This window comes from Coregonus clupeaformis, unplaced genomic scaffold (genome assembly GCF_020615455.1).
Source record: "Coregonus clupeaformis isolate EN_2021a unplaced genomic scaffold, ASM2061545v1 scaf1733, whole genome shotgun sequence".
Classification (NCBI taxonomy): Eukaryota; Metazoa; Chordata; class Actinopteri; order Salmoniformes; family Salmonidae; genus Coregonus; species Coregonus clupeaformis.
Genome location: NW_025535187.1, coordinates 39,177 through 111,265, shown reverse-complemented (window position 1 = coordinate 111,265; position 72,089 = coordinate 39,177). Strand labels below are relative to the sequence as shown.

The following is a 72,089-nucleotide window of genomic DNA, read 5'->3' as shown; positions in this document are numbered from 1 at the left end:
GAGAGAAGCTAAGAAAAGAGAAGGAAAGGGCAGAGAAAAAGAGGTTAGAGGGGCTGATTAAGATACACAATGCCATGATGAAAGACAGGATTAAGAAAGAGAAGAAGTGGTCTGAGGAGCTGAAAAGAGAGAGAAAGCTCAAGCTGAGCTCCTGGAGATGGAGCGAAAGATTCAAAAAGGAGGAGAAGAAGAGAAAGAGGAGGAAGAGGAGAGGAAGAGACTGGAGAAGAGGAAAAAGAGGGAGCCAGCTGGAGGTGGAACTGAGAGGGTGATAGAAGAGCAGGGGAAGGGATGAAAGCTTGAAGATGGATGAGTAGACTGGGTAAGAAAGAGTGAGAAGGAAGATACTGTATTTTTTGCATGCAATGAAAAACAAAGAATGAAGAAATAAATGTTTACTCTGTTTGTTTTTGTCAAGGCATCATTACAAAACATTATAAACACAAAATGTTTACTTTTCGCAAATTTGGGAGTGTTGCACAGTTTAAATGTTGAATCCTAAATCGACACTAAGCACTCCTACATGTTGAAAGGATTGGATAGGTGTACATATAAATTAGGTGTAATATGGCAAACAAAGCCTATCAGAGGGAAAAGGTAGAGCCATTACCAGTGTTTATACCTATGGGATAGGTAGAGGAAATTCTAAAACAAATCTCACAAGCTCTCATCCATAGTCAAATGAACTACTGTTGTCTGGAGTAATGCAGGTGTTGGTGACCTAAAGAGACTGCAAATAGCACAAAATAAGGCAGCAAGAAAGGTTCTGCAATGTGGTTATGAGATGTTCTCCATAGAATTACATAATGCACTCGAATGGCCGACTGTCAAGGAAATGATAAAAAAAACACACAAAAAAACATTTTTCATAAAATGTACTGAAACACCAACCGCTATATGTGATTAACTGGATATGGTCAAAGACGACTCGTGAAGGCAATAGGAATGTCATGGGCCTCTCACTCCACCGGGTTACCACCTTAATTTTCTTCCACTCTGCTCACCACTCTCTCTACTCAGCCTAACTAGCTCCACCTGTCCCTGCTCTGCGCTGCTCTAATTCCTCTGCCAGCTGCGCTGCATTACCCACTACCTCTCCCAGTATTTAAGGCCCTGTCTTTCAGCTCTCCGGTGTCAGATCGTCTGCAAAGCTCACACCCGGAACCTGTTTGCTCGCGCTTCTGGCTCACCCTGGTTTTGTGACCCCGGACCTGCCTGTTTTTTGGATACTCTTCTGCCTCAGGAGATCCAGACCTGCTTCTGCCATTACTGACTCCTGACTACTCTTCAATCCCGGTAACTCTGACCAGCCTTCTGCCTTGCTACTACGTATTTTGGATTTCCCTTGAACTGTACTGCTGCCTGGTTTCATTCCGCCCTGTTGTGTCTGTGTCTCCCCCCAGGACTTCTGGACCACCCACCACCGGCTTCATAGGACGTATCGCTGCCACTGGGGGGCACAACCCAGCGCATGGGCCGGGATCCCTGTTACCCCTGGAGCCTTCATTCACTCCCTACTCCCCTTTTCCCTTAAGTTTAATAAACTTTCTGGTGTGGCGTAATTGTGGTCCTCTGGTCGTCTGTCTGAACCGTGACAGTACGATCTGACCATTATGGACTCAGCGCACACTTTCCCCGACATGGAAACCGATGAGCATGAGCAGCAGTTCCAGCAGCAGCAACAACAACTCGCCATGATCATTCAACTCCTCACCAACCTTACCCCAGCCAGTCTGCCCACCAGCCCAGCCCCGAGTTCCTGCCCGGTCTTGCAGCGCTGCTCGAACCCAAGATTGAAACCCCGAGCGGTTCAACGGCGATTCAACCCAGGTCCGGCCATTCCTGACTAGCTGCCGACTTCAGTTCTCCCCTTGCAGCCAAGGACCTTCGCCACGGAGGGGCTAAAGTTGGGTATGCCATCACTCACCTGACGGGCCGAGCTCGACTCTGGGAACAGCAGAGTTCGAACGTCAAACCCCGCATGTGCAACCTTCGACCTGTTTGCTGAGGAGATGCTGAAGGTGTTTGACCTGGATTCACCCACCGCAGAGGCGTCTCGTGAACTGTTCAGTATTCGACAAGGCAGGCGTGCAGTCGCAGACCATTCCATCGACTTCCGAACCCTGGCTAGGCGAAGTTCTTGGAACACACCATCGTTGGTGGGCCTGCGTTCTTCCATAGTTTGGCTGACTATATCAGGGCGAGTTGGTCTCCCATGAACTGCCTTCCACTCTTGATGAAGCCATCGCACTGACTGTCAGGATCGACAGAAGGATACAGACCCGTCGTCGTGAGAGGGCGCCAAGGTCCACCTACTACCGGCATTCGGAGAGATCCGACTGGGCTCCTGTCATCTACTGCCACTCACCCAGGTCAGCTTGATCAGTCTGAGCCTATGGAGATTGGGCGAGCCTCCCTCACTCCTGCAGAGCGCCAGCGCCGCTTCACCTCAAACCTCTGCCTCTATTGTGGAGGTGATGGACATCGTGTGGTAACCTGCCCTTTAAAGGGCCGAAGCTCACCGGGCGTAGAGGAGTCCGGTTGAGTTCAATGACCATCCAGTCCTCCGACCGCAAACCCCTGCTGCAAGTTCACCTCCGCCTCTCTGACTCTACTCACACCCTGGCTGCTCTGGTGGATTCTGGCGCCGAAGCCAACATAATGGACATCAAGCTGGCACGCCAACTGGGACTGGAGAACCTCCGTTTGACACCTCCTATTCCTGCCCGGGCACTGGACGGACACTTACTCGGATCGGTCACTCATGTCACGGCCCCGGTCTCGATGGGTCTGTCCGGGAAACCATCAAGAAACTATCCAGTTTCACCTGCTCCCCCCTCTCCAGGCCAACCCCTCATCCTGGGTTACCCATGGCTCCGCCCGGCACAACCCTCAGCTCGACTGGGTGACCGGGGTGATCAGGGAGTGGGGAGAGGACTGCCACCGAACCTGCCTGCTTGCTGCCGCACTACCCCCTCGGCCAGTACCTACTAACTCCGCTCCTGACCTCTCCAATGTCCCAGAATGCTACCATGGTCTCAGAGAGGTGTTTAACAAAGCAAGAGCCACATCTCTGCCCCCTCACCGACCCGTCACGACTGTGCCATCGACCTCCTCCCTGGAACAGCTCCTCCAAGGGTGTCGTCTTTATTCGTTGTCTGCTCCTGAAAGAAAGTCCATGGAGGACTACATCAATGGCTCTCTGTCCGCAGGATTAATCCGTTCATCTTCATCTCCTGCTGGTGCTGGCTTCTTCTTTGTGGGGAAGAAGGACGGATCTCTTCGCCCCTGCATCGACTACAGGGGACTCAACGACATCACAGTGAAAAACCGTTACCCTCTGCCTCTGCTCACCTCTGCTTTTGAGTTGCTCCAGGGAGCCACTGTTTTTACCAAGTTGGATCTCAGAAACGCTTACCACCTAGTGCGGATCCGGGAGGGAGATGAATGGAAAACCGCATTCAATACACCAACAGGCCACTACGAGTATCTGGTTATGCCTTTTGGCCTCACCAATGCTCCTGCTGTGTTCCAGGCTCTAGTGAATGATGTACTGCGGGACATGTTAAACAAGTTTGTCTTCGTTTACCTGGATGACATCTTAATTTACTCCAGAAACCTGTCTGAACACACCCGCCATGTCCAGCAAGTCCTTCATCGTCTTCTGGAGAATTCCCTCTACGCCAAGGCAGAGAAATGTGAGTTTCACGTCAACACAGTGGCCTTCCTGGGGTACATAGTGGCAGAGGGAAGTATCCAAATGGATCCTGCCAAAGTATCAGCAGTCACTTCATGGCCAGTTCCGGGGAGAACAGAAAGAAGCTGCAACAGTTTCTGGGTTTGCTAACTTCTATAGGAAGTTTATCCGGGAACTACAGTACCGTTGCTGCCCCTCTCACTGCTCTAACCAGCACCAAGCAACCCTTCACCTGGACCCCAGCAGCCGACAAAGCCTTCAGTACCCTCAAGGTGAGGTTCACCTCCGCTCCCATCCTCCAGATGCCTGATGTGGACCGGCAATTCATTGTGGAGGTGGACGCCTCGGATGTGGGAGTTGGTGCTGTGATTTCTCAGTGGGCTGCGGAGGATAGGAAGCTCCATCCCTGTGCCTTTTTCTCACGTCGGTTGTCCCCCTCTGAGTGCAATTACGACATAGGGAACCGTGAGCTGCTGGCTGTGAAGCTTGCCTTGGAGGAGTGGCGTCACTGGCTGGAGGGGTCCACCATTCCATTTCTCGTTTGGACCGATCATAAGAACTTGGAGTACATCCTTGCGGCCAAGCGGTTGAACTCCAGGCAGTCCCGCTGGGCCCTGTTCTTCACCAGGTTTAATTTCACTCTGTCATACCGGCCTGGATCACGCAACACCGCCAGACGCCCTCTCCCGTCAATTCCAGAAGGATGACACCCCTCCAAGGACCCTGTGTCGATTCTGCCAGAGTCCCTGCATCGTTGCAGCTCTGACCTGGGCTGTTGAGGAACAGGTGCTGGAGGCTCTCCGTAACCAGCCAGGTCCCAGCACTTGCCCAGCTGACCGCCTTTTTGTCCCCGAAGACCCTGAGGTCCCAGGTCATTCAGTGGGGACATGACTCCCGCCTAGCTTGTCACCCTGGCGCCACCCGCACTTACAACCTGCTCGCCGCAGAGGTTCTGGTGGCCCTCTCTGAGGAAGGATGTACGGGAATTCGTCCAAGCCTGCCCCATCTGCAACCAACACAAGTCGTCCTGCCAGCCCCCAGCCGGATTGCTGCAGCCCCTGCCTGTGCCCAGACGTCCCTGGTCTCACATCGCCCTTGACTTTGTCACGGGGCTGCCCCCTTCGAAGTGGCATGACCGTCATTCTCACCATCGTTGACCGTTTCAGCAAGATGGCACACTTCATTCCCCTCCCCAAGCTCCCAACCGCCAGGGAGACCGCCCAGGTGGTCCTGGAACACGTCTTCCGGATCCACGGACTGCCTAAGGATGTAGTTTCTGACCGTGGTCCACAATTCTCCTCCGCTTTTTGGAAGGAGTTCTGTCACCTGCTGGGAGCCACAGTCAGTCTGACTTCCGGATTCCATCCCCAATCCAATGGGCAGTCAGAGCGGGCTAATCAGGAGCTCGAGAAGGCACTGCGATGCATGACTTCACGCAACTTCCCCACTCCTGGTCGCAGCAATTGACATGGGTGGAGTACGCACACAATTCTCTGACCTGCTCTGCCATCGGTATGTCCCCTTTCCAATGTGTTTATGGATACCAGCCTCCTCTATTTGCCAGCCAGGAGGAGGAGGTTACTTGCCCATCTGCACTTGCTTTTGCCCGTCGATGTCGCCGCACCTGGTCACAAGCCCGAGCCACACTCCTCAGGTCCGTTGCCAGCTACACTACCGGGGCCAACCGTCGGAGAATTCCTGCTCCCACCTACCATGTTGGTCAGAGGGTGTGGTTGTCATCGAAGAACCTGCCACTCAGGGTGGAGTCGCAGAAGCTGGCACCTCGGTTCATTGGCCCATTCCCTATCATAAGAGTGATTAGCCCAACTGCTGTCCGGCTCCAACTGCCTAATTCCCTGAGGTGCACCCCACTTTCCATGTGTCCAAGATTAAGCCCATCCATGAGAGTCCGCTGGTCCCTGCTGCGCCTGGTCCTCCTCCTCCACGGCTCGTCGATGGTGGTCTGGTTTACACCGTCCGCCGCCTGCTTCGGTCCAGACGGAGGGGTAGGGGTCTCCAGTACCTCATTGACTGGGAGGGCTATGGACCTGAGGAAAGGACCTGGGTGCCAGCTAGTCGGATTGTGGATAGGACTCTCATCACCGCTTTCCACCAACGGCATCCTGATCAACCCGCAATCCGTAGGGGGCCGCCCCAGGGGTCCCTAACCGTCCGGCCCGCTCGGCTTCCTGTCCTGTGCCTGATCCTGTCTCGGGACCTGTCCCATCTCCCGACCACGGCCCTCCGGCTTCCTCCGAGGATGAGGACGTTCACTCGGACCGTTCGGAGGAGTTCTAGCCCTCCTCCGGCTCCCCTCCTCCCGCCCGGCGTGGTGTTGCTCTTGGGACTTCTGGGGCCGTCCCTTGGGGGGGGGGTTCTGTCATGGGCCTCTCACTCCACCGGGTTACCACCTTAATTTTCTTCCACTCTGCTCACCACTCTCTCTACTCAGCCTAACTAGCTCCACCTGTCCCTGCTCTGCGCTGCTCTAATTACTCTGCCAGCTGCGCTGCATTACCCCACTACCTCTCCCAGTATTTAAGGCCCTGTCTTTCAGCTCTCCGGTGTCAGATCGTCTGCAAAGCTCACACCCGGAACCTGTTTGCTCGCGCTTCTGGCTCACCCTGGTTTTGTGACCCCGGACCTGCCTGTTTTTGGATACTCTTCTGCCTCAGGAGATCCAGACCTGCTTCTGCCATTACGACTCCTGACTACTCTTCAATCCCGGTAACTCTGACCAGCCTTCTGCCTTGCTACTACGTATTTTGGATTTCCCTTGAACTGTACTGCTGCCTGGTTTCATTCCGCCCTGTTGTGTCTGTGTCTCCCCCAGGACTTCTGGACCACCCACCACCGGCTTCATGGGGCGCTTATCGCTGCCACTGGGGGGGCACAGACCCAGCGCATTGGACGGGATCCCTGTTACCCCTGGAGCCTTCATTCACTCCCTACTCCCCTTTTCCCTTAAGTTTAATAAACTTTCTGGTGTGACGCAATTGTGGTCCTCTGGTCGTCTGTCTGAACCGTGACAAGGAATCTGGATCTGTTTCTGTGTCCTTTTCTTTTTACCTTGCTTTTGTTATTTTGTTATTTTTTTAATGTTTTGTTTTTACATTTCGTAACATGTAATAATTACAAAAACATTTCATTTAAATTTCAATTTAGTAACATACTGTATCATTCAAATAAATATTATTATTTGTCTAATCATATTTTTTGCCTTTGAAGCTTAATATTTTGTAATATAATGTATGACTGACATGAGGGTAATCAAAGGGAGGGAGATAAGGGTAACAATGAAGACTTCTTCCATCACAGTTTCTAAGTGATGAGTGGAAGTGTACAGTGCCCTCCTGAATTATTGGCACCAGAAGGAAATGTGAAAAAAAAGGCTGTGAAAACATGTCATTGTGGTCTATCAGCTTGATCTTACACTCAAAATATCATATTTATTTATTTATTTTATTTCACCTTTATTTAACCAGGTAAGCCAGTTGAGAACAAGTTCTCATTTACAACTGCGACCTGGCCAAGATAAAGCAAAGTAGTGCGATAAAAACAACAACACAGAGTTACTTATGGGGTAAAAAAAAAACATAGTCAAAAAAATACAACAGAAAATATATATACAGTGTGTGCAAATGTAGCAAGTTATGGAGGTAAGGCAATAAATAGGCTATAGTGCAAAAATAATTACAATTAGTATTAACACTGGAATGCTAGATGTGCAAGAGATGATGTGCAAATAGAGATACTGGGGTGCAAAAGAGCAAAATAAATAACAATATAGGGATGAGGTAGTTGGGTTGGCTAATTTCAGATGGGCTGTGTACAGGTGCAGTGATCGGTAAGGTGCTCTGACAACTGATGCTTAAAGTTAGTGAGGGAGATAAGAGTCTCCAGCTTCAGATATTTTTGCAATTCGTTCCAGTCATTGGCAGCAGAGAACTGGAAGGAATGGCGGCCAAAGGAGGTGTTGGCTTTGGGGATGACCAGTGAGATATACCTGCTAGAACGCAGACTACGGGTGGGTGCTGCTATGGTGACCAATGAGCTAAGATAAGGCGGGGATTTGCCTAGCAGTGATTTATAGATGGCCTGGAGCCAGTGGGTTTGACGACGAACATGTAGTGAGGACCAGCCAACAAGAGCGTACAGGTCACAGTGGTGGGTAGTGTATGGGGCTTTGGAGACAAAACGGATGGCACTGTGATAGACTACATCCAATTTGCTGAGTAGAGTGTTGGAGGCTATTTTGTAAATGACATCGCCGAAGTCAAGGATCGGTAGGATAGTCAGTTTTACAAGGGCATGTTTGACATCATGAGTGAAGGAGGCTTTGTTGCGGAATAGGAAGCCGATTCTAGATTTAACTTTGGATTGGAGATTCTTAATGTGAGTCTGGAAGGAGAGTTTACAGTCTAACCAGACACCTAGGTATTTGTAGTTGTCCACATACTCTCGGTCAGACCCGTCGAGAGTAGTGATTCTAGTCGGGTGGGCGGGTGCCAGCAGTGTTCGACTGAAGAGCATGCATTTAGTTTTACTAGTGTTTAAGAGCAGTTGGAGGCTACTGAAGGAGTGTTGTATGGCATTGAAGCTTGTTTGGAGGTTTGTTAACACAGTGTCCAATAAAGGGCCAGATGTATACAAAATGGTGTCGTCTGCGTAGAGGTGGATCTGAGAGTCACCAGCAGCAAGAGCGACATCATTGATATACACAGAGAAAAGAGTCGGCCCAAGAATTGAACCCTGTGGCACCCCCATAGAGACTGCCATAGGTCCAGACAACAGGCCCTACGATTTGACACATTGAACTCTATCTGAGAAGTAGTTGGTGAACCAGGCTTGGCAGTCATTTGAGAAACCAAGGCTATTTAGTCTGCCAATAAGAATGCAGTGGTTGACAGAGTCGAAAGCCTTGGCCAGGTCGATGAAGATGGCTGCACAGTACTGTCTATTAACAATCGCGGTTATAATATCGTTTAGGACCTTGAGCGTGGCTGAAGTGCACCCATGACCAGCTCGGAAACCGGATTGCATAGCGGAGAAGGTACGGTGGGATTCGAAATGGTCGGTGATCTGTTTGTTAACTTGGATTTCAAATACTTTCGAAAGGCAGGGCAGGATGGATATAGGTCTGTAACAGTTTGGATCTAGAGTGTCACCCCCTTTGAAGAGGGGGTTGACCGCGGCAGCTTTCCAATCTCTGGGGATCTCAGACGTTATGAAAGAGAGGTTGAACAGGTTAGTATTAGGGGTTGCGACAATTTCGGCGGCTAGTTTTAGAAAGAAAGGGTCCAGATTATCTAGCCCAGCTGATTTGAAGGGGTCCAGATTTTGCAGCTCTTTCAGAACATCAGCTGTCTGAATTTGTGTGAAGGAGAAGCGGGGGGGCATGGGCAAGTTGCAGCGGAGGGTGCAGAGTTGGTGGCCGGGGTAGTGGTAGCCAGGTGGAAAGCATGGCCAGCCGTAGCAAAATGCTTGTTGAAATTCTCGATTATTGTAGATTTATCGGTGGTGATAGTGTTTCCTAGCCTCAGTGCAGTTGGCAGCTGGGAGGAAGTGCTCTTATTCTCCATGGACTTTACAGTGTCCCAAAACTTTTTGGAGTTAGTGCTACAGGATGCAAATTTCTGTTTGAAAAAGTTAGCCTTTGCTTTCCTGACTGCTTGTGTATATTGGTTCCTAACTTCCCTGAAAAGTTGCAAATCGCGGGGGCTATTTGATGCTAATGCTGTTCGCCACAGGATGTTTTTGTGCTGGTCAAGGGCAGTCAAGTCTGAGGAGAACCAGGGGCTATATCTGTTCTTAGTTCTGTATTTTTGAATGGGGCATGTGTATTTAGGATTGAGAGGAAATTACTTTTAAAGAACAACCAGGCATCCTCTACTGACGGAATGAGATCTATATCCATCCAGGATACCTGTGCCAGGTCAATTAGGAAGGCCTGCTCGCTAAAGTGTTTTAGGGAGCATTTGACAGTGATGAGGGGTGGTCGTTTGACCGCGGACCCGTTACGGACGCAGGCAATAAGGCAGTGATCGCTGAGATCCTGGTTGAAGACAGCGGAGGTGTATTTAGAGGGTAAGGTAGTCAGGATGATATCTATGAGGGTACCCATGTTTACGGATTTAGGGTTGTACCTGGTAGGTTCATTGATAATTTGTGTGAGATTGAGGGCATCTAGTTTGGATTGTAGGATGGCCGGGGTGTTAAGCATATCCCAATGTAGGTCACCAAGCAGTACAAACTCTGAGGATAAATGGGGGCAATCAATTCACATATGGTGTCCAGGGCACAGCTGGGGCTGAGGGGGTCTGTAGCAAGCGGCAACAGTGAGAGACTTATTTCTGGAATGGTGGATTTTTAGAAGTAGAAGCTCAAACTGTTTGGGCACAGACCTGGATAGTATGATAGAGCTCTGCAGGCTATCTCTACAGTAGATTGCAACTCCACCCCCTTTGGCAGTTCTATCTAGACGGAAAATGTTATAGTTGGGGATGGAAATTTCAGAATTTTTGGTGGCCTTCCTAAGCCAGGATTCAGACACTGCTAGAACATCAGGGTTCTTAGGAAGGAGGCTTCGGATATTAACGTGCAAGAATCCAAGGCTTTTACGATTACAGAAGTCAACAAATGATAACGCCTGGGGAGTAGGAGTGATACTGAGGGCTGCAGGGCCTGGGTTAGCCTCTACATCACCAGAGGAACAGAGGAGGACTAGAATAAGGATACGGCTAAAGGCTTTAAGAACTGGTCTTCTAGTGCGTTGGGTACATAGAATAAAGGGGGCAGATTTCCGGGCGTTGTAGAAAAGATTCAGGGCATTATGTACAGACAAGGATATGGAAGGATATGAGTAAAGTGGAGCTAAACCTAAGCGTTGTGTAACAATGAAAGAGATAGCATCACTGGAGGCACCAATTGAGTCGGTCTCCGCGTGTATGGGGGGTGGGAAAAAGGAGCTATCTAAGGCAGGTTTAGCTGGGCTGGGGGATCTACAGTGAAATAGTACAATTAGAAATAACCGAAACAACAATAAGCTAACCATATTGACAAGGGAGAGAGGCGTAAAGCAATAACAGGTGTAATTTGAGAGAGCTAAGACAACAGCTGGTAATGACGACACAGTTTGGGCTGAGGCTAAACATAAACAGGATGTGGTACCGTAAAAAGGAACAGTCCAGCAGGCATCAGCTGTATAGCTGAGTTATCATAAGGGCACAAGAGGCCACGGCTAGCGTGTTGGGGCTAGCAGATGGAATCTTCGTGGTCGACGTCGTAACGGGAAGACTGTTGTAACCACATCAGACGATTTCGTCAGCAGACCAGTCGTGTAGGATCGGCGGGGCTCCATGTCAACACTAGGTGGTCCCGTCCGGTTGACAGAGAGGTAGATAACCGGGAGATGGGCCTAGCTCAGGATGATTAGCCAAACCACAACGTCCATTTTGTTGCAACTAGCTGGTAGCGATGAATCCATAGTTAAAGGTCCAGTGATTCTGGCAGAAAAACTGATATGATAACGCGCTGTGCAGACAGTGCAGACTGGCCAAATAATAGTCCAGGCTAGAGCTGGCTGGTAGGGGGTGCAGGCCACGGACAATGGTGAAAAACCGATAACGGTAGCTGATAGCAAGTAGCTAGTTAGCTGGCTACTTCCTTCCAGTAGACCGAGAGGTAGATTGCCGGGATATGGGCCTGGCTCTAGGCTGGCTCGAGGCTAATTGGTGCTTGCATCGGGGGCAGTGGTGATTAGCCAAACAGCAACATCCATTCGGTTGCGGCTAGCTAGTTGCGATCCGGTGATTAATGTCCAGTGATTAAATTATTCCGGCAGAAAAATCCAATGTTCTGGGTGAAATACCGCTAACTGTGGCTAATAGCAAGTAGCTAGTTAGCTGGCTATCTAGTTTCAACTGGAGATTCTAGATAAAGTAAGGTAAGTCAATAATAGAATCCGTTCCACATTGAGTGAGGCGGGTTGCAGGAAAGTATATTTAGTAGAAGGATGAAAAGTCTGATAGGGAAATATGTACGAAAAAAACCAAACAAAAAAACAGGGTATTTACAGGCTATTTACAGACACACAACAAAAACAGGACTGCACTAATACGCCATCTTGGATTCCCTTTAATTGAGTAAAAATTGTTCAAATAGAAAAATAATCGTCATCAAGAAATCATTATGTTATTCAAAAACATGCGTCCACACTTTGTCTTATTCTAAAATTGATTAAATTGTTTTTTTTTCTTCATCAATCTACACACAATACCCTATAATGACAAAGTGAGAACAGGTTTTTAGACTTTTTTATAAATGTATTAAAAATAACAAATGGAAATATTACATTTACATAAGTATTCAGACCCTTTACGCTACAAGCTTGGCACACCTGTATTTGAGGAGATTCTCCCATTCTTCTCTGCAGATCCTCTCAAGCTCTGTCAGGTTGGATAGGGCGTGTCGCTGCACAGCTATTTTCAGGTCTTTCCAGAGATGTTAGATCGGGTTCAAGTCCGGTTTCTGGCTGGGCCACTCAAGGACATTCAGAGACTTGTCCCGAAGCCACTCCTGCGTTGTCTTGGCTGTGTGCTTAGGGTCGTTGTCTTGTTGGAAGGTGAACCTTAGCCCCAGTCTGAGGTCCTGAACGCTCTGGAGCAGGTTTTCATCAAGGATTTATCTGTAAATTGCTCTGTTCATCTTTCCATTGATCCTGACTATTCTCCAAATCAAATCAAATCAAATTGTATTTGTCATGTGCCGAATACAACAGGTGTAGACCTTACCGTGAAATGCTTAATTACAAGCCCTTAACCAACAATGCAGTTCAAGAAATAGAGTTAAGAAAATATTTACAAAATACACTAAAGTAAAAAAATAATAATAATAGTAACACAATAAAATAATAACGAGGCTATATACAAGGGGCACCGGTACCGAGTCAATGTGTGGGGGTACAGGTTAGTTGAGGTAATTTGTACATTTAGGTAGGGGTAAAGTAACTATGCATAGATAATAAACAGCGAGTAGCAGCAGTGTAAAATCAAAGGGGGGAGGTGTCAATGTAAATTGTCCGGGTGGCCATTTGATTAATTGTTCAGCAGTCTTATGGCTTGGGGGTAGAAGCTGTTAAGGAGCCTTTTGGACTTAGACTTGGCACTCTGGTACCGCTTGCTGTGCGGTAGCAGAGAGAACAGTCTATGACTTGGGTGACTGGAGTCTTTGACAATTTTTTGGGCCTCACTTCTGACACCGCCTAGTATATAGGTCCTGGATGGCAGGAAGCTTGGCCCCAGTGATGTACTGGGCCGTACGCACTACCCTCTGTAGCGCCTTACGGTCGGATGCCGAGCAGTTGCCATACCAGGCGGTGATGCAACCTGTCAGGATGCTCTCGATGGTGCAGCTGTATAACTTTTTGAGGATCTTGGGACCAATGTCAAGTCTTTTCAGTCTCCTGAGGTGGAAAAGGCGTTGTCGTGCCCTCTTCATGACTGTCTTGGTGTGTTTGGACCATAATAGTTTGTTGGTGATGTGGACACCAAGGAACTTGAAACTCTCGACCCGCTCCACTACAGCCCCGTCGATGTGAATGGGGCATGTTCCCAGTCCCTGTCCCTGAAAATCCTCCCCACAGCATGATGCTGCCACCACCATGCTTCACCGTCGGGATGGTGCCAGGTTTCCTCCAAACGTGATCTCATCCCAGGTAAGAGGGGGAGTGGCAGCAGCAGCAGGTTCTCCCCATGTGAGCTGAGTCCAGTGGACCAGTCCTGTATCCCCCCTCCCAGACAGCGACAGTGGTCTGAACCATGGCTAGCTATCCACAATCTGGCTTGACTAAACAAGGGCTACCAAGAGGGAAGGAGGAAGAGGAAGGTAGGGGAAGAGAAAGAGGGAGGAGAGGAAGGAGGAAAGGGAGAAAAGGGTTCTCTCCATCACGACTGTAAGAAGGAAAGGAGGGAGAAGGCCGAGCAAGAGGAAGAGGAAGAGGTGGAAGATGACAAGGAGAGTTGATCTGTCCATCACTACCATAAGGAGATCTCTTCTGGGGGCTCTTGTTCTCTCCTCTTTCCCACAGAGGAGCACCTTTCGCAGGCAGCCCAGAGCAGACTCTCCCCTGAGAGAAGGCTAGCCCCTGGAGGTTTCACCTTGGATTTATACAGAGAACCCCCCAGTACTCAAACTGCTTTACATTGTAGAGGGGGATCTAATCTCATTGGAGGCGACCCAATGACCCAGAAATGCTCAGTGGACAGAATTCCTCCCTGCTCCCCGTCTCGCTGGCAGGGGGCTCGTAGGAACACCCTACCCTCCTTGACTCCGGCTCCACCCCTTCTTCACCTGCCCCCCTTATCATGTTTTGAGTCTCACCTACAGGTCCCGCCCCCTGGCCTACCTGTTGCAGGTGTAACGATGGTGTGTCGGACACAGCTGCCCTCCCCCTCCTCCCCCTCCTCCCCTCTTTCTCCCACTCCCCCCATCTCTCGCGCTCTCTCCTCCTCCCCCTCTCTTCCCTTTAAAGCAATACTTAGACCAGGCTTTCTGCCTCCTCTACCCCTCTCCACCTCCTCTTCCATTCCTACTCTCTTTCTCTCCACCTCCTCCTCCTCCTCCTTTGTTCCCCCCTCTCCCGCCCTCCAGTGAGAGAGGCAGGAGGTCACCTACGCCGTCACTCTATCCAGCTGGAGCCGCTGAGAGGGCGAGGATGAGAGGAGGAGTAATAGAGGAAGAACAGAGGAGACAAGAGGGAGAGGAGGAGAGGAGGAGAGGAGGAGAGGAGGAGAGGAGGAGAGGGAGTGAGACACTATGTTAGCTGTTTTGGTGTGATATGTGTAGTTACTTGTAATAACCACTAGAGCATGCTGGACACTTATTTTGTGCTTGCTGACCTCAATGTGTGCATCAACAGTCTAAAGCAGTCATCTCCAATCCAAAGAATTAGTTGGAATAATTTGTTTATTAGACGTTTCCTATTTATACTGTATGGATAATAAAACCCATCCTTTATTCACTTGTGTTTTAGCTTTTTCCCTACACCCACACTGAAAGTTGTCACTGACACTGAACTTTAGTCTGTCTTGCTTTATGATAGTCACATGCCTCTACCTTTACAAGAAGTCTGTCAGTATTCTTCATGAGGGCTTTAAAGCTAATGTTAATTTGACTGTGTACTTCAAGAACATACATGTATTTTCCAAGACAGACCTGTTACTGGCTGTGTCTAAATATCCATTATAGCGTAATACATACTTAAACTGCATACTAATTTTGCCTTTGATCTAGTTGAATTCACTCTTCTTTTCTGACTCACTTGTTTGGCAACAGCTGATAGTCAGATAAATTGACGCGTTGTACCGAAATGAACGAATGACGGGAGTCAATGCAATCGCGCATTAGATGACGAATTCTGAGTACTATTGCCGCGTTCACATGCTAGTCGGAACTTGGAAACCCGGAAATGTCAGACTTGCTTACTGGTTGTAGTTATACACGTGCCACATTCAACGAACAGCAAGTCGGACATTTCAGAGTTTCCTAGGTCCGACTAGCATGTGAACGCGGCATAGTTTCTAAATTTCACATACTATAAAACTAAATGTTTTTACATACTATTTATTACTCTAATATGGGTATTTGGACACTGCCTCTTTGTCTCTCACACACTGAGCACGAGCACAGTCATTATGGCCACAGCTTCCTCTGACCTGGCAGACCACCTGTGCTGTTCCATCTGCACAGACATCTACACTGAGCCTGTGTCTCTAAGCTATCAGCACACCTTCTGCAAGAGATGCCTCCAAGACAGCCTGAATGCTGGACACCAACTCTGTCAAGTGGGCAGGGCTCTGGTCAGAGACAGAATCTTCCAGATCAACAGAATGATCAGGAACGTGGCCTACCAGCTGAAACTGGAGGAAGATGCTAAAAGACAGAGAGTTACAGCCAAGAGAGGAAACAGTAGAGAGATGAATGTCATGAACATGGAGAGGCTCTGAAGCTGTTCTGTGAGACGGACAGTAAGCTGATCTCTGTGATCTGCAGAGATGGGTGAGACGACAGAGGACACACATTCAAACCTATAAGAGAAGCACATGAGGATCTGAAAAAAGAGGTAGCCTCAGATTTATGCTACTTCAAGAAGGACATTAGTGTGCTGGAATACTCAAGAGCAGCAAAGAGAAATGTCTCAAGCAAAAGAGACGTCAGATCATCTCAAAGTCCAGATCAGGTTGCTTGGTTGACAAGGAGATAGTACTTGCCAGGCTGGAGGGACAGCTAAAGGAGAAGAGAGTTAAAATGGCCTCTCTTCAGTCTGAGTTGGACCTCACTGAGCCCAGAGACTTCCTGCTCTAGTGGATGGAGAGGGGCTGCACTGAGATGAGGGAGAGGAGGAAGGAGGAGGAGTGGGTGGAGAGGAATATGATAGAGAGGAATATGATAGAGGGATTAGGATAGAGGGGAATATGATAGAGGGAATATATTGAGAGGAATGTGACAGAGAGGATTTGTTTCATTAGATCACTTTAAGACTTAAAACCTCTTAGGCTGACAGTACCCGAAATCGGGCGCTAGAATTTCTTAAAAAAATATGTAAATGTTTACATGACTTATTTGATTGATTTCCCACCGTTTTATATTTCAGAAGACAACCATCCAGACCTTCCTAGAACCACGTAAACGTCCTCTGTCGAATAAACTTGTATTTGCCTCCCTCTGGTGGTCGGCTGCATCATTACATCCATGTATATCACTTAACTGCAACGTTAAGTCAAAGGGGCGTTCCAGGAAAAACATTTATCCAGCTTGACTGCTTCACGGCACAGACATGGTTAAAGCAATCACTGAATTTGTCTCGAGCAGGCAGAGCCAAATACATAACTTTCATAGCTCTACTATAAAGAATGCGACCTACACACTTCCTTAAACCTAAAATAAGTCAAGAAGTAATTTTGTGTGGAAGTCAAACATTTGTTCAGAATGACAAAATCGAGACCTTTACATAGCCCTTCTCCCATTGTCTATAGGCGGGATGCACACTGGTTAAATGGCCCAAATGTTAATTTAGACATTCACACATTTTACAGATTTTGACTATCACTAATGTCATGAAATGTTTGGCAAAGTAGTAAAGAAGGTTGTATTATACTTTTCTTGTGTACTAGATCATATGGTTTGAAAAGTGTTTTTTTTCAAAGACATAAATGAACAATTCCAGGTGAAAGCTAAAGGTCATAGCTTCCTGAGGGGAGGGACACCACTACATTAATAAAATATTGCCCTCTTGCTAAATTGATGACTAAAGCCCTAGTGAAACAGTGCAAAATGGTTGTCAGCTCAACTGGTTAAATACAAGACCTGTTCATTGTGAAATGTATGTGTTCAAGTCTAATAATTTTGCTCTATATATTTTCTGCTCTGTATGTAATTTTATCTGTTTAAGCTGTTTGGATTGTTAATTGATATAACACAGGGCACCATTGAAAAAGAGACACTGGTCTCAATTGGGATTCCCTGTATAAATAAAGAGGAATATGATAGAGGGAATGTGATAGCGAGGATTATGATGGAGTGGAATATGATGGAGAGGAATATAATAGAGGGAATATAATAGAGGGAATATGATGGAGGGAATATGATAGAGGAATGTAATGGAGGGGAATATGATAGAGAATGAATGGAGGAATGTGTGACGCTCTTGAGCAACAAAGGTTGTCTGTTTGGTTATATCAACTTGAAAGACATGGATAAGAAAATGTTCAAACATAATTTTAAACAATACTGTTCTATAGTCAGCTGATATTGATTTCCTTATTTAATAATTTATTAAACTTAAATGCTAAACATCAATGACACCTACTCTTCAATTACATTTTTTGGGCCTATATAATTACACATCCAGCTAATTTTATTGCTCTATGAGCATGCGTACCGTAAAGATACCGTAAGGATCACTCGACTGCAACAGCTCTGGTTGATTTAATCGATCAATGGCTCAGGTCACTTGACCAAGATAAACTTGTGGATGAGCTGCTTCTTGATTTTAGTGCTGCATTTGACCTTGTTGATCATATGGCTAATAGCTGAGGCCATTGAAGAGAGATGTTTTCTTGAACCCTCATTTCTTTTTTGGGAACTTTGTTACTGAGGTGACATAGACTATGGAAGACTTGTTTTACTGTAGTAAGGTAGCCTATGTATTTCATTGATGATGATGATGATGAAAAATATTGACATTAGTGGTAGGCTGAGATCGAACAAACAACTTAAGTAAGCCTGGCTGCTAGTTATGATATCTAAAACATATTGACTTTTAATTAGGCAAAACACATGTCGTTTGAATGGTCAACCATTTTATATGAGTTACAGCATTTTATTTTAATAAAAAATTAGGTTATATGGATTCATTGTATATTTTAGGTATGACTGTGCTGCATAGGTACAAAAAATCTAAAATAAATAAACGGAATAGGCCCTTTTCACGTGACGTCAGACAACTTCCGTTCTGCCGCGATGCAGGTTATGTTTACATCCGGTGTCGCTTAGGAACGCTTAGCTAGTAGCACATCATTATGGAGTTCACCCAGTCCCTTTCACATCTGCCACCAATACGACTTAACGACGTAGAACGACTTGCTGACAAGTGGTCCCTTACTTCAAGATCGAAGCTTGATAAAGGCTACAAGTTCTTCGTTGAAGGTTACCTGTTTGATTATGAAGGTACGTGTTTATCTTTATTTAGCTTAAATTAGCCCTATGCTAGCGAAGGTTATGAGCTGACGAGTTTCTGTTTTGCAGCCTCTTTTTAATATTACTGCTGTTTGTATCGACCGTAAGATAAGAGTCAGTAATGTATTAATGGCCTAATGCTGCGCCCTTTCTCCCAATCACTGTATTGAAACAGTCTCAAGTGTAGTTAACGGTGAGGTGACAGTGAGAGGGCGATGTTACAGGTCCATGAAGAAAAATGAGGAGGCTCATCGGCTTCAGGTTTCTCAGATAAACAGTTCTCTAACATTATGATAAGATAGGTTAAGATAGATAAGTTTTATTTTTGTTGTGTTTTGCTGCGGTTGCAGATTTAATAAGAATGATTCCACAAAGTTCCACTGTGGATCAGTTTGTTTCTCAGTCTGAGCTCTGATTTTGTATCATTAAACTTAATACACAACGAAATTCTTACAAACCGATGTGGGTTGTTGACGGCAATAAAGACTGGGAAAGATTCTGTGATAACTCAAAATGTTCAAATTTTCGATAAGTGTTGGCACTACTTGTCAAAGGTTTCAGAACAGCCAATTTTTCTTAATTAAAAAAAGAAATTGGGTTTTGAAATTGTGTACAGTAGTTTATAATGAAACGCAGAAAAAATGTTTTGTAAGTACAGCACTAATTGTTATGTCTCTATGAACAGGTTACACTAGACTCTGCAGAGGTTCCTGTGGTACTCAATCACATGTCATGTTCCTGCTCTGCTGGGAAAGCACTGTGTAATCACATAGTAGCACTTCTTTTTCAAAGTGCTCACTATGTTACCATGGGCTTTAAGACAGTGCCATTGCCTCTGTCATGCACCAGCGCACTGCAGACCTGGCACCGGCCTAGGACACAGGTCAGATATTATTTGTTACACTGATGCAGAACTTTGCAGTTTGTATTGACTTTTGACAATGTATTGTTCATCATTATTATATCACAGGGAATTGTACCAGAGGCCACCAATGATATGGCGGTGTGTAAACCAGCGGCTAAGAAAAAAACAAGTGTCAGAGCTGGTGTGAAGTGCACACTGTACCGAGCCTATGATGGTGAGTCTGAATGAGCCCCCGCCTGTACTAGAGCACAAAGACTTTAGTGCATTTCTAAAATAATACAAACATAAAAGTGATTATTATTTGTTACTTTTTATATAGACTTTCAGTGGATATTTTTTTATTTGTATTAGAAGCATGTACGAGACTGGATGAGTGTGGTTGTCTTTTTAGTGAAAAAGATAAGGTGGCATTTAATGAAATCTAAACTTGACATATCTCACTTTCATGCCAGGGCCTATTCCGATCCTCACGTCATGGCCAGTGCTGAGAAACTGAAAGACATCCGTCCACAACCAGGGATTTGCAAATTGCTGCACGGGCTTGAGGGCCTTAATTTGGTGGACTCTAAATTTGGCCCTGTGCCATTTGGGTCTGTGCTTTCTTACCAGTGCCCTCTAGAATTAAGTAGAGATATTATTGAACACCCTGGTGCCAGTGAGTTTCCTCAGTTGCCTATTGAAGGTTACAACTTTAAATTTCCCATTGATTTTGAGCCCAACTACATACAACAATGTCATTTGGACAGCCTGATTGTGTCAGAGGAGATGTCTGCTGCTATTGAAGCAGAAACAAGAATGCAGTCAGAATGCCAGCTGTGGAGCCAGGTACGCAAACCCCGACTGACAGCCAGCAGATTCCGTGAAATATGCCATGTTCGTGGGGAGTTGTCTGCCAAGGCTTTGGCAACCCGCATTCTGAGAGGAACTCCTCAGACAGCTGCTATGAGAAGAGGGTTGGATCTGGAACCTGAGATACTGAGGCAATATTCTGATTTTTGTGATGTCTCTCTGAAACAATGCGGGGTCATCATCCACCCTGATTCACCTCACCTTGCAGCCAGCCCGGATGCTAAAGTCTTCTGCCCAACAGAAGCACCACCATTTGGTCTTGCTGAGGTTAAGAGTTGCGATGTTGAAAATGTTACCCAAGTTAAACACCTGATCACAGTTAAAGGCCAGGCCTGCCTTAAGAAGAGCCACAAATACTACTATCAGGTTCAAGGCCAACTCGCCTTAAGCGGACTTCAGTGGTGTGACTTCATTACAGATACCCGCACTGACTTCACAGTTGAGAGAATCTTTAGGGATGAGGAGATTATCCACTCAATGCGACAGAAGCTTGATCATTTCTATTATAACATCTACATGGATGTCTTCTTAAGTTATAAAACATAAGGCAGAATTTTATGTGTAAATAGTGTTAAGGTAAATGTGGAAGGTGAACCTTTGACATTTTTTTCTTTAACTGCAAATTAACTTGTCATATACTGTATATCTCCTATGTACTGAAACACACATTTTGAAAAGGATTGTGATGTAAATGTCGACATGTTTTTCTTTAACTGCAAATGAACTTAATTGTGTTATATACTGTATATCTATGTATTGAAATACAAATTTTGAAAAGGATTGCGATGTTGTAAATGCTCTTACCAAAATCAAAAAGGATTGGAAGCAGTTGCTTGCAAACATATATTTAATAGTTCCATCAGTGCCATGACACATAAGCACATAACATGGTTAATAGTTGGATATTTTTACAATATATCACATTAGGTTCATTAATAGCTATGAAAAAAGTTATTACCCTTAACAAAAACATACAGTATAACATTAGATCAATTAAATTACCAACAAAGTTAATTCATATTTACATTTTTTGTACATACAATACAGTAATATAAAAGTACTTCTATTTACAGCCCATCTAGCTTACTCAGGAAATATACAACTTCCAGTTGACAAAAACATCAGACTGGTTTGTCTCCTTTAATGTCAAGAGGTCCCTGATAGTTCGACATGAGGCAGCAGATGGCCCACAGCTGATTCACTGAACCCACTGTGGAAAGAGGAACAAGCCCATCCCAGATATGGTACTCCTTCACCCTCCGTATGGCCCTCTCGACTAAAATCCTCAGCCGGGCGATGGCCTGGGTCTTAAGAGTGTCCTCCCTGCTGAGCTGAGGAGATTTTTTTCAGTGGAGGGATGACAGTGTTGCCCCCACTTCTGACAACATCCTCTCGATCAGGAAACCCTTGTCCGCCATTAATTCATCTCCGGGCTGAAGTAAATGCAAGATCTGACATTTCCCGTGTTATTTCCATGTCGGAGATGGAGCCTGTGTAGAGCTTTGATACAAATGTGATAACACCACATGGAGCTACACCAATCAGCCCTTTAAAGGTGGTGTGATTTTTGTAGCTCGAAAAGGTTTCTGACTGTAGTGAGAGGGAGGATGGTGTTTCACAGCGGATCTCGGTGCAGTCTACTATAACTCTCACCTGAGGGCAGTAGAGCTTGAACTTATCAGGCATTGTGGCCTGCACCTGCTCTCTTGTCATCCACACCGGCAGTGAGCCAAGAACCTGGTAAAGGTAGCTAGTCCATGTTAAAATGATGCGGCTGACCTCAAAGATGGTAGACAAGGTTTTCTCCTGAAGCCCAGCTGCAACACGACACAGAAACATAAATAGTTCATCAATAAGTGGAAGTTTTCGGTGAGGGCTAGGTGTCACATGTGCCGTTTGCTGTGCCTTAGACCAGTATACAAGCCGTGAAGCAGAGGGATAAACAGAATCCCAAAACAGTGAAGACCTCCTTTGAGCTGAATCGTGTGTAGTAGCGATAGTCCTCATCTGTGACACAAAAATGAAAAAGGAGTGGATGCTGCTTCTTAACTGTCAGGTGCTGGATCTCAATTTCTAGGGACAACACTTGCAGCTCCAACTCTGAATTCTTTGAGTAGCACTGTCCAGTTTACCTTAAGGGGAAGAAAAAGCATACATGTTGGTAGGTTAGTTATTACTCATCTATCCCATCCCATTTTCAATAAATAAAACTGAAGAAGCTTCTAAGATGGATGAGGTTTAAAACGCCAAGTCTTTTCACAGAGAGACCAGTTACTCCAAATCGTAGTATAAAATAGTATTTTTACTTAACTGCCATATACTTTTACTTTTTTTGCCAAACAGATACATGGTTACTCTTATTTGTAATACTAACCAGGAGAAGGACGGCAGGCATAGTCGTGATCGTTTGTCACTGCAGGCAAAGCACCCTCTGTGCTGTCAGGCATCTCATGATCAGAATCATCCAGGACAGCAACACCAAGACGCTTTCTTGCTCGCTGGTAAACTGACTCCCGAGCTTGTGAGCCGCCTCCTATATGTGTGAAATTAAGCATATGCTTGTCATGATACATTTTGGTAATCACTTTCAGTCCCTAAATGACAAAATGTAGCAGCTATATTGCATCAGGATTAAATTATTAAACATTTTGTACAAGTAATATATTATTGGATTACAGTAGTATTACGTTTAATGCTGTCTACCTATCCTTACACCAATCATTCCAGTGGAATCTAGACGGCACTGATCCCTGTTTAATACGGATCCGTCCACTGGCGATGTGTATCTATCCTCAGGGGGAAATTGCTGACTGCAAACAAAGGTGCTCCCACGAAGAATCTTAAAACTTGGTCCCTCATCTCTCCTGATCGCCCTCACCCAACGGGCACGTATTTCTCCATCAACAGGGAAATCGTGAAAACTCAGATACAGGAATTTCTGTTTGTTGTTTGAACAAAATGGTACACTGCAATAGCATCTTCTCGAAGATTGTGCCATGCTTCGGTGTTGGATGGGATACTGTTGCGATACAGACACCGAGAGAAAAGAAACAGCTAAATTAACATTCAGCTTTGACCAGGAATCAATATTTATCTAGCTATCATGCACAACAGTATTTGAATAGGTGAGTTACTATACATTCATGAATAAACTAACTGCCTAACAAAGGGTTAGATAGCTAGCTAAGTAAAACTTGTTACATTACAGCCAGGCAGCAATGTAACGCTACCTTTAACGTTATCGGTATCTGGTACTAAGTTGTTGTTAGCTAACGTTAGCCCACTTTTAAGTAACTAAGGCAGTGAACAATTATGAATTAACAATAACGTTAGCAAGTTACAAACCATTGCATATACGTAAACATTATTACTCTTCTTTACTAATTTAACTCAAACGTACCTTTTGGAATTTCTTCAAGTAGCTAGCTTGCTAGTTAGTGGTCAACAGTTGTATTTTCGTTGAGAAGTCTCAGGTTACGGGCGAACGGAAGTGAAGTTAACCTGCTACGCGGAAAGGCGGAAGTTAGATGACGTCATCGTGAAAGGGGCCTATTGGGTGCCAGAGCAACGAACAGTTTTGACTGGGCTGAGCGGGAACTGTGCTTCCGCGAGAGGTAGGGGGCCAGCAGGCCAGATGTGGATGAACGCAATGCCCTCGTTTGGGTGTAGGGACTGATCAGAGCCTGAAGGTACGGAGGTGCCGTTCCCCTCACAGCTCCGTGAGGCAAGCACCATGGTCTTGTAGCAGATGCGAGCTTCAACTGGAAGCCAGTGGAGTGTGCGGAGGAGCGGGGTGACGTGACAGAACTTGGGAAGGTTGAACAGAGGTGAGAGGTGCGCTTGTGAAGTTGGAAAACATTTTTGTGTACGTTTTTTTTTCCCCTAATTGGTTTTAACTGCACTCTACTTTACTTACCTTAACAAAATAAGATGTATAGTTGAATATTTTAGAAATGAGTCGTCTCAATTCGCTTGCTGCTTGGCTGTATTGACGAAGGTTCCAGTGCCACTGGCAGTGGCTTCGGGAGCTGCTTGGGTTCGTCGGATCGGGAGCTGGAGAGGACAGTTTAGTCTGAGGTCATTTAAGGGCTTCGGGGGACACTGGACATCGTTTTTCGGAAGCATGCAGGGCACTTTCTGCCTATTGGATTATAAATAGTCAACTGTTGGTTTGAAGGGCTTTCTACCGTGATAACTGTGGGGTTAGACTGTTTGTTTTTTATAGCTCCAACGGCGCCAACGAACATTTTCAGTTTAGCACCCGGGTTTAGGTTATCTTAAAATATTAATGTATTGTGTGTATTGCCAATTGTTTACAAGTGGATCATTCATTATTCATTCTTTTTATATACACATTCTATCTGTAGGTAAGAACCCTGGTCTCTTTGGTTTTTCTTTAGCGAGTTTAGTCATACCAGGTTTATTATGTACTGAGTGGACCTTTTCACCATACTTTTACTCTATGGATTTATCTTAGCCTGTGGTGATAGGGTTACATCAACATTATAAATATGGTGGAAACTCCCACTAGTCCATGCCTCCACCAATCCAATGCTTTTAGATTATGGGAAGTAGTGAACAAGTGCACACTTCAGGAGAAAGGAGATATTATTGGGACACACCCAGATGCTCTGTTAATCAACCACATTGGTCTACCACAAGGCTTCCTTGGTTCAAACTGTCAGATTATTGTTATAATGTTGTTTGTAGTATAGAGATAATGATGTTATTGATTATCAATGTTATGATATTGATTATGATGTAGAGTATTGTTATGATGTTGTTGGTAGTATATAGATAATGATGTTATTGATTACAAAAATGCGAGGGGTGTATTCAGTTTTGTGAGATACTGTATGTTAGAGCAGGAGTAGGGGGGGTAGAAGTTAGAGGTCTGTTACCTGAGTCAAGATCAACAGGAGGGAGGGAGAGGGAGAGAGAGGGAGAGGTTAAATTAACATCAACAGACTAACATGCAGTCAACTGAATATCTTTTCATCACTGACTTCTAACCAGTGATGTCATCACAACCAGTAACCTTTTCCACTCTTCCACTTTTGGTCCGGCTCAGCTTGACCTCTGACCTCTGAAATGAATGATTTAAAAAACAGACAAAGCAAAGGTCTTAAATTAGATATAAACTCATCTGCAAAGAGAGTTACACATTTCCATGGAAAGGGAATGTACACTAAATGACCAAAAGTATGTGGACACCTGCTTGTCAAACATCTCATTCCAAAGTCATGACCATTAGTATGAAGTTGGTCCCCCTTTGCTGCTATGACAGCCTCCACTGTTCAGAGAAGGCTTTCCACTAGATGTTGGAACATTGCTGCGGGGACCTGCTTCCATTCAGCCACAAGAGCATTAGTGAGGTAATGGTAATATATACATTGCTGCGTGGATTTTTTCCCTTTGGACTGCCAGATGGTGAAGTGTGATTCATCAATCCAGAGAACGCGTTTTCAATGCTCCAGAGTCCAATGGCGGTGGGCTTTATACCACTCCAGCCGATGCTTGGCATTGCTCATGGTGATCTTTGGCTTTTGTTCGGTTGCTCAACGATGGAAACCCATTTCATGAAGATCCCGACTAACAGTTATTGTGCTGACGTTGCTTCCAGAGGCAGTTTGGAACTCGTAGTGAGTGTTGCAACCGAGGACAGACGGTTTTACACGCTACCCGCTTCAGCACTCGGCGGTCCCGCTCTGTGAGCTTGTGTGGCCTACCACTTCACGCTGAGCCGTTGTTGCTCCTAGACGTTTCCCTTCACAATAACAGAACTTACAGTTGACCGAGGCAGCTCCAGCAGGGCAGACATTTTACTAAATTACTTGTTGGAAAGGTGGCATCCTGTGACGGTGCCACGTTGAAAGTCAATGAGGTCTTCAGTATGGGCCATTCTACTGCCAATGTTTGTCTATGGAGATTGCATGGCTGTGTGCTCGATTTTATACACCTGTCAGGAAGGGGTGTGGCTGAAATAGAATCCACTAATTTGAAGGGGTGTCCACATGCTTTTGTTTCTATAGTGTGTGTACACACGTGTGTTGTTGCATCATACCATCGATAAGCCTATCTTCCCCATCACATCATGAAAGGTCATGTTGATGTTAATTTAACCTCTCTCTCTCTCTCTCTCTCTCTCTCTCTCTCTCTCTCTCTCTCTCTCTCTCTCTCTCTCTCTCTCTCTCTCTCTCTCTCTCTCTCTCTCTCTCTCTCTCTCTCTCTCTCTCTCTCTCTCTCTCTCCCTCCTCAGATCTCCAGGCTCAAAGCATCAGTTCACCAGGTAGGTAGAGTATAAATCTACAGTGATTATAGCAGTTCAATATTAGTCAACTTTATTATCCCACATGGAGAAATTCATGTGTCCATACACACCATTCTAAAACCCAATAACAAGTACTGTTTTATGTCACTACTAATACTTGTCAACCACAAAGCATTACTGCTGTTAGAATAACAGAAGCCCTGTCATAATCTGTCCTCACCACTGTGTTTTCCTCTCTGCTGTTTACAGCTGAATACTCAGTCAGACTGGTGAATGGGACCACTTCCTGTTCTGGGACAGTGGAAGTCTTCTCCAGAGGAGAGTGGTCAGGTCTATGTACTATAGGGTGGAGAATGAGAGTGGCTAAGGTTGTGTGTAGAGAGCTGGGCTGTGGGAATGTTGTAGCTGCATCTAGAGGACCTCTGGTTGAAGATGGAGGAGGAGCCACACTATGGGGTAGATGCAGTGGAGATGAGTCTAATATTGTAGAGTGTCACATCAGTGGAGGAGGACCTGGTTTCTGTAATGGTAGATATTATCATCATGTGATCTGTTCAGGTAAGACACTGGTAATATTGAGAGATTTAATTTGTACATTATACAAGATTAGCATATATCATGTTTTATGTGTTTTTTCATTTAAAGAGAGTGAGAGATGTTAGATGTATTTAAACATTATATTTGTGTTTGTCATATTGGTTTATGGGATATGTGCATGGGCAGATCATTGTAGTTCAGATGTTACTGAAGTGAAGCTGCCTGATGGATGTCCAGCTGTTTATTTTCTATAAAGTGAAGTGAACTTATTCCTGTCTCCTGCCTTCATTATTCCCAACCCTGTCCTGAGTGACTAAGAACCCATTTCTACCTCTTACAGTATCAAACATAGCAACCTACAATCTTTTATCCAACATATTTGTGTTTAGTCCTTGACAGTGTCATCAACAAAACTGATTGAATGTTCAACCAACTGTTTTTCTCCAGAGTCTGTGCAGCTTGTGGATGGAGATGGTCTCTGCTCTGGGAGACTGGAGGTGAAGTCCAATCAGTCCAATCAGTCCTGGGCCTCAGTGTGTGAAGCTGACTTTGACCAGCAGGATGCAGAGGTAGTCTGTGGGGAGCTTGGCTGTGGGGCTCCTGCAGCTCTACAGGGGGGGCTCTATGGAGAAGGTGAGGGTCAGACCTGGGATAAAGAGTTCCAGTGTAAAGGCAATGAGTCCCTTCTCCTGGACTGTGACACCTCAGACAGAAAAAACAACACCTGCCTACCTGGTAATGCTGTTGGACTCACCTGCTCAGGTAAGAAACAGTTTGTCACTCAATCAACATTGTTTCTCACCTGGAGTGAAGAATATGAGAGGCAATATAGGTGTGTTTTAGTGTGAAAATACTAAGATTACTGTCTCTCTCTCTTCTTTTCTCAGAGCCTGATGATGTGAGGCTGGTGGGAGGAGGCAGTCGCTGTGCTGGTGGACTGGAGCGGTACGACCAGGGAGAGTGGAGGACTGTGGGAGCTGTAGACAGGAAGAAGGAGGCTGTAGCTGCAGTAGTGTGTAGACAGCTGGGTTGTGGCTCCACTGTTTCAGTACTACCTGGAAACACCACTAGAGGGATTGGAGTTCGTTGTTCTGGGTTTGAGTCTTCACTGAGGGAGTGTGGGACATGGTATTCAACTTATGATCTCTTTCTTGGATTCACAGTGATCTGCTCAGGTAATAACAAGCTACACTTTATGGCCAAAAATGCAGTGGTCTAAGGCACTGCATCGCAGTGCTAGCTGTGCCACTAGAGATCCTGGTTCAAATCAGGCTCTGTCGTAGCAGGCTCCTACCGGGAGACCCATGGGGGCGCACAATTGGCCCAAGCGTGCCCAGGGTAGGGGAGGGAATGGCCGGCAGGTATAAAAAAATCATGTATGCACTCACTAACTGTAAGTCACTCTGGAGAAGAGCGTCTGCTAAATGACTAAAATGTAAATGTAGTGGATTCAGCTATTTCAGCCATACCTGTTGCTGACAGGTGTATAGGATCGATCACACAAAGCCATACAATCCACAGACCACCATTGGTAGTAGCTTGTGTGGCCTTACTGAAGAGCTCAGTGACTTTCGACGTGGCGTCTAGAGCAACATTGGCTCAGCCACGAAGTGGTAGGCCACATAAGTGATCTGCTCAGGAAATATCAATATATGATCATTATATTCCACTGATTCCCTTTATTCATTCAACTTCCTCTGCCCTCTAATGATGACTGTTTGCTTGTAAGTCTGCAAAATAAATCACTCAGTCAAGTAGGAATCAAATACAACTTAAATATCGCAGAATGCTTTTGTATTTGAGTGTTATCTTAGTGAACGTCTCTACTCACTGCCACTGTCACATGTCATGTTATTGTCATATCTAAATGAGGAAAGTAGTTGAGGAGCTACGTTTTCTTTTCTCTCCTCTTGTTCCAGATGTCCTGCTTCAGCCTGATATCAACATATGTTGTCTCAGTGACTGTAGGCCCACTACTCATGTTGCCCTGTGAGGGAGGGTGGCAAGCACTGTTACATGCTGATGTTATTGTCATATCTATAGGAAACTAGTTGAAGAGGTTTTTCTTGTTCTCTTTTATTGTTACAGATCTCCTGGTCCAGCCTGATATCTTCCTGACTGACTCAATGGGAGGGATCTCCAGGGGCCACCAGGGGCCCGAAGTGTTTAGGGGCTACAACTTCACTATCACCTGCTCTACTCAGCCACAGTACCCAGGAGGCTCCTTCCTCCTCACGTTCACCGGCTCCAACAGAACCCAGACCCCAGCCAGCTGTCAATCACTCTGCTGCCTTCCTCTTCCCTGCTGCAGATGACTCCCTACCAAGGAACTACAGCTGTGTTTATGACACCATTATGTTTTCTCTCATAACTTCTCCTCTGAGAGCGAGCTCCTCACCCTCACCGTCACAGGTAACTGAACATGAACCAGACTTCTAACTTTGTCATTGACAGATTTCCCACAGATCTATATGATGATGATCAGTCCCCTCATCAAAGGTGTTTCTGTTTTCAGCCTCTCCTCTGCCAGCCTTCATCATCAGACACGTTGTAGTGCTGCTGATCCTACTGACAGCCATCACCACCATCTACCTGTACTACAAGGTAAAGACAGTTACTCAGACGTTACAAGTCATTTAAATGTTTGTGTCTATGAGCAGGGTTCAGATTCTACATTGGTCTATATCTGTGTTTAAGGTGTGTGATTAACCAGATGAGAATGAGAGGCCCGCAGAGAACGAGACACAGAGACACAGAGACACACACACACACAGAGAGAACGAGAGACCGGGATTTTGATAATAGCTGAAAAGTTCAGAATTAGTTTATCTTTCTAGAACCTTGGAAGACATCTAAAAAGAGTGACAGCAACCACCATGATTCCTTTTAGTTAGTTTTTTTTGCAACCATGGTAACATGGGGTTTTGGTAACATGGGGTTTTAATTATTTGAAGAGAGTAGCTCAATTACGTCTGTTTTGTGTTCCAGAATGTATTGCTGCTTTTAGCTTTTGTCTTTATGTCTTTATCTTATTTAGTGTTTCTCTTAGATTCTTCATCTTGAAGTGTTTCATTATTAGTCCATGACTGACTCACCTCACTCACTCTTGGTGCTGTGTCTCCCTAGACTACCAGGAGGCAGAAGAGAGTGAACAGGGTGAGCAGCATGGATCTTTATGTTGATGCCAATATCATGGAGATGGTCTCTCTGAGCTCCCAGAGCTGAAGCTGGACCGGGAGAGGGGAGAGAGCAGCCCAGGGGACTAGTAGGAGTAGAATGATGCTGACCCTACATGCTGATCTTAGTTTAGTTTTGTGTTTTAAATCTATGGTCAGCAGTGGACTGGTGTTTAAAATGTGGTGACAAACCTTAAGTGGTTCTAATTTTAATAACACAAGTTAAGAATTAGTTTCTTTTTATAACCTTGGAAGAAATCTAAAAGGAGTGATTGTAATCACCATTATTAATTTTTGTTTGTTTTGTACCACCATGGTAACATGGGGTTTTGGTAACATGGGGTTTTGGTAACATGGGGTTTTGGGTAACATGGGGTTTTGGGTAACATGGGGTTTTGGTAACATGGGGTTTTGGGTAACATGGAGATTTGGTAACATGGGGTTTGGGTAACATGGGGTTTTGGTAACATGGGGTTTTGGTAACATGGTGTTTTGGTAACATGGGGTTTTGGGTAACATGGGGTTTTGGTAACATGGGGTTTTGGTAACATGGGGTTTTGGGTAACATGGGGTTTTGGGTAACATGGGGGGTTTTGGGTAACATGGGGTTTTTGGTAACATGGGGTTTTGGGTAAATATGGAGATTTGGTAACATGGGGGTTTGGGTAACATGGGGTTTTGGTAACATGGTGTTTTGGTAACATGGGGTTTTGGGTAACATGGGGTTTTGGTAACATGGGGTTTTGGTAACATGGGGTTTTGGGTAACATGGGGTTTTGGTAACATGGGGTTTTGATTATTTTTAGAGAGTAGCTCAATTACGTCTGTTTTGTGTTCCAGAATGTATTGCTGCTTTTAGCTTTTGTCTTTATGTCTTTATCTTATTTAGTGTTTCTCTTAGATTCTTTATCTTGAAGGGTTTCCATTATTAGTCCATGTATTATTATAATCATCTGTTCATTCTTTGTATTTTGAAACATCTGAATAAAGGGGTCATCTTTTTCTCAAGTCATTTTAGTTTGTTGGGGATTGTTTTGTTGCTGTTGTTTACCTCTCATGATGTTATTGATTATACATTTTATGATATTGACTGATGTAGATTATTGTTATGTTATTAGTAGTATAGAGATAATGATGTTATTCATTATAAATATTATGGTATTGATTATTATGTAGATTATTGTTATGATGTTTGTACAATATAGAGATATTTGTGTTATTCTCTTATGATCTGTGGGTTACAGAGAAAATATAGTACTTAGTTCAGGTCTGATATACATTAAATTGTGAATATGCTGTGTGCAAATCAATCAATTAATCAAATTAAAGTAAATAAAAATGGTAATATATATAAATGATCTCAAAGGTATTGTTGAGAAGTCTTTATTTCATATTTGTGATGTGAGTGCAGATTATGTTGATGTTATGTTATTTACCCTTTACAGATAAAGACCTGTTGCTCTCTAAACTGCCATGTAATCACTGAATGCTTTTAATAAACTCACAGGCTGTCAGTCTTGTGTGATTTCTCCTCTTAGACAGACTACAACATACAGTATGGAATTAACTGGGAGATCAGTCTTTCGGTGATTTCCTCAGACTGACTACAACATACAGTATGAATTAACTGAGATCAGTCTTGTGTGATTTCTCTCTTGGAAAGACTACAACATATACAGTATGAATTAACTGAGATCAGTCTTGTGTGATTTCTCTCTTAGACAGACTACAACATACAGTATGAATTAACTGAGATCAGTCTTGTGTGATTTCTCAGACTGACTACAACATACAGTATGAATTAACTGAGATCAGTCTTGTGTGATTTCTCTCTTGGAAAGACTACAACATACAGTATGAATTAACTGAGATCAGTCTTGTGTGATTTCTCTATTGGAAAGACTACAACATACAGTATGAATTAACTGAGATCAGTCTTGTGTGATTTCCAACCAAGTTTTTCACACATATGATAATGATAGTAGATAGCTGGATGGAAGCAGTGTAGAAAAAGTAACCAACTGTCATACTTGAGTAAAAGAAAAGATACCTTAATAGAAAATGACTCAAGTAAAAGTGAAAGTCACCCAGTAAAACATTTGGTTTTAAATATACTTAATGATCAAGAAAAAAGTATATAATGTATTTCCAAATTCTCGTATATTAAGCAAACCAGGCAGGCAGCACGTTTTTTGAGGAAGTGTGTTCCACTACTAACAGAGGAACAGGGGGAAGTGTGTTCCACTAATAACAGAGGAACAGGGGGAAGTGTGTTCCACTACTAACAGAGGAACAAGGGGAAGTGTGTTCCACTACTAACAGAGGGAATAGGGGGTAAGTGTGGGAATTCCCACTACTAACAGAGGAACAGGGGAAGTGTGTTCCACTACTAACAGAGGAACAGGGGGAAGTGTGTTCCACTACTAACAGAGGAACAGGGGGAAGTGTGTTCCACTACTAACAGAGAACAGGGGGAGTGTTGTGTGTGTTTTTGTGTGCATGTGTACCAGCTCTGTCTCCACTCAAATGCCCATTCCAGCAGACTGTTCTCTCTCCTCTCTCTCTCTCTCTCTCTCTCTCTCTCTCTCTCTCTCTCCTCTCCTCTCTCTCTCTCTCTCTCTCTCTCTCTCTCTCTCTCCCTCTCTCTGTGCTCCTCTCTCTCTCTACTCCTCACTCACTCTCTCTCTCTCTCTCTCTCTCTAATTTCAATAAAAATTTAAGGGCTTTACTGGCATGGGAAATGTGTGTTAACATTGCCAAAGCAAGTGAAGTAGATAGTAAACAAAAGTGAAATAAACAATAAATATTAACAGTAAATATTACACTCAGAAGTTCCAAAAGAATAAAGGCATTTCAAATGTAATATTATGTCTATATACAGTGTTGTAACAATGTGCAAATAGTTAAAGTACAAATGGGAAAATAAATCAACAAGAATATGGGTTGTATTTACAATGGTGTTTGTTCTTCACTGGTTGACCTTTTCTTGTGGCAACAGGTCACACATCTTGCAGCTGTGATTGCACACTGTGGTTTTTCACTCTCTCTCTCTCTCTCTCTCTCTCCCTCTCTCCCTCTCTCTCTCTCTCTCTCCTCTCTCTCTCTCTCTCTCTCTCTCTCTCTCTCTCTCTCTCTCTCTCTCTCACTCACACTCTCACACACACACACACACACACACACACACACACACACACACACACACACACACACACACACACACACACACACACACACACACACACACACACACACACACACACACACACACACACACACACACACACACACACTCCTTCTCTGGCTTTGGTTGATGACAGAGAAAGGGAGAGGTGCATAGCTACACTCCAATTCTGTAAGTTTGTGTGTGTGTGTGTTCAGAACTCTGGTGGTATTCTAGACATGATCTTGCTAGGGAGTGTCCACTCCAGTACATGTGTAGTATAAGGATGTGTTGAGGCCTAAAGGGACCCTGTGTTTAACTCACACACTGCAACAAGAGCTCCTGAGTGGCGCAGTGGTCTAAGGCACTGCATCGCAGTGCTAACTGTGCCACTAGAGATCCTGGTTCGAATCCAGGCTCTGTCGCAGCCGGCCGCACCGGGAGACTCATGGGCGGCGCACAATTGGCCCAGCGTCGCTGCTAGGGTAGGGAGGGAATGGCCGGGCAGGGATGTAGCTCAGTTGATAGAGCATGGCGTTTGCAACGCCAGGGTTGTGGGTTCGATTCCACGGGGGCCAGTATAAAAAAAAAAAAATGTAATCACTAACTGTAAGTCGCTCTGGATAAGAGCGTCTGCTAAATGACTAAAATGTAAATGTAAATGTAAGACGGCTGTAGGAGCTTTTGGTTTATTGAAGAACAACCGTTGTCTCCATTGAGCACAAAGTTGTGGTCCAGGTAGTTGTTTTATGATTGACTGAAAGAGGGGGACTTTCAGAGTGAGACTGATGTCTGTTGGTTGGATAGTAGTTAATTAAATGTCAGGTTGGTTGGATAGTAGTTAATTAAATGTCAGGTTGGTTGTCTATTGGTTATTTCTTGGTTGGTCGAACATTGGTTGGTTGGTTGAATGTTGGGCCTAGTTGTTTAGTCATTGGCTTGTTGGCTGAATGTCAGGTTGGTTGAACATAGATCCTTGTTGATAGGCTGTTAGTTTTCATTAGGTTGTATTTTGGTTGTTTTTTTGGTTAGACTGGTTCCTAGGAGGAGGAAGAGGAAGAGGAGGCTGAGCTGTGACAGTATGACATCATTCTCCTGTTACCTGCTGAGAGAGAGAGAGAGAGAGAGAGAGAGAGAGAGAGAGAGAGAGAGAGAGAGAGAGAGAGAGAGAGAGAGAGAGAGAGAGAGAGAGAGAGAGAGAGAGAGAGAGAGAGAGAGAGAGAGAGAGAGAGAGAGAGCGAGTGTCATGTGAATTTCTATCTCTAATTCAACCTAAGCTTGAATCATTACCAGAGGTTGTAAGGCTCTGGTTTTAATCATCAATGATTCAAGGTCCATAACCACAAAGAAGGATTTTTTGTATGTTTATTCATGGAGAGCTCTGGCGCCAAAGACACAAACGATTTTATACCTCCTGAATTTGACTTCTCCCACCTTTAGGTGATTTTTCTAAACAGTTTCCGCCTTCCCCCTTGAATGTTTAGTACCGCCCCCTCTGTTAGTGGGTTGACACTACATGATAATTCTAACATTTATACTGTATTTGGGGTGAAATCCTTTAGTCATTATTCTTAAAATCCAAATTAATCTTACAATCCACCCCTTTGACTAAATATTCCCACATTCAGGATAAATGTATTTTACAAGCATGATTAATCTCAGAGATCACATCAGAACTAATAAACATTTCATCCAATTGCGGTCTTTCAGGGTCCAAATCCTCGTCATCCACCAAGCCTGGAGGATCGTGTTTCACATTCCCCTGGTCAGAGTCCGGAGTCAGTCCATCTCTCATCATTGTTTAGATACTGCATTTCACCAACGCCTAACTCACCAATCCTCGGACACAGGGAACAAGACAACAACCACATAATACAAGAATACCCATACAAACACTGACCGCAACTAAGATGGTGGCTGCTAGGGTTTTCCATTTACCAAATATTTCATCAAACCACCCTATCCACAATGTACTAACTTCTGAGTTCAGTTCATCCTTCACTTAGTGCAGTTAATTCTGTAAGAGCTCTGGTGACTGTCCCATCCAGTGTGGTGTTGTTAGGGATAAATGTGCAACAATGGCTTATCTTTCTATAGAGACCGGCCCTTTCTGCCTGATCTAGAACCAACCTCTACTAAGTTATGAGCGGGATGGCGGATAATCGCTCAGAGATCCCCTTTACTGCATCTCTAGTCTGGTCAATAAATCGTTGTTGGTTGTAATAGATATAATTTATCCAATCCATATTTTTGTTTATTGTCACCCACCAGAAAAAATGTTGTAGTAAAACTCTCCCATGTTTGATTCATAGCTTTGTATTCGTCTGGAACACCCCTGGGGATGCCTATACCATCTATCCAAATTGGGCTATTTCAATGGGATTTTATAATCCCACGTTGCTTGCTTATCTGCCCTGATAAGATCCCTGATCCTAATTTTGAATCTTACTCCCCACCCTTCTCTGACTCCTATTTTGTAGATCACTCGGAGATCTTTGTTGACAGAGGTGACCCCCGGACCCTGTGGCCCAGTTCTGCTCTTCAACTCTGCGTGTGCTAAGCGGTGCTTGTATGTGGTCTTACCTTCTTGCAGTGGGTAACATGGACCCAGGTTCCTCTCTCTGCTATTCTAATGGCCAAGGTGGTGACCAACATAACCTGACTGGGCCCTTCCCAACAGGCCTGCTTCCAGTTTTCCTTCTAGTGACTGGATGCTCACCAGTCACCTGGTTAGATAGTGGGTCACTTCTCTGTCCCTGGGGAGGCTCAGGTATGCCACTTGGCTGATGGTCTCACTGTCTTCCTGTTTACATTCATGTACTTTGGAGAAGTCAGCATGTCGATGGTAAGGTTCCCTTAAATTATTACACAACTCAGTTATTTTCCCAACATATTGCCCATCATTTGCCCATGGTAGGACTGCTCCATTGGCATCCCCTGAAACCCACTGCCCCCCCCGAACAGCTGCCCAATCTTTCCCAACTAGGGTTCTGACTGCCCTCTCAATTTCCCCTGTGTTTAGCTTAAAGCTTGCTACTAGACTCTCCAAATCCCTCCTGAACCCCTCTGTTCCTGTCTTAGGGTGCACTACACCCTCTATAGCTCTTACTACCTCTTTCTCTCTTTCTCTCTTTCTAACTCTACCCTTAGCCTGCCTATTTCCTCTCTACCCTTCTATCATTACTGAATCAATGATAATACATTTATATTCTAGTCACGCAGCAGACGCTCCTATCCAGAGCGACCTACAGTTAGTGAATACATTTTTATTTTATTTTTTCTGCCCCCCCCCGTGGGAATCGAACCCACAACCCTGGCGTTGCAAACATCATGCTCTATCAACTGAGCTACATCCCTGCCGGCCATTTTCCCCCCTACCCTGGACGACGCTGGGCCAATTGTGCGCCGCCCATGAGTCTCCCGGTCGCGGCCGGCTGCGACAGAGCCTGGATTCGAACCAGGATCTCTAGTGGCACAGTTAGCACTGCGATGCAGTGCCTTAGACCACTGCACCACTCAGGATAATAATAACTGCAATAACTATCAATAATAATTATAATAACTATTACGAATTATATTGTGTCCTTTTTCTGATGTTATAATTGTAGTCTATTCCATCACTTTAGTTTAAAATATAAATTTATTTATAACAAATCCAGAACCCACCACAGGCTGGCGCTATTCCCCCAGCACAACAGCCAATGCCCCTTGCTTCCCTGTAACGAAAATAAATTATTGTTTTAAAATTTTCCAACTATTTGTATTTTCCCGCTAACCCATTTCAGTTCGCTATTCAATATCTTTAACAGTTCTCTCTGATTCGGCCCCAATCAATAAAACAAATGCTTGATATCGTTGATCAGCATACATGACATTCCTACCATCTGAACTTATTTACTGTCTCTCACCCCCCCCTCTCCTGCTCCTTCCTATATTATGGGGGAGGCGCGGGAAACTTCCCTACAATCTTCCTTCTTAGGAAATAATGTCATTCGTACTTGTAACATATTTTCATAGACCTATCTAGAATATTACTAAAGCTATCTAATGCAACTTTTAATACACGTAAAAAAACTCTCTCTCCCTACACCCATTCCCCATTGAATAAGTGCATCTTCCTAGTTACCCCATAACCACGCCTCAAATCTCTTATTCAGCATTTAACCAACCAAATACTAAGTAGTATCCGGTTATCATTCATACCCGCCGTTGAATTCCCTCATACACACATATTTCACCTTATGCCATTCAAATGCCCAACACAACAGAATAGTTAAATGCAACCCTCTATTGGTTCTTCAAGTTGCTCCGGACCAGAGCGTCTGCCAAATGACCAAAAATGCAAATGTAAATATTCTCTACTTTCTCACTCATGACGTACGTCTACGTTTGAGTGCGAAAGTTCATACATATGCATTGTTGGACTTTATAGGTACCTCTCAAATAATCGCTTTGTGGTGTTTTTAGCCAATTCTTAATTGACACGAATCATTTTTTCAAATATTTTCCTTTGTCCGTTAAAGCACTTTCGCGCTTAAAAAAACACTCGCTGTGTCTAGCCCCTCCTTTCGCTGTTTTTTCAAATTCATTTTATATGCATCTGCCTACTAACTTTTTTACTTCGAGATGCCCAATAAATTCATACCTCTTCTCCCAAATGGATCCATAACACACATTTCTTCGATCTCTTTAGAAGTTTTATTTCCCATGGCGGAAAAAAAGAAATCCCCCCTTTAGTAATAATTCCCAGAATTATTCTTCTAGGAGCTATTATTTTAGTGCGTCTCTTGAGCCAATGTATGATCTGCTTTTGTAATTAACCATTTAAAATTATTTAACCCCTAACCCAGAGCTTTTATTTAAAACTCCGGTTTCATGAAAAGAGTTAGATAACCATTTTTTTCCTCACGCGACTTATTTTTTTAGCTCCTTCTTAGAAACAAATATCACGTATACTGATGGATTTCAAGTCTCACAAGTACACAACATTATACAATCATTTGCTGAACCTATTTGTAACCTAGAGGTCGTAACTGCTCTAGTTTCATGAAACACACAGAGTTCTAGCAAATCCCCAGTCGTATACGCGACTTTTGACCTGTTTTATGTATCCATAGCACACACAAAAATCATCCCTTTCCCTGTTTATTGTAGCACTGTACCCAGTACAGTCTCAATAAAAAACTAGTTTACATTGGTGATGGCCTTCACCCCTTGTCATTTCGGACTAGATTATTCTGGTAATAGCTATTTACCTAGGGTCAATTGCGGACCCTCCCTGTTCTCGTGAATAATTATTACTTCCTTTGAGACTTTGGTAACTATTCTCTGCCCTCTCACAAGAATCACTATTCTCATACAAGTTCAAATCATTTCACCAAAATCCATGAATAAAAATTACTGACCTTTTCCTTGCAGTTTGGATTTAAATGCTTTCTTCAAACTTGTTAACGTCTTTATCGTTCATAAAGAGTAATCACCGCCTGTTTATAACCTTAACGTCGAAGGCCAGGACTATTTCATCGGATGCTATCACCCGCCCGTGCACGGTTTCGGTGTTCTTAGAACGATAAAGATGTATTAAGCTCCGCTCAGAAGGACCAATCTGTCATGTGAATTTCTATCTCTAATTCAACCTAAGCTTGAATCATTACCAGAGGTTGTAAGGCTCTGGTTTTAATCATCAATGATTCAAGGTCCACAACCAACAAGTATTATCTGTATATTTATTCATTTAGAGCTCTGGCGCCAAAGACACAAACATACGATTTTATACCTCCTGGACTTGACTCCTCCCACCTTTAGGTGGGTTTTCTAAACAGTTGCCGCCTTCCCCCTTGAATGTTTAGTACCGCCCCCTCTGTTAGTGGGTTGACACTACATGATAATTCTAACATTTATACTGAATTTGGGGTGAAATCCTTTAGTCATTATTCTTAAAATCCAAATTAATCTAACACGGTGCACCTGATTCAGCTGCACTGCGCGCCGGGTAGGTTGCCATTTTGAACCATTTCATATGTCTGAATGTACAAACTGCCTCCCTGGCAGAGATAATCAACTCTCCAAGTGTCTACCAGTGTCTGTTGGATAGCAGACTAAACCAGGTTTTCCATCTAGTATTTTGCCTGTTCTCTATTCCATTTCTTTTTATCAAAAAAACTCCCTAGGCTGATGACAAGCGTACCCATAACATGATGCAGCTACCAACCTTAAACAAATGGCAAAAAAAATATTTTGGCAGAAAATATGCATGCATATGTGTGTGTGTGTGTGTGTGTGTGGTTTGTGTGTGTGTTGTATGGTGTGTGTGTGTGTGGTTTGTGTGTGTGTTGTATGGTGTGTGTGATGTGTGATATGTATGGTGTGGTGTATGGTGTGTGTGTGTTGTGTATGGTGTGTTGTGTATGGTGTGTGGTGTGCGGTGTGTGTGGTGTATGGTGTATGTGTGGTTTGTGTGTGTGTGTGTGTATGGTGTGTGGTTTATGTGTGTGTGTGTGTGTGTGTGTGTGTGTGTATGTGTGGTGTGTGGTGTGTGTGTGTGTGGTTTGTGTGTGTGTGTGTGTGTTGTGTATGGTGTGTGTGTGTTGTGTGTGTTGTGTGTGGTGTGTGATGTGTGTGTATGGTGTGTGTGGTGTATGGTGTATGTGTGGTTTGTGTGTGTGTGTGGTGTATGGTGTGTGTGGTTTATGTGTGTGTGATGTGTGATGTGTGTGTGGTGTGTGTGTATGGTGTATGTGTGGTTTGTGTGTGTGTGTGGTGTATGGTGTGTGTGGTTTATGTGTGTGTGATGTGTGATGTGTGTGTGGTGTGTGTGTGTGTGTGTGTGTGTGTGGTGTATGGTGTGTGTGTGTGTGTGTGTGTGTGTGTGTGTCATTCGTCAGCTCCTATGTTGTGAAACAGTGAATCCTCCGTACAGCTTCAGACAGGATCAGTGAAACATCAACTGTCTTTATCTTACAGTCATAGACATGCTGAACAACATTGCCTTCTACTGCCCTATACATCTCATTATCAGTCCTGTTTATGCAGGGTCTCTTACCGTAATCAGTTTTTTATATTTTATATTTAACCTTTATTTAACAAGGCAAGTCAGTTAATTAAGAACAAATTCTTATTTTACAATCGGATGGCTCAGATTACCGTGTCTGCGGTAATGTAACAGGCTTAAAAGAAAGATACAGCAAAATTGATAGTTTGAGATTTCAAAACGTTTAAAACCATGACTAGAGAGACTGTCAATGAATACAGCAAAGAGCTGCTGTTTTTAAGACTGAGTTCATGTTTAGGTTCTTACTCAGCACTGTCAACAATTTGTATTCAACACTTTTATAACCATAAAATGCACATTCCTCCTATTTACAGTCAGTGCTACAACAAGCACTGCAGCTGTAATGAATGAGTAGGAAAGTGTATCTATAGGCTTGCATTGTTATTATTAGCGGCATGGGTCTTTTTTAATATCAAGGAATATTTCACTTTCTCTGTTCATAGAAGTAACATGAATTTGTGCATGAGGTAGAAATAATGCGGTGCGACTGGGTTTCGCCATCAGCTGGTGTTGTAAACAACAGCCAACTTTCCGCGACATAGACATGTCTTATATGGGCAGAAAGCTTAAATTCTTGTTAATCTAACTGCAGTGTCCAATTTACAGTAGCTATTACAGCTAAAAAATACCATGCTGTTGTTTGAGGATAGTGCACAACAACAAAACACTTTCATCACGGCAACTGGTTTGATACATTCACCTCTGAAGGTAAATAATGTACTCACATTCAGTAATCTTGCTCTGATTTGCCATCCTGAGGGTCCCAGAGATCAAATGTAGTGTAGTTTTGTTTGAAAAATCTATTTTTATATTCAAATGTAGGAACTGGGTTCTACAGTTTGACATCTGGCTCCACACCCACCCCGCCCGGCCATCTAGATGTGTGAAGGTTAGTGTTTTTTCTGTAGGGAAGCTATTGATCCATCATATATGTCATTCCTGGGAGTGTGCAAACTTAATTGTTTTATTACCATAGCATTTGTGTATGTTCTATATAGTTATGTACTTGAAAACCAATTTGGCACATTTGGGATAACTCCTGGCAGACTTGATACAAAATATTGTGAGGTGCTGTAATTCTTCACTGGATCAGTCTGAAACGTTGCACACACACTGCTGCCATCTGGTGGACAACATCTAAATTGCATCTAGAATCCTCATCACTGTCTGGCTTCCATGTTTTTTTGTTAGTATTATCTTTTACCAGATCTAATGTGTTATATTCTACTACATTATTTTCACATTTCCAAACATTTCTAAGTGTTTCCTTTTCAAATGATATCAGACAAGGCTCCGCTGATGGCCAGGTGTAGCAGTGGTAAGGTGTTGGGACTGCTGTTGGGACTCTGCTGTTGGGACAGCTTTGTATAGGGCCTAACAGTTCGTGGGCACCGTTTGTCACTGTTATAGTGCAATTCATGTATTGTTTAGTGTTGTGTTGTGTAGTGGCTTTGCTGGCATGCATCCCACATTTAATTTATTTTTGCAAGATTTACTAAAATCGCCACTGGTGTTTGATGAGGATATACCTCCCTGTGTAAAGTTGGGATATATGAGATACACCGTAAGAGCGTTCCTGTAAAAAGTGTAAGAAGTTTGGCCTTGTGTTCAGTGTTTGCAGACGGAAGGAATATGTTATTGAAGAGTCTGTGAATGTAAAATAGCTAGGGGCTATCCCCAACACTCAGATATCATTTACAAATGAAACGTTTGTTTATTGAGTCCACCAGATCAGAGGCAGACACTCCTAACCACTAAGCTACCTGCCACACCATTGAAAATGTAACAAGTACTTTTGGGTGTCAGGTAAAATGTATGGAGTAAAAAGTACATTATTTTCTTTAGGATAGTAGTGAAATAAAAGTTGTCAAAAATATAAATAGGAAAGTAAAGTATAGTAAGTAAATATTTAATAATTGTATAGTTCTAGATACTGTGTGTGTTTATTATATATCCTAGTCAGTAAATACATATCTTCAGGGGTACCTTACTTATTAGGTGGAGGCACTGCACTACATTATTTATGGTTAGGTCCATACATCTTTACACACATTAACCTTCACATTCTGACTACTTACAGACCACCTAGTCTAATAGTCCTGCCACACACCTAGATACTAGGTCCAAACTGATAGGAACTCAGGTCCCTCAGAAGAGAGGGTTACATGAACCTAGGGGAAAGTTCACCCTGGAGCCTACAGACTTCACTGTAGTTTGGTGGGAGTATGACACATGAAATATTATTACCCTCATATTACCCAGGCCTAGTACAGTATTTCATCATCCTGTCAGCTAGTTGTGTCCTCTCTCCTGGCCTCCTTTGGGTTTTGAGTAGGAGCCGAGGAGAGAGGAGTCGAGTAATCAAGGAAATGCAATTGAGATTTTCCCATAGGGTCGGCCCCAAATACCACCCTATTCCCTATAAAGAGCACCACTACCCAAGTCCTTAGGTTAAAGTTCACCAGAGCCATTAAACCATGCTGGTACTCCAGGCACCTGTCTCCTGCTGCTGCTGCCCCCTAGGGGTGGGATGTGGGTATTGGAAATGGTCTTACTGTGGTCTAAGCCCCAAGGTGAAGTTTCCACTAGGTCCAGATCAGGATCTGCTTCCCCTCCCCCAATCCTAACATCAACCATTAGTGGGGAGAATCCCAAACTGACCCAAGATCAGTGTCTAGGTGCAACGTCCCCCTACTCCATTACACCCCTCTTGTTGGTGGAGAGAAAATGGTGCAGTTTTAAAGCTAATTTTCTTGAAATTGCTATACATTTTGCTCCGCCCCATTTTGGGTGCTGGTACTGTTTATATTTAGGTGCTGGAACATTAACCAATATTCTATAAGAGGTGAACTCAAGCTGTAGAAAGTTAGAGGTGATATTATAGAACACAATATGTGAAACGTTGCTGCTCTGTCAGCAGTTTCCTGTGGGGGTTTTTCCAAAACAGATCAGTTTGATGTAGTTAGTTGGGTTCAACCACTGAGTCAAGATAAGTTGCTAAGGAGTCAGTTAAGTTGTGATGGTGTCATGCATCTGACTGTTGTATTTTCAGTGTATCAATGATTGATTGTATCTGTCTCTATGTAAATTAATGAGAGTATATATTATATATTACATTGGTCTTATGTTAGTGTAGGAGAATGGGTGGTGTAGATGCTAGAGGTCTGTGACCTGAGTCAAGCTCAACAGGCCTGATGCTATATGTCAGGAAGAGAGAGAGAGGACACAAAGGAGGGGGTGGGGAGGGCAGAGGAGAGAGTGGTGGAGAGAGGATGGAGGGGGCAGAGGAGGGGAGGGAGATAGAGAGAGGGAGAGAGAAGGGAGAGGAGAGAGAGGGAGATGTCAAAAGAGATAGGGCTGACAGACTAACACGCAGTCAACTGAATATCTTTTCATAACTGACTTCTCACCAGTTATGTCATCACAACCAGTAACCTTTTCCAGTCTTGATACGGCTCAGCTTGACCCTGACATATGAAATGAAGGATTAAAAAAAAAGACAAAAGCAAATGTATTAAATACGATATAAACTAATCTGCAAAGAGTTACACATTTCCATGGAAAGGGAATGTACACTAAATGACCAAAAGTATGTGGACACCTGCTTGTCAAACATCTCATTCCAAAGTCATGACCATTAGTATGAAGTTGGTCCCCCTTGCTGCTATGACAGCCTCCACTGTTCAGAGAAGGCTTTCCACTAGATGTTGGAACATTGCTGCGGGGACCTGCTTCCATTCAGCCACAAGAGCATTAGTGAGGTAATGTTAAATATACATTGCTGCATGGATTTTTTCCGTTGGACTGCCAGATGGTGAAGCGTGATTCATCACTCCAGAGAACGCGTTTTCAATGCTCCAGAGTCCAATGGCGGTGGGCTTTACATCACTCCAGCCGATGCTTGGCATTGCGCACGGTGATCTTAGGCTTTTGTTCGGTTGCTCTACCATGGAAACCCATTTCATGAAGCTCCCGACTAACAGTTCTTGTGAAGCAGAGGAGAGAATAGTAGAGAGAGGAAGGAGGTTGATTATATCTGTCTCTGTGTAAACGAATGAGAGTATATATTATATATTATATTGGTCTTATGTTAGTGTAGGAGAATGGGTGGTGTAGATGCTAGAGGTCTGTGACCTGAGTCAAGCTCAACAGGCCTGATGCTATATGTCAGGAAGAGAGAGAGGACAGAGAGGAGGGGGTGGGGAGGGCAGAGGAGAGGAGAGAGTAGGAGAGAGGATGGAGGGGGCAGAGGAGGGGAGGGAGATAGAGAGGGAGAGAGAAGGGAGGGGAGAGAGAGGGAGGACAGAGAGGAGGGGGTGGGGAGGGCAGAGGAGAGAGTGGTGGAGAGAGGATGGAGGGGGCAGAGGAGGGGAGGGAGATAGAGAGGGAGAGAGAAGGGAGGGGAGAGAGAGGGAGGACAGAGAGGAGGGGGGTGGGGGAGGGCAGAGGGAGAGAGTGGAGAGAGAGAGAGGGGGCAGAGGAGGGGAGGGAGATAGAGAGGGAGAGAGAAGGGAGGGGAGGGAGATGTCAAAGAGATAGGGCTGACAGACTAACATGCGGTCAACTGAATATCTTTTCATTACTGACTTCTAACCAGTAACCTTTTCCACTCTTCCACTTAGCTTGACCCTGACCTCTGAAAAAACAAACAGAAGCAAATCTAAATTATATATAAACTAATCTGCAAAGAGAGGTTCCCATTTCCATAGAAGGGGAATGTGTGTACACGATGGTGATAAGCCTATCTTCCCCATCACATCATGAAAGGTCATGTTGATGTTCATTTAACATCCCTCTCTCTCTCTGTCTCTCTCAATTTCAATTCAATTCAATTTAAGGGCTTTATTGGCATGGGAAACGTATGTTAACATTCAAATCAAATCAAATCAAATCAAATTTTATTGGTCACATGCGCCGAATACAACAGGTGCAGACATTACAGTGAAATGCTTACTTACAGCCCTTAACCAACAGTGCATTTATTTTAAACAAAAAAGTAAGAATAAAACAACAACAAAAAAGTGTTGAGAAAAAAAGAGCAGAAGTAAAATAAAGTGACAGTAGTGAGGCTATATATACAGTAAAATAAAGTGACAGTAGGGAGGCTATATATACAGGGGGTACCGTTGCATAGTCAATGTGCGGGGGCACCGGCTAGTTGAGGTAGTTGAGGTAATATGTACATGTGGGTAGAGTTAAAGTGACTATGCATAAATACTTAACAGAGTAGCAGCAGCGTAAAAAGGATGGGGTGGGGGCAGTGCAAATAGTCCGGGTAGCCATGATTAGCTGTTCAGGAGTCTTATGGCTTGGGGGTAGAAGCTGTTGAGAAGTCTTTTGGACCTAGACTTGGCACTCGGTACCGCTTGCCGTGCGGTAGCAGAGAGAACAGTCTATGACTAGGGTGGCTGGAGTCTTTGACAATTTTGAGGGCCTTCCTCTGACACCGCCTGGTATAGAGGTCCTGGATGGCAGGGAGCTTTGCCCCAGTGATGTACTGGGCCGTACGCACTACCCTCTGTAGTGCCTTGCGGTCAGAGGCCAAGCAGTTGCCATACCAGGCGGTGATGCAACCAGTCAGGATGCTCTCGATGGTGCAGCTGTAGAATTTTTTGAGGATCTGAGGACCCATGCCAAATCTTTTTAGTCTCCTGAGGGGAATAGGCTTTGTCATGCCCTCTTCACGACTGTCTTGGTGTGTTTGGACCATGATAGTTCGTTGGTGATGTGGACACCAAGGAACTTGAAGCTCTCAACCTGTTCCACTACAGCCCCGTCGATGAGAATGGGGGCGTGCTCAGTCCTCTTTTTTTTTCCTGTAGTCCACAATCATCTCCTTTGTCTTGGTCACGTTGAGGGAGAGGTTGTTGTCCTGGCACCACACGGCCAGATCTCTGACCTCCTCCCTATAGGCTGTCTCATCGTTGTCGGGTGATCAGGCCTACCACTGTTGTGTCGTCGGCAAACTTAATGATGGTGTTGGAGTCGTGCCTGGCCATGCAGTCATGGGTGAACAGAGAGTACAGGAGGGGACTGAGCACGCACCCCTGAGGGGCCCCCGTGTTGAGGATCAGTGTGGCAGATGTGTTGTTACCTACCCTTACCACCTGGGGGCGGCCCGTCAGGAAGTCCAGGATCCAGTTGCAGAGGGAGGTGTTTAGTCCCAGGATCCTTAGCTTAGTGATGAGCTTAGAGGGCACTATGGTGTTGAATGCTGAGCTGTAGTCAATGAATAGCATTCTCACGTAGGTGTTCCTCTTGTCCAGGTGGGAAAGGGCAGTGTGGAGTGCGATAGAGATTGCATCATCTGTGGATCTGTTGGGGCCAAAGCAAGTGAAGTAGATAGTAAACAAAAGTGAAATAAACAATAAATATTAACAGTAAACATCTCTCTCTCTCTCTCAATTCAATTTCAATTCAATTTAAGGGCTTTATTGGCATGGGAAACGTGTGTTAACATTGCCAAAGCAAGTGAAGTAGATAGTAAACTCTCTCTCTCCTCTGTCTCTCTCTTTCTCCTCAGATATCCAGGCTCAAAGCATTAGTCCACCAGGTAGGTAGAGTATAAATCTACAATGATTATAGCAGTTCAATATTAGTCAACTTTATTATCCCACATGGAGAAATTCATGTGTCCATACACACCATTCTATAACCCAATAACAAGTACTGTTTTATGGAACTACTAATACTTGTCAACCACAAAGCATTACTGCTGTTAGAATAACAGAAGCCCTGTCATAATCTGTCCTCACCACTGTGTTTTCCTCTCTGCTGTTTACAGCTGAACAATCAGTCAGACTGGTGAATGGGACCACTTCCTGTTCTGGGACAGTGGAAGTCTTCTACAGAGGAGAGTGGTCAGTTCTATGTTCTATGTTTTGGGGCATGAGAGAGACTAAGGTTGTGTGTAGAGAGCTGGGCTGTGGGAATGCTGTAGCTGCATCTAGAGGACCTCTGGTTGAAGAGAGAAGAAGAGGAGCCGCACTATTGGGTTGCAGTGGAGATGAGTCTACTATTAGAGAGTGTGGAGTAGCACGTACTGTCTGTAATGGTGAATATTATCATCATGTGATCTGTTCAGGTAAGAGACTGGTAATATTGAGATATTTATTTAGTACATTATACAATATTAGCATATCATGTGTAATGTGTTTTTCATTTCATTTAAAGAGAGGGAGAGATGTTAGATGTATTTAAACATTATATTTGTGTTTGTCATATTGGTTTATGGGAGATGTGCATGGGCAGATCATTGTAGTTCAGATGTTACTGAAGTGAAGCTGCCTGATGGATGTCCAGCTGTTTATTTTCTATAAAGTGAAGTGAACTTATTCCTGTCTCCTGCCTGCATTATTCCCAACCCTGTCCTGAGTGACTAAGAACCCATTTCTACCTCTTACAGTATCAAACATTGCAAACTACAATCTTTTATCCAACATATTTGTGTTTAGTCCTTGACAGTGTCATCAACAAAACTGATTGAATGTTCAACCAACTCTTTTCTCCAGAGTCTGTGCAGCTTGTGGATGGAGATGGTCTCTGCTCTGGGAGACTGGAGGTGAAGTCCAATCAGTCCTGGGCCTCGGTGTGTGAAGCTGACTTTGACCAGCAGGATGCAGAGGTAGTCTGTGGGGAGCTTGGCTGTGGGGCTCCTGCAGCTCTACAGGGGGGGCTCTATGGAGAAGGTGAGGGTCAGACCTGGGATAAAGAGTTCCAGTGTAAAGGCAATGAGTCCCTTCTCCTGGACTGTGACACCTCAGACAGAAAAAACAACACCTGCCTACCTGGTAATGCTGTTGGACTCCACCTGCTCAGGTAAGAAACAGTTTGTCACTCAATCAACATTGTTTCTCGCCTGGAGTGAAGAATATGAGAGGCAATATATAGTGGGCTCCAAAATTACTGGCACCCTGTCTGGCAATGCACAAACAATACTTACAGAAATATAAACACTATAATTATAGAGAGAAACTGAAAATACCAACATGTGAGAAATACTGTACTATATTAATGTTCCAATGGAACCCACCAAAATCATTTATTGATTAAATTAAAAATCAATGTCCTCCAAATCAAGGTTTCACAATTAATTGCACCCTTAAAGATTATTGTAAATAACATCTACCAAAATTAAACCAGTGTTAAGTGAATATTTTAATCTCAATGGTTGAACTCAACTACTTCAGTGTCTCTGTCGTCTCCCAAAGGTTGTAATGCTTTTGGATCAAGAAACGGAGAGAGTCCCGGTCTGCATAGTCAGGCCTTTATTCATTGAGAATTCTGTTCATCACAATTTCAGAGTCCATCTTTTATACTCACACGTCATACAAAAACCCCACCCCTTTTAGGCAGGCTGTTTTCCTCTGCTCTCCTAACCATCAGGTCACACACATGTTCTTATCATAGGCTGCATTCCTTAGTTATCGCCGTCCTCATACTCCTTAAAAAGCCTAACCGTTTCTCTCCTCCCTTAATTAGGAGGCCTCTTTATCTTGGTTTCCCAGTTGTCTGTAGCCAGTTCTCCTTGTCCCTTGTTGTCTGGTCTAACTCTTAATCACATTGCTAAATAGTAGCTCAATGTCATAGTCTTTACTGGTCCTACACTCACACATTCTAACACATTTCACACAGTTTCAGGGTGTAATAATTAGTCATTAATAATTATTCTATCAACCTGGAATTAATTTCCACTTATTTAAGTGTATCTAAGTCTTAAGGAACTATATTGAGCCATTACATCACTTCCTGTTTCACTAGGGTATAAAAATGAGGTAACACGCATACAATATCCCTTTGTCATCCAACACCATGAAGAAAAGAAAATAACTGGCAGTTCAAAAGAGACAGATGGTCGTAGACCTTCATAAATCTGGTAATGGCTACAAGAAGATCCACAAACGATTGAATATACCACTGAGCACTGTCAGGGCAATTATTAAAAATAAAAAAAGATATGGAACAGTTGAAAACCTCACGGGTAGAAGACACAAATGCATTTTGCCCCCCAGGATAGGGAGGAGGATGGTGAGAGAAGCAACAAAATCCCCAAGAATCACTGTGAAAGAATTGAACGTTTTGGTCAGATACAGCATCGACATGTTTGGCGTCGAAACAGAGATGCATACAAGGAGAGGCACCTCATACCCACTGTGAAATATGGTGGTGGGTCAGTGATGATTTGGGGCTGTTTTAATTCCAGAGGTCCAGGGGCACTGGATGGCATAATTAATTCCACCAAGTAACAGGCAATTTCCCAGAAGGCTGGGATTTGGCCGTAGGTGGACATTCCAACAAGACAATGACCCAAAACATACCTCAAGATCCACACAGAAATGGTTCTGTGACAACAAAATCAATGTTCTGCCATGGCGATCTCAGTCCTCAATCCAATCCAATCAAAAATCTGTGGGCTGAGTTGAAGAGGGCAGTTGATAAGCGCAAACCCAAGAATGTGAAGGATCTTGAAAGGATCTGCATAGAGGAATGGTCCAAAATCCCTCCAAATGTGTTCCTTAACCTTGTCAAAGATTACAGGAAAAGACCCCATGCTGTTATCCTTGCCAGAGGTGGTTGCACTAAGTACTAAATGAGGAGTGCCAATAATAATGAAACCTTGATTTAGGTGACTTTTATTTTGTATTAAATAATTGTATGATTTTGGTTGGTTCCATTGAAACATTAATAAAGTACAGTATTGTTATTATATTGTTTTATGTATTGTTTGGTGCAGTCAGGGTGCCAGTAATTCTGGAGCCCACTGTAGATGTGTTTTTAGTGAGAAAATAGTAAGATTACTGTCTCTCTCTCTTCTTTTCTCAGAGCCTGATGATGTGAGGCTGGTGGGAGGAGGCAGTCGCTGTGCTGGTGGAGTGGAGCAGTACGACCAGGGAGAGTGGAGGACTGTGGGAGCTATAGACGGGGACCAGAGGGATATAGCTGCAGTAGTGTGTAGACAGCTGGGTTGTGGCTCCACTGTTTCAGTACTACCTGGAAACACCAATGGAGGGTTTAGAGTTCGCTGTTCTGGGTCTGAGCTTTCACTGAGGGGAGTGTGTGAGACTGTATCATTTCCCTTTCCTGTACTCACAGTGATCTGCTCAGGTAATAACAAGATATAATTATATTCAACTGATTTCTATATGCCTCATGACTATTTAGCTTGTAAATCTGCATTGCATGATCACTCAGTCAAGTGTACACTTCCCAGATGCTTTTGTATTTGAGTGTTATCTCAGTGAACACCTTGTCACATGTCATGTTGTCATATCTATGTTGAGCCACCTTGTTCGTTCCAGATGTCCTGCCAGCCGAACTGCAGGACGTAGGCCCACAACTCATGTTGCCCTGTGATGGAGGGTGGCTAGCACTGTTACATGCTGATGTTATTGTCATATCTATAGGAAACTAGTTGAAGAGGTTTTTCTTGTTCTCTTTTATTGTTACAGATCTCCTGGTCCAGCCTGATATCTCCCTGACTGACTCAATGGGAGGGGGTCTCCAGGGCCACCAGGGGCCCGAAGTGTTTAGGGGCTACAACTTCACCATCACCTGCTCCACTCAGCCACAGTACCCAGGAGGCTCCTTCCTCCTCACGTTCACCGGCTCCAACAGAACCCAGACCCAGCCAGCTGTCAATCACTCTGCTGCCTTCCTCTTCCCTGCTGCAGATGACTCCCACCAAGGGAACTACAGCTGTGTTTATGACAATTATGTTTTCTCTCATAACTTCTCCTCTGAGAGTGAGCTCCTCAACCTCACCGTCACAGGTAACTGAACATGAACCAGACTTCTAACTTTGTCATTGACAGATTTCCCACAGATCTATGTGATGATGACCAGTCCCCTCATCAAAGGTGTTTCTGTTTGCAGCCTCTCCTCTGCCAGCCTTCATCATCAGACACGTTGTAGTGCTGCTGATCCTACTGACAGCCATCACCACCATCTACCTGTACTACAAGGTAAAGACATTTACTCAGACGTTACAAGTCATTTAAATGTTTGTGTCTATGAGCAGGGTTCAGATTCTACATTGGTCTATATCTGTGTTTAAGGTGTGTGATTAACCAGATGTGTATCTTTGACTTGTGTTGCACTATCTTGGGTTTGTTCTTCAGTACTGTACTGATTATGAGAGAACGAGAGGGGGAGAGAGACAGAGAGAGAGACACCAGTGGCAAGGTGACTGTGAACATGGATGTGTATCAAACAGGCACAACGACAGTACAGGGACAAAGTATGAGCAATTCAACGGCTCATACACGAGACGTATGTGGCAGGGACTCCAGACAATCCCAGATTATAAAGGGAAAGCTAGCCACGTATGGGACACCGACGCCTCGCTCCCGGACAAGATAAACACCTTCTTCTCCCACATTGAGGATAACACAGTGCCACCGACGCGTGTGGCGAAGGTAGGCAGCAACACCTCTGCCACCCTGATCCTCAACACAGGGGGCCCATAGGGGTGCGTGCTCAGCCCCTTCCTGTACTCCCTGTTCACCAGTGACTGTGTGGCCACGCACGTCTCCAACTCAATCATCAAGTTTGCTGATGACACAACAGTGGTAGGCCTGATTAACAACAACAAGGAGACGGCCTACAGGGAGGAGGTGAGAGCCCTGGCGGAGTGGTGCCAGGAAAATAACCTCTCGCTCAACGTCAACAAAATGAAGGAGTTGATCGTGGACTTCAGGAGACAGCAGAGGGAGCACGCCCCCATCCACATCAACGGGGCCACAGCGGAGAGGGTGAAAAGGCTTCAAGTTCCTCGGCGTGCACATCACTGACAACCTGAAATGGTCCCTTCACACAGACAGTGTGGTGAAGAAGGCGCAACAGCACCTCTTCAACCTCAGGAGGCTGAAGAAATTTGGTTTGGCCCCTAAGATCCTCATGAACTTCTACAGATGCACCACTGTGAGCATCTGGTCGAGCTGTATCACCGCCTGGTATGCAACTGCACAGAATGCATCCTCAGGGCTCTCCAGAGGGTGGCGCGATCAGCCCAACACATCACCAGGGGCACACTGCCTGCCCTCCAGGACATCTACAGCACCCGGTGTCACAGGAAAGCCAGGAAGATCATCAAGGACCTCAGCCACCCGAGCCACAGCCTGTTCACCCCACTACCATCTAGAAGGAGGAGACAGTACAGGTGCATTAAAACTGGGACAGAGAGACTGCGACAGCTTCTATCTCCAGGCCATCAGACTCTTAAACAGTCACCACTAGCCGGCCTCCGCCCAGTACCCTGCCCTGAACTTTAGTGACTGTTACTAGCTGGCTACCACCCGGTACTCAACCCTGCACCTTAGAGACTGCTTCCCTATGTACATAGTCATGGAACACTGGTCCCTTTAATAATGTTTACATACTGTTTTACCCACTGTATATGTACAGTGCATTCGGGAAGTATTCAGAGCCCTTGAATTTTGTACACATTTTGTTACGTTACAGCCTTATTCTAAAATTGATTAAACCTATTTTTTTTCCTCATCAATCTACACACAATACCCCATAATGACAGTGAAAACTGGTTTTTAGAAATGTTTGCAAATGTATCGAAAAGGGAAAAAAAAGAAATACCTTATTTACATAAGTATTCAGACCCTTTGCTATGAGACTCGAAATGGAGCTCAGGTGCATCCTGTTTCCACTGATCATCCTTGAGATGTTTCTAAAACTTTATTGGAGTCCACCTGTGGTAAATTCAATTTATTGGACATGATTTGGAAAGGCACACACCTGTCTATATAAGGTCCCACAGTTGGCAGTGAATGTCAGCGCAAAAACCAAGCCATGAGGTCGAAGGAATTGGTGGTCACGCTGACAGAGCTCCAGAGTTCCTCTGCGGAGATGGGAGTATCTTCCAGAAGGACAACCAACTCTGCAGCACTCCACCAATCAGGCCTTTATGGTAGAGTGGCCAGACGGAAGCCACTCCTCAGTAAAAGGCACATGACAGCCCGTTTGGAGTTTGCCAAAAGACACCTAAAGACCTCAGACCATGAGAAACAAGATTCTCTGGTCTGATGAAACCAAGATTGAACTCTTTGGCCTGAATGCCAAGCGTCACGTCTGGAGGAAACCTGGCACCATCCCTACGGTGAAGCATGGTGGTGGCAGTATCATGCTGTGGGGATGTTTTTCAGTGGCAGGGACTGGGAGACTAGTGAGGATTGAGGGAAAGATGATGAACAGAACAAAGTACAGAGTACGATCCTTCATGAAAGTCTCTGAATGTCCTTGAGTGGCCCAGCCAGAGCCTGGACTTGAACCGGATCTAACATCTCTGGAGAGACCTGAAAATAGCTATGCAGTGATGCTCCACATCCAACCTGACAGAGCTTGAGAGGATCTGCAGAGAAGAATGGGAGAAACTCCCCAAATACAGGTGTGTCAAGCTTGTAGCTTCATACCCAAGAAGAGTCATGGCTGTAATCGCTGCCAAAGGTGCTTCAACAAAGTACTGAGTAAAGGGTCTGAATACTTATGTAAATGTGATATTTCCGTTTCTTATTTTAATACATTTGCTAAATGTCTAAAAATCTGTTTTTGCTTTGTTATTATGGGGTATTGTGTGTAGATTGATGAAGAAAAAAAAACAATTTTATCCATTTTAGAATAAGGCTGTAATGTAACAAAATGTGGAACAAGTCAAGGGGTCTTAGTACTTTCCGAAAGCACTGTATATCCTGTATTCTAGTCATGGCTCATCCTATATAAATACTGCTGTACACACTTTTTTCTATCCACATACTGTCTATACTGTCTTTACACACCATTATACGTATATATCCACTGAGTATACCAAACATTAGGAACACATATTTACATGATATATATTTATATTCCAGACTCTGACACTGATTTCTTTATTTATTGTATTTTTCTGGATTATGTGATTATTTATTTTGTTGCTAGGTATTACTGCCCTGTTGGAGCTAGAAATACAAGCATTTCGCTGCACCTTCGATAACACCTGCAAATCTGGGACAAATACATTTGATTTGAAATGTCTGACTCTTGGTGCTGTGTCTCCCTAGACCACCAGGAGGCAGAAGAGAGTGAACAGGGTGAGCAGCATGGATCTTTATGTTGATGCCAATGCCATGGAGATGGTCTCTCTGAGCTCCAGAGCTGAAGCTGGACCGGGAGAGGAGAGAGCAGCCCAGGGGACTGAGTAGGAGTAGAATGATGCTGACCCTACATGCTGATCTTAGGTCAGTTTTGTGTTTTAAATCTATGGTCAGCAGTGGACTGGTGTTTATAATGTGGTGACAAACCTTAAGTGGTTCTAATTTTAATAACATAGTTAAGAATTAGTTTATCTTTCTATAACCTTGGAAGAAATCTAAAAGGAGTGATTGTAACCACCATTATTAATTTTTGTTTGTTTTGTACCACCATGGTACCGTGGGGTTTGGGTACCGTGGGGTTTTGGTAACATGGGGTTTTGGTAACATGGGGCTTTGGTAACATGGGGGTTTTGGTAACATGGGGGTTTTGGGTAACATGGGGTTTTGGTAACATGGGGTTTTGGTAACATGGGGTTTTGGTAACATGGGGTTTTGGGTAACATGGGGTTTTGGTAACATGGGGGTTTTGGGTAACATGGGGGTTTTGGTAACATGGGGTTTGGGTAACATGGGGTTTTGGTAACATGGGGTTTGGGTAACATGGGGATTGGGTAACATGGGGTTTTGGGTAACATGGGGGTTTTGGTAACATGGGGTTTTGGTAACATGGGGTTTTGGGTAACATGGGGTTTTGGTAACATGGGGTTTTGGTAACTTGGGGTTTTGGTAACTTGGGGTTTGGGTAACTTGTGGTTTGGGTAACATGGGGTTTTGGGTAACATGGGGTTTGGGTAATATGGGGTTTTGGGTAACATGGGGTTTAGGTAACATGGGGTTTTGGTAACATGGGGTTTTGGTAACATAGGGTTTTGGTAACATGGGGTTTGGGTAACATGGGGTTTTGGTAATATGGGGTTTGGTAACATGGGGTTTTGGTAACATGGGGTTTTGGTAACATGGGGTTTTGGTAACATGGGGTTTGGGGTAACATGGGGATTGGGTAACATGGGGATTGGGTAATATGGGGTTTTGGGTAACATGGGGTTTGGGTAACATGGGGTTTTTGTAATATGGGGTTTTGGTAACATGGGATTTTGGTAACATGGGGTTTGGGTAACTTGGGGTTTTGGTAACATGGGGTTTTGGGTAACATGGGGTTTGGGTAACATGGGGTTTTGGTAACATGGGGTTTGGGTAACATGGGGTTTTGGTAACATGGGGTTATGGTAACATGGGGTTTTGGGTACCGTGGGGTTTTGGGTAACATGGGGTTTTGGTAACATGGGGTTTTGGTAACATGGGGCTTTGGTAACATGGGGGTTTTGGGTAACATGGGGTTTTGGTAACATGGGGTTTTGGTAACATAGGGTTTTGGTAACATGGGGGTTTTGGGTAACATGGGGTTTTGGTAACATGGGGGTTTTGGTAACATGGGGGTTTTGGTAACATGGGGTTTGGGTAACATGGGGTTTTGGTAACATGGGGTTTGGGTAACATGGGGATTGGGTAACATGGGGTTGGGTAACATGGGGGTTTTGGTAACATGGGGTTTGGTAACATGGGGTTTTGGGTAACATGGGGTTTTGGTAACATGGGGTTTTGGTAACTTGGGGTTTTGGTAACTTGGGGTTTGGGTAACTTGTGGTTTGGGTAACATGGGGTTTTGGGTAACATGGGGTTTGGGTATTATGGGGTTTTGGGTAACATGGGGTTTAGGTAACATGGGGTTTTGGTAACATGGGGTTTTGGTAACATAGGGTTTTGGTAACATGGGGTTTGGGTAACATGGGGTTTTGGTAATATAGGGTTTGGTAACATGGGGTTTTGGTAACATGGGGTTTTGGTAACATGGGGTTTTGGTAACATGGGGTTTGGTAACATGGGGTTTTGGGTAACATGGGGATTGGGTAACATGGGGATTGGGTAATATGGGGTTTTGGGTAACATGGGGTTTGGGTAACATGGGGTTTTTGTAATATGGGGTTTTGGTAACATGGGATTTTGGTAACATGGGGTTTGGGTAACTTGGGGTTTTGGTAACATGGGGTTTTGGGTAACATGGGGTTTGGGTAACATGGGGTTTTGGTAACATGGGGTTTGGGTAACATGGGGTTTTGGTAACATGGGGTTTTGGTAACATGGGGTTTGGGTAACAGGTGGTTTGGGTAACATGGGGATTGGGTAACATGGGGATTGGGTAATATGGGGTTTTGGGTAACATGGGGTTTGGGTAATATGGGGTTTTGGTAACATGGGGTTTTGGTAACGTGGGGTTTGGGTAACATGGGGTTTTGGTAATATAGGGTTATGGTAACATGGGGTTTGGGTAACATGGGGAGGGAATGGCCGGCAGGGATGTAGCTCAGTTGGTAGAGCATGGCGTTTGCAACGCCAGGGTTGTGGGTTTGATTCCCATGGGGGGTATGAAAAAATACAAAATAATGTATGCACTCACTAACTGTAAGTCGCTCTGGATAAGAGCGTCTGCTAAATGACTAAAATGTAAATGTAAATGGGTCAACTTTTTCTCAAGTCATTTTGGTTTATTGTTGGGGATTGTTGTGTTGTTTACCTCTCAAGATGTTATTGATTATAAGTGTTATGATATTGATTATGATGTAGATTATTGTTATGATGTTGTTAGTAGTATATAGAGATAATGATGTTATTCTCTTATGATCTGTGGGTTACAGAGAAAGTATATTACTTAGTGCAGGTCTGATATACAATAGATGGTGTTGTACAAATCAATCAATCAATCAATAAGTAACGTAAATGAATATTGTTTTGTATTATATCAATGACATTAAAGTTATTGTTGACAAGTGCTAATTCTACACTGAGTATACAAAACATTAAGAACACCTTCTCTTTCCCAGACATAGACTGACCAGTTGAATCTGGGTGAAAGCTTTGAAGCGTTATTGATGTCACTTGTTAAATCCACTTTAATCAGTGTAGATGAAGGGGAGGAGACAGGTTAAAAAAAACAGATTTTTAAGGATTGAGATAATTGACACATGGATTGTGTATGTGTTCCATTCAGAGGGTGAATCGGCAAGACAACCTATTTAAGTGTCTTTGAACAGGATACGGAAGTAGGGGCCAGGCAAACTGGTTTGAGTGTGTCAAGAACTGCAACGCTGCTGGGTATTTTACGCTCAACAGATTGCTGTGTGTATCAAGAATGTCCTCCACCCAAAGGACATCCAGCCAACTTGACACAACTGTGGGAAGCATTGGAATCAACATGGGCCAGCTTCCCTGTGGAATGTTTTTGACACCTTGTAGAGTCCGTGCCCGACAAATTGAGGCTGTTCTGAGGGCAAAAGGTGGGGGTGCAACTCAATATTAGGAAGATGTTTCTAAAGTTTTGTACACTCAGTGGATAGTTGATGTGAGTTCAGATTATGTAGCTGTTACATTACTTACCCTTTCCAGATAAAGACCTGTTGCTCTCTAAACTGCCATGTAATCACTGAATGCTTTTAATAAACTCAGTCTTGTGTGATTTCCCCTCCAGTTTTTATTTCACAGTGGTCAAGGGGTTATTGATCATTAGTGATTCCATCAGTGACACCAGACATCAGCTCAGCCCGGAGGTTCAGCACCTTGACCCTTAGTGACCTCTCCCCCAGACAGACAGACAGACCCCAGACAGACAACAGACGACAGACAGACAGAGAATTCTGCATCTTCATATCACAATAACAGCTTTCTAATGTATCTGGAGGTGGTCTGAATATCGCTCACACAGGACAACGACTCCCATTGTTAGGGGCATAGACATGAGCATCTTGTCACTATATACAGATCTCTGGACGGGTGGATACACTTTTACACCTGCTACGTTAGGTTAGATACACACAGACCACATGACAGAGGAATGTACACAACACAACTACGAGAGGGACAGAGACAGTTGGTGAAAGTAGACCTCATCTACTCTGAAGAACTAGTTAAACGATTTGTTCAGACGGTTCTGCAGTATACTTAGACAGGCTAGCTAAACAGGATGACTAAAGACAGTACAGTATGGGGAACACATAGAGGAATGTGTTCATGTGACTAAAGTATCACACCCTGAAAATTATAGGAATGTAATAGAATCATAAAACTACAATCTGATAATGTATTACGTTTAGTTAGAAGAAAAACAAGGGCTTTGGCTTATTTTCATATCTATGCTAGCAGGAAACAGGATGTGAAACTAGACACTGAAGAACATGTCCCCATCTTAGGTGTCTGTGTAAGATACATATTTGCTCAGCAACAGACTATTTGGGTCTTAAAAAAAGAAGTGTGAAATAGACACAGGAAAAGACGACTAGGTTGCTTCTTCAAGCTTATAGAGAAAAGTTGCCTAAATATGGGCTAGGAGCTTTTCATTGGCCCATTTAGGGGTGTAGTAAATGAATGAATGAACCTACTGCCCAATAAGGGGTCTTTGTTTAATTCATTTAAACTAGAGATTTACACCTCTGGGAGTTATTCAAAGATTTAAGAAGTAGTTGACTTCAACCATTGAGATAACAACATTCTCATGACAGGAACACATACACAACTGAAATATTTGATGATTTCATAGTGATTTCATATTTTTCTATTGATCCCTACCCAGTGTGGACCTGACAGGGACAATGGAATATTTTCAATGTTTTGGCAATTGAATGTTCACTGTTTTTGGTTTTGAAATTTCCAATAAAAAGCTCTAAAACCATTGCAACTCAATTATTTCATAATGCATTTCATGTATTTTTTTTATTATCGAATTTGAAAACCGTTATTTTTTTGTAATCGAACCAAAACCGAACAGACCTCAAAAAGCACTAATTGCTCAGCACTAACACAAACACACAAACACACACAAACACCTTTTGATTGTCGTTCCAAAAGCAAGTTTTGTTTTTTAATTCTTAAAACAAAGACAGATTAGATGTTGTGGGACATACATGTTCAATTATACCAATGTCATTAGTTCCTCCATTTAGCTGTATAGTGTCCTATTAGCATTTAGCTGTATAGTGTCCTATTAGCATTTAGCTGTATAGTGTCCTATTAGCATTTAGCTGTATAGTGTCCTATTAGCATTTAGCTGTATAGTGTCCTATTAGCATTTAGCTGTATAGTGACCTATTAGCATTTAGCTGTATAGTGACCTATTAGCATTTAGCTGTATAGTGTCCTATTAGCATTTAGCTGTATAGTGACCTATTAGCATTTAGCTGTATAGTGACCTATTAGCATTTAGCTGTATAGTGACCTATTAGCATTTAGCTGTATAGTGTCCTATTAGCATTTAGCTGTATAGTGTCCTATTAGCATTTAGCTGTATAGTGTCCTATTAGCATTTAGCTGTATAGTGTCCTATTAGCATTTAGCTGTATAGTGTCCTATTAGCATTTAGCTGTATAGTGTCCTATTAGCATTTAGCTGTATAGTGACCTATTAGCATTTAGCTGTATAGTGACCTATTAGCATTTAGCTGTATAGTGTCCTATTAGCATTTAGCTGTATAGTGTCCTATTAGCATTTAGCTGTATAGTGTCCTATTAGCATTTAGCTGTATAGTGTCCTATTAGCATTTAGCTGTATAGTGTCCTATTAGCATTTAGCTGTATAGTGTCCTATTAGCATTTAGCTGTATAGTGTATAGCCCCGTGGGCCCTGGTCAATAGTAGTGAGTGCTCTATATAGGGAACAGGGTACCATTGAATATAGGGTGAAGTTTTCCCTACACGCTGATCTTGGGTTAGTTTTGCATTTCCCCCACTAATGGATAAGGTTAGGATTGGGGGAGGAGAAGCTGATCCTAGATCTGGACCTCAGGGCTGTACAGTCTTCAAATCAAATCAAATCAAATTTTATTGGTCACATGGGCCGAATACAACAGGTGCAGACCTTACAGTGAAATGCTTACTTACAGCCCTTAACCAACAGTGCATTTATTTTAAACAAAAAAAGTACAAATAAAAACAACAACAAAAAAAGTGTTGAGAAAAAAAAGAGCAGAAGTAAAATAAAGTGACAGTAGGGAGGCTATATATACAGGGGGATACCGTTGCAGAGTCAATGTGCGGGGGCACCGGCTAGTTGAGGTAGTTGAAGTAATATGTACATGTGGGTAGAGTTAAAGTGACTATGCATAAATACTTAACAGAGTAGAAGCAGCGTAAAAAGGATGGGGTGGGGGGGCAGTGCAAATAGGTAGCCATGATTTTCTGTTCAGGAGTCTTATGGCTTGGGGGTAGAAGCTGTTGAGAAGTATTTTGGACCTAGACTTGGCACTCCGGTACTACTTGCCGTGCGGTAGCAGAGAGAACAGTCTATGACTAGGGTGGCTGGAGTCTTTGACAATTTTGAGGGCCTTCCTCTGACACCGCCTGGTATAGAGGTCCTGGATGGCAGGAAGCTTTGCCCCAGTGATGTACTGGGCCGTACGCACTACCCTCTGTAGTGCCTTGCGGTCGGAGGCCAAGCAGTTGCCATACCAGGCGGTGATGCAACCAGTCAGGATGCTCTCGATGGTGCAGCTGTAGAATTTTTTGAGGATCTGAGGACCAATGCCAAATCTTTTTAGTCTCCTGAGGGGGAATAGGCTTTGTCGTGCCCTCTTCACGACTGTCTTGGTGTGTTTGGACCATGATAGTTCGTTGGTGATGTGGACACCAAGGAACTTGAAGCTCTCAACCTGTTCCACTACAGCCCCGTCCACTACAGCCCCGTCTTCACTGCAGTTTGGTGGAGTGTGAAAGATGAAAAATGAAATATTTCCCTCTGCTGGCCAGAGAACAATATTACACCTCAGGCCTACAGGTACAGTACTGCATCATCCTGTCAGCCAGTTACACCATTACCCAGACACTCACCTACACCATGACCCAGACACTCTGGGAGAATCTCAGCCAGTTACACCATGACCCAGACACTCTGGGAGAATCTCAGCCAGTTACACCATTACCCAGACACTCTGGGAGAATCTCAGCCAGTTACACAATGACGCAGACACTCAGGGAGAATCTCAGCCAGTTACACCATGACCCAGACACTCTGGGAGAATCTCAGCCAGTTACACCATGACCCAGACACTCTGGGAGAATCTCAGCCAGTTACACCATTACCCAGACACTCTGGGAGAATCTCAGCCAGTTACACCATGACCCAGACACTCTGGGAGAATCTCAGCCAGTTACACCATGACCCAGACACTCTGGGAGAATCTCAGCCAGTTACACCATGACCCAGACACTCTGGAAGAATCTAGGCCAGTTACACCATTACCCAGACACTCTCTGACGGGGTCCATGTCCACCTCTCTGACGGGCCCTTTGTCCTTCTCTCATACGGGGCCCATGTCCTCCTCTCTGACGGGCCCCATGTCCTCCTCTCTGACGGGGCCTATGTCCTCCTCTCTGATGGGGCCCATGTCCACCTCTCTGACCGGGCCCCTTGTCCTCCTCTCTGACGGGCCCCTTGTCCTCCTCTCTGACGGGGCCCATGTCCCAGCTCTCTGACCGGGACCCATGTCCTCCCTCTCTGATGGGGCCCATGTCCTCCTCTCTGACCGGGCCCCTTGTCCTCCTCTCTGGCGGGGCCCATGTCCTCCTCTCTGACGGGGCCCATGTCCACCTCTCTGAGGGGCCCATGTCCTCCTCTCTGACGGGGCCCATGTCCTCCTCTCTGACGGGGCACATGCCCACCTCTCTGACGGGCCCCTTGTCCTCCTCTCTGGCCGGGCCCCTTGTCCTCCTCTCTGTACGGGCCCATGTCCTCCCTCTCTGACGGGGCCCATGTCCTCCTCTCTGGCCGGGGCCCATGTCCTCCTCTCTGACGGGGCCCATGTCCTCCTCTCTGACGGGGCCCCTTGTCCTCCTCTCTTGACGGGCCCCCTTGTCCTCCTCTCTGTGACGGGCCCATTGTCCCACCTCTCGGACGGGGCCCATGTCCACCTCTCTGACGGGCCCCATGTCCTCCTCTCTGACGGGCCCCTTGTCCTCCTCTCTGATGGGGCCCATGTCCACCTCTCTGACGGGCCCCCATGTCCTCCTCTCTGGCCGGGCCCCTTGTCCTCCTCTGTGACGGGGCCCATGTCCTCCTCTCTGACCGGGGCCCATGTCCTCCTCTCTGACGGGGCCCATGTCCTCCTCTCTGACCGGGCCCCCATGTCCTCCTCTCTGACGGGCCCCTTGTCCTCCTCTCTGACGGGGCCCCTTGTCCACCTCTCTGACAGGGCCCATGTCCACCTCTCTGATGAGCCCCCTTGTCCTCCTCTCTGATGGGCCCCTTGTCCTCCTCTCTGATGGGGCTCATGTCCTCCTCTCTGACGGGCCCCTTGTCCTCCTCTCTGACGGGGCCCATGTCCTCCTCTCTGACGGGGCCCATGTCCACCTCTCTGACAGGGCCCATGTCCTCCTCTCTGACGGGGCCCATGTCCTCCTCTCTGATGGGGCCCATGTCCTCCTCTCTGACGGGCCCCATGTCCACCTCTCTGACGGGCCCCTTGTCCTCCTCACTGACGGGGCCCATGTCCTCCTCTCTGACGGGCCCCATGTCCTCCTCTCTGGCGGGGCCCATGTCCTCCTCTCTGATGGGGCCCATGTCCTCCTCTCTGACGGGGCCCATGTCCACCTCTCTGACGGGCCCCTTGTCCTCCTCTCTGACGGGGCCCCTTGTCCACCTCTCTGATGGGGCCCATGTCCTCCTCTCTGACGGGGCCCCATGTCCTCCTCTCTGATGGGGCCCATGTCCTCCTCTCTGACGGGGCCCATGTCCTCCTCTCTGATGGGGCCCATGTCCTCCTCTCTGACGGGGCCCCTTGTCCACCTCTCTGACGGGCCCCTTGTCCTCCTCTCTGATGGGGCCCTTGTCCTCTTCTCTGCGGGGCCCATGTCCTCCTCTATGCCGGGGCCCATGTCCTCCTCTCTGACGGGGCCCATGTCCTCCTCTCTGGCCGGGGCCCATGTCCACCTCTCTGACGGGCCCCCTTGTCCTCCTCTCTGATGGGGCTCTTGTCCACCAGCTCTTTGGTGTCTTCCTCTCCCTTGCTGTCTATCCTGCTCCATATTGAAAGACACTGGAAGTGTTCACACCCCCCTTTTTATATGGTGACTAATTGTGGTTCCCACTATGTGAAATCAATTAGTAATAATGAGTAGTCATTATGTATGTTCATCGTGTATCATACATGTAATTTAAATGTTTATACTTTACAAACAGATTTAATTTCTGTAGTTCTCTAAATCCATATATAGTCGACAAACCAGTTTAAAATATATAGCTTTAACAAACGGTTAAGTGATTAACCATTACAGTTTTCCCCAATTGTTAACACACGTATGATGAAACTACATCTCAGATACTCAAAACTCAAAACACTCACTACCCTGGCATTAAAAGCGCCATGCTCTCTACCAATTGAGCTACAGAGGACCACATGGCAATTAGGGATCCAGATTTTGTCAAATGAATGTCAAAAGTATATTTTTGTTGAGGCATTTTAGCTAATCCTAACCCTTTTCCTAACTTTAACCTAATTCTCCTAACCTGCTACGTTAATTCTCCTAAACTGCTGCACAAATTCTCCTAACCTGCTACGAAAAGTCAAATCTGACGTTAATCTGACAAAAGCTGGATCCTTTCTAGCCATGACCCAACAGCAACACCGTCAGAACAATAGCAGTCTTCATTCTGAAATGAGTCTGGTCTTCTTCAGAAGTAGTGTAGTAGTCTACAGGGTTCAGGACTCACCTTTTTAAACACTCCTTATCTCTCATATCATGAGGTTCCACATGTGTTTGGTTACATAGTGCCCAATGTTCTTCTTAGTGATAAAACAGCAAACATTAAGAGTGTTTACTTATCAGACCCACATATATAATAAATATACTAGAATATAATATACTATATTCATATGCTTTTAGTACTCACACATGAATCATATCATGTATGCAGGTCATGTGTTGTTTTGAGACAGCAGTAAAAACATACTGATAGGACAGTTCCTCTTATGGCCACTAGGTGACAATCTGGTGTCACAGACGCATGACTGCAGTCTAGAACGATGCATTGTCCCAATTATGTCTCCTTTCTCTTAAAGTGTGCACTTGTTCACTTCCCTAAACTGAAATGACTGGTATAAGAACTATGGTGGAAACTCCCTCTTGATAACAGAAGGTATAGTCCCATGGGTGGAACGGTGGGAGACAGACGGTACCCCTCTCCCCCTCTCCCCACCTTTCTTCTTCTTCCCATCTCCTCCTCTACACCCTCTCTTTTCTCCCTCTCTCCTCCTCTCCCCCTCACCTCTTCTCCTTCTCTCCTCCTCTCCCCCCTCTCCTCTTCTCCCTCTCTCCTCCTCTCCCCCCTCTCCTCTTCTCCCTCTTTCCTCCTCTACCCCCCTCTCCCCCTCTTCGTCTCTTTCCCCTTACATTATATAATATACATTAGAGGAGGGGAGGGAGGGAGGGAGGGAGGGAGGAGGGAGGAGGAGGGAGGGAAGAGAGTAATGGGGGAGACATAGAGAGGGGGAGGAAAGGGAGGAGAGAGAGGAGGAGAGCGAGAGATGGGAGAGAGAGAGAAATATATTATTATCACTGACATCTCACCAGTGATGTCATCATAACCAGTAACCTATTCCACTCTTGGCACAGCCCAGCCTGACCCTGACATATAACATCAGGCCTGATGAGTTGACCTCCCTCCCCCTCTCTCCCCTCTCCTCTTCTCCCTCTCTTCACCTCTCCAGCCTCTCCCCTTCTCCCTCTATCCCTCTCTCCCTTCTCCTCTCACTCCCCCTCTCCCCCTCTCCCCCCTCTCCTCTTCTCCCTCTCTCCCCCGCTCCACCTTCTCCTCCTCTCCCTCTCTCCCCCTCTCCCCCTCTCCTCTCCTCTCCTCTCCTCTACTCGTCTCCTCTTCTCCCTCTCTGCTCCTCTCTCCCTTCTCCTCTTCTTCCTCTCTCCCCTCTCCTCTTCTCCCTCTCTCCCTCTCTCCACTTCTCCCCCTTTCCTCTCCTCTCCCCCTCTCCACCCTCTCCCCCTCACCTCCTCTCCATCTCTCCCCCTCTCCTCCTCTCCCTCTCTCCTCCTCTCTCCCCCTCTCCTCCTCTTCCTCTCTCCCCCTCTCCCCCCACTCCTCTTCTCCCTCTCTCCCCCTCTCCACCCTCTCATCTTCTCCCTCTCTCCCCCTCTCCACACTCTAATCTTCTCCCTCTCTCCCCCTCTCCTCTCCTATCCTCCTCTCTCCCCCTCTCCCCTTCTCCCTCTCTGCTCTTCTTTCTCTCTGTTCCTCTCCCCTTCTCCTCCTCTCCCTCTCTCAACCTCCTCTCCTTCTCTCCTCCTCTTCCTATCTCCTCCTCTTCCTCTCTCCTCCTCTCCCCCACTCTCCTCTCCTCCTCACCCCCTCTCCCCCCTCTTCTTCTCCCTTACAATATATAATATATATCTGAGGAGGGGAGGGAGAGAGAGAGGGAGGGAGGGAGGGAGGAGGAAGAGAGTAATGGGGGAGACATAGAGAGGGAGAGGGAAAGGGGAGGAGAGAGGGAGGAGAGCGAGAGATGGAAGAGAGAGATAATATATTATTATCACTGACATCTCACCAGTGGTCTTCATAACCAGTAACCTTTTCCACTCTTGGCCCAGCCCAGCCTGACCCTGACATATAGCATCAGACCTGTTGAGTTGACTTGGGTAACAGACCTCTAGCTTCTACACCACATCCCCCCTTCTCCTGCTCTAACATGAGACATGGGTGGAATGGTGGAAGATGAACCTCACCCCCTCATCCCCCTCTCCTCCCCCATCTCCTCTTCTCCCCCTCTCCTCTCCTCCCCTCTCCTCTCCTCTTCTCCCCCTCTCCTCTTCTCCTCCTCTCCTCCTCTCCTCTTCTCCTCCTCTCCCCCTCCCCCTCTCCCCCCTCTCCCCCTCCTATTCTCCCCCTCTCCTCTTCTCCTCCCTCTCCTCTCCTCCCCTTTCCTCTTCTCATCCTCTCCTCTCCTCTCTCCCCCCTCCCCCCTCTCAAGCAGTAGAAAGTTAGAGGTGATATTATAGGACACACTACGTGAAACTTTGCTGCTCTGTCAGCAGTTTCCTGTGGGGTTTTTCAAAACAGAGCTGAGTTCAACCAGTGATCTAAGATAAGTTGCTCACAAGTTTATCTCACATCATTGAAGTAATGAACTAATGAGATATAAGTCATATAGCCTGGCAATTGTCCACTCTTCAGTCCACTCTTCCTGATAGTAGACTTGTATAGCTCAGTGGAGCCCCAGTTAGAGACAGATATGATACCTGCAGTGATATTGATGATCCTGTTCTGGAGCACAGGTAGGATGCTGTTATACTGATATACACTTCTGACAGTTACTGAGATATGATTTGATATTGTAAGATATATGATCATTTGCAGGGCTAGTAAATGAACATCCAACTGGAAGCAGACAGTAAAAATCTGTCTCAAAGCAGAACAATTATGTTATCACCTGTAAATGTACTTTACTATAGCATAATTGTCCATCTGGGACAGGCAATAATGTCAGTTAAGTTGTGATGGTGACAGCAATCTGACTGTTTATTGTGTCAATGATTGATTGTACATGTCTCTATGTAAATGAAAGAGAGTATATATTATATATTTTATATTGGTCATCTGTTAGAGCAGGAGGGGGACACTTTGGACTAACTCCTTGATGAGATCCACAACTAGGGACTTTTGTAACGCCTTCAAAGGCCTGTCTTAATGAATTGGACCTGGAGTTACTATCAGCTCAAAACAATTAGTTTGAATGTCGTATAGAGCTGCTCTTTCTTTTAAACAATCTTAAGAGCTGTCATTTTATTGTGAGGAACTGTAGTTTATCAGACCTTTTTCTGTTCTGTCCTCTGTTGTGTGAGTGATCAGGTCACAGACTCAGGTCTGGTCAATGATAGAGGTCTGTGACCTGAGTCAAGATCAACATGCCTGATGCTATATGTCAGGAAGAGGAGAAACTAGAGAGAGAGAGTGCGAGAGAGAGAGAGAGAGAAATAGAAAGAGTGAGAGAGAGAGAGAGGAGTAGGGAGAGGAGTAGTGAGAGAGGGAGGTAGAGAGAGAGAGAGAGAGGAGGGGTGGGGAGAGAGAGGAGGGAGGGGAGAGAGGAATTGGGAGAGAGGGGGGGGGGAGAGAGAGGAGGGAGTGGGGAGAGAGAGGGGGGATCTGGAAATTAATCTGGAAGTTATTCTGGAAGTGAATCTGGAAGTTAATAGGAAGTTAATAGGAATACGACTTTTAGATCGCAAAAACGTTTATTATGCATGTCAGATTTCAATACTGGCCGATGTCATAACGCTTGAGGATGTCTTCTCTCGAATGAGCCATTGATCATATTTCTGCGATATTCCTACCGATTGAAATTTGTAATTTAACAGAGGGTCTAGCACATTTTTTTCCTATTTGTCTGCCTCTTTAGTCCAGGGTGCATTGCATGGTGCAGTTCCACAGATATTATAGAAAAGAGATAGAATCCAATGAAGAATGTATAATGTCCCACCCAGCAGACTGTCGACCAATCGCGTTGACGTTGTCATACTGCGTCACGCGGTTGCTAAGCTAATCGTCAGGCAATTCCTTCTCAAAGTCAGTCTATATGTCGAGAAACGTGCCTCTATTCCTCGAAAGTACATAATAACACGATTCCAAAGCTATACGATACTACAGATAGCAAGTTCATTATTTCACATCTCGCAAAAAGATGTATGTTGCACTTCTTGTTGACGAAATTCGTGCTAATGTTAGGTGTTTGAGCTAGCGCCCAATAGACTCCCATTCACTTCTTGAAGGAGAGCTCTCCTTGTACCAGAATCACCCAGAATGCACCGCGCAGCCCATTGACCTAGTATGGGCAACGTTTCCCATCTCCTCCAAGTATATCTGCTGTTGTGAATGTTAGACTCCACTCTGTGAGCGACATCGATCTGCAGGAGATTGTAGACTCCTAAATTGATTGTGTAGTTTGTTTAGGCGATTTTACAGCTAGCTAGCTACTTCACACGCTGATATTGTCTTTGTATTATTGTGTGTAGCCAGCCCATAGAGAGAGCATTGCATTGTGGATTTTGTAGTCTACTTGAGCTGCAACAGAGTTTCCATGTTGCTACCAACATTATTATAACGTCAAAATGAAACATTTGTTTACAAAAATTGTTTTCACATATTAGTGTAATTTAACACTGTAAATGAAAGTGATGAGTGGCTTTGTGTGGATTTCTCCTTTAATGTGTAGATTTTCATTTTGTATTTCATGATTTTCTTCATTCTTTGGTTGAGTTTGTTTGTCTTTATACATCCTTGTTGATTGAAGGCCAAAGTAATTCCTTTGATGTATGCCTTTTATTTCAATGCATGTGTAGGATTTATCTGGGATAGTTTGCATTCACAGTCAGCTGTTTTATGCTCCAGTTACTTTCACATTGATGTCAGTATTTGAAGTCAGCCATTGAATCGTGTATTATGCATCTATTTCATTGCACTGTATGCACTGTTCCACAAGTAGGCTAAATGAGTCAATGGGGATGTTGAGGTTGAGTAGTACATTGTACACTCCATTCCACAGACCTTTAAACCTAAGACAAACCTAATATCGCAGTGATAATTTATGTCTGGGTGCATTTTTGTTAGTTTTTGTTAGTTTTTGATGTTCTCTAAATAATATTTTAGAGTTTTTAAGTACTGTAAATGAGCTTCATCTGGTGGGGGGATTTATGTACACCCCATTTAGCCATACCCAAGGTTTAGCTGTATTTCTACACCCCCAAACTACTTCCTGCGGCAATTGGACAGATGGGGAGGGGAGGGGAGATGGAGAGTGAGAGTGAAGAGGAGTAGAGAGAGGGAGATGTCAAAAGAGATAGGGCTGACAGACTAACACGCAGTCAACTGAATATCTTTTCATAACTGACTTCTCACCAGTGATGTCATCATAACCAGTAACCTTGTCCACTCTTCCACTCTTGGTCTGGCTCAGCTTGACCTCTGACCTATGAAATGAATGGTTTAAAAAACAGACGAAAGCAAAGGTATTAAAATATATAAAGTAATCTGCAAAGAGAGGTTCACCTTTCCATGGAAGGGGAATGTGTGTAATAATAATAATAATATGCCATTTAGCAGACACTTTTATTCAAAGCGACTTAAAGTCATGTGTGCATACATTTTTACGTATGGGTGGTCCCGGGGATCGAACCCACTACCCTGGCGTTACAAGCGCCATGCTCTACCAATTGAGCTACATGGGTGTTGTTGCACAATACCAACGGTAAGCCTATCTTTGCCATCACATCATAAAAGGTCACTCTCTCTCTCAATTGGCATCGGAAACATATGCTAACATTGCCAAAGCAAGTGAAATAAATAATCACAAACAGATAACATTAAGCAAACAAAAGTTTCAAAAGAAAAATATATTTGAAATGTTAAATTATTAGCTATGTACAATACACGGTAAATGAAATATAAAATAGTCCACAAACTAATTAAACTACATTTATTTACACAACTAGCTGGCTCCACTAGGGCCCACTCAGCCAACTTGCCCCACTAGGGCCCTCTCAGCCAGCTTGCCCCACTAGGGCCCTCTCAGCAAGCCGGCTCCACTAGGGCCCTCTCAGCCAGCTTGCCCACTAGGGCCCTCTCAGCAAGCCGGCTCCACTAGGGCCCTCTCAGCAAGCTGGCTCCACTAGGGCCCTCTCAGCCAGGTGGCTCCACTAGGGCCCTCTCAGCCAGCTGGTCCCACTAGGGCCCTCTCAGCCAGGTGGCTCCACTAGGGCCCTCTCAGCCAGCCGGCTCCACTAGGGCCCTCTCTTTCGAAAACAAGGACATTTCTAAGCGACCCCAAACTTTTGAACGGTAGTGTATATATCTATATACTGTATTTCTTGAGCTTTAAAACCTTATTCCTTGTGATTTATTTTGGGACTGTATTATTTGTACACATTTGAACCTTTATTTTTGGGGGCACAAATTTACCTCCATATTTCCATTAGTTTGTAATGGACACCTTCAAACGAGTCCCGTGACACTTGTGGGGGTCAGAGAGCGAAACAGAGAACACCATTGTGTTCGCTACAGAAGTTTATGTGAGAAGACATATTTTCAGGATGTCTCATGGTCTGACAAACACCGCTGTAACTTTGCCACCTTCCACTGCAGATACGGAAGGCCCCCACAGGCGAATGTGGTGGATTGAGACACAGCCCATGCAAAAAACCTGATATCTCTAGCTTAAATTGTCAGATTTTGATGGGGATTGTTTTATTATGCAGATCAAAAATGTCAAGATTCACACCTTACATAATGCAATTTCAGAATGTGGGGAGGTCCCAGTGAAAGTTGTGTACCTGCCTCCACCAACCCAATGCATTTAAATTATGGGAAGTAGGGAGCAAGTGCAAACTTCAGGAGAAAGGTGATATTATTGGTACACAAAAAGATGCTCTGTTAATCAACCACATTGGTCCACCACAAGGCTACCTTGGTTCAAACTGTCACATGGTCCACTTTTACACTCTTGTTGATAACAGAAGGTATAGTCCCATGGGTGGAACTATGAGAGAAAAACATTTACCCTTCTCCACCCTCTCCTCTTCTCTCCCTCTCCTCTTCTCCCCCTCTCCTCTTCTCTCCCCCTCTCCTCTTCTCCACCCTCTCCTCTTCTCCCCCCCTCTCCTCTTCTCCCCCTCTCCTCTTCTCCCCCTCTCCTCTTCTCCACCCTCTCCTCTTCTCCCCCCTCTCCTCTTCTCATCCTCTCCTCCCCCTCTCCTCTTCTCCCCCCTCTCCTCTCCTCTTCTCCCCCTCTCCTCTTCTCCCCCTCTCCTCTTCTCCCCCTCTCCTCCTCTCCCTCTCTCCTCCTCTCCCCCTCTCCCCCTCTCCTCTTCTTCCCTCTCCCTCCTCTCCTCCTCTCCCTCTCCCTCCTCTCTCCCCCTCTCCCCCTCTCCTCTTCTTCCCTCTCCCCCCTCTCCTTCTTTCCCCCTCTATTCTTTCCCCTCTCTCCCCCCTCTTCCCTCTCCTCTTTACCCCTTCTCCCCCTCTCCCCCTCCCCTCTCCTCTTCTCCCTCTCTACCTCTCTCCACCCTCTGCTCTTCTCCCTCTCTCCCTCTCTCCCCCTCTCCTCTCCCTCTCTCCTCCTCTCCCCATCTCCACCTCTCCACCTCTCCCCTCTCCCCCCTCTCCTCTTCTCCCTCTCTCCCCCTCTCCCCCTCTCCTCTTCTCACTCTCTCCCCATCTCCAACCTCTCATCTTCTCCCTCTCTCCCCCCTCCCCCTCTCCTCTTCTCCCCTCTCCCCCTTTCCCCCCTCTCCTCTTCTCCATCCTCCCCCTCTCCCCCTCTCCTCTTCTCCCTCTCTCCTCCTCTCCCCCTCCTCTCCTCTCCTCTCTCCTCCTCTCCTCTTCTCCCTCTCTCCCCTCTCCTCCTCTTCTCCCCCTCTCCCCCTTTCCCCCCTCTCCCTCTTCTCCATCCATCCCCCCTCTCCACCCGCTCCTCTTCTCCCTCCTCCCCCCTCCTCTCCTCTCTCTCCTCTCCTCCCCCTCTCCCCCCTCTCCTCTTCTCCCTCTTCCCCCTCTCCCCTCTCCTCTTCTCCCTCTCTCCCCCTCTCCCCCCTCCTCTCCTTTCCTCCGCTCCTATTCTCCCTCTCTGCTCC

The 72,089-nt window shown here is 44.9% G+C and overlaps 1 protein-coding gene and 1 pseudogene across 1 annotated transcript; both read left to right on the top strand.

The window, feature by feature from the left end:
• Window positions 1-15,390: 15,390 nt before the first annotated feature.
• Window positions 15,391-29,270, top strand: LOC121564270 (deleted in malignant brain tumors 1 protein-like). The gene is made up of 4 exons (XM_045218703.1): window positions 15,391-15,664; window positions 27,355-27,717; window positions 27,843-28,130; window positions 29,044-29,270. The coding sequence occupies exons 1-4, from the start codon at window positions 15,391-15,393 to the stop codon at window positions 29,268-29,270; spliced, it is 1,152 nt and encodes a 383-aa protein (XP_045074638.1).
• A 593-nt stretch (window positions 29,271-29,863) lies between these two features.
• LOC121563045 lies at window positions 29,864-54,650 on the top strand (annotated as a pseudogene).
• Window positions 54,651-72,089: the final 17,439 nt, after the last annotated feature.

What these genes read in the sequence shown, in the direction of transcription:
- LOC121564270 (XM_045218703.1), top strand. Translation starts at nt 15,391, where the DNA reads ATGGCCACAGCTTCCTCTGACCTGGCAGACCACCTGTGCTGTTCCATC. An exon ending in TGTTGGACTCACCTGCTCAG is followed by an intron (nt 27,718 to 27,842) that starts GTAAGAAACAGT and finishes TTCTTTTCTCAG; the next exon opens with AGCCTGATGATGTGAGGCTG. An exon ending in ATTCACAGTGATCTGCTCAG is followed by an intron (nt 28,131 to 29,043) that starts GTAATAACAAGC and finishes TTATTGTTACAG; the next exon opens with ATCTCCTGGTCCAGCCTGAT.